Genomic DNA, 69,093 nt, shown 5'->3' on the forward strand with positions numbered 1-69,093 from the left:
AAGCTGCCAGCAGCTTCTTGCAGAAGCCGCCGCTCTGCCCCCCACCCTGCTACCAAAGCTTTGCCTTGCAAACCCAGTACAGTTGTATTTCATTGTTGGTCTGTCTGCACAGGCTATTAATGGTGGGGATCTGCCACCTCTTTGTTCCCCAGTACAAAGATAAAAAGGATGTCTGCAGCTCCACGTCCAGTTTTTGGGGGTAAGGAGAGGAGTAAGCAGCAAAGGACGCACAAACCCAACTCCCATTCTGCCACGTGCCAGGTTTCCACAAGACAGGAACATAACGCACCCTACCTCTGCTCAGAAGAGTGTGGGGAGCCTAAAATTCTCTGTGCTAATTCAGTCAGACTGCCCAATGATACAGCCGAACTGTCAGCAGCTTAAATAGTTTTCATGGCTGTCATTGTGGTTGGGGAATTGCTTCATGTCTGGGTTTCTTGCCAGAGCCTGAGGAAAGGAAGTAGCCAAGACCAGGTGAGAAGCGGTGTAAGGTAGGCGATTAATTTCTGGATTCCTTTGCCACTCACAGAGCAGCTCCTAATGGGCTGGGCTTGGGGAGTCTGGTTTACAGGCACTTGGAAGTGCTGATACCATCTGGTGAAATGTTAGGTGTCTTTTTAAGAGAAAAAAATGAAAGTGTTTCTGTTACAACCGTGAATAAAGAGCCTGGGCGCAGCAGTGACTGCCTAGTAGCAGAGGGACAGAGGCTTCAGGCAGGTTTGTATCCTCCATAGAGCTGGAGCAATGGCAGGATTACTTGCCTGCACGTTCACTGCTTTGAGGGAGAAACAGGGTGGGAGAAATTAATGTAATAGGAAACAGAAGCACAGACTTGAGACTGTGCTTATTTCGTTGCCGCGGTGAAATAAAGCAGGGACATTTGATGATTTTTTAAAATGTATTTATTTAAAGAAAAAAATGTGGCAAATCTTATCAGAAGAGTTTAGGTTCCTGGCAGCTTTACAAGTCAGGTACCCTGTGCCTACATACAGTATTAATAATGGCTTTGCAGTATTTTTGGTTAAAATTTATGTTCATTAAAAATTCTTCAAAGCACTCCGTAATTGGTGGGCAGCATATGAAAGGTTAATGAACATTGAACATGTTTTACAGTTTCCTTTGAGAAGGACCCTTTACATCCGTGAATGCCTGCCTGAGGTGGCCTCTGCTTTAGGACTTTAAAGCTTAAAGAAATATATATACAGAAGAAATTCTTCCCTGTTACGGTGACGAGGCCCTAGCAGAGGTTGCCCAGAGAAGCTGAGGCAGCCCCACCCGTGGAATTGTCCAAGGCCAGGTTGGATGGGGTTTGGAACAACCTGCTCTAGTGGAAGGTGTCCCTGCAGGGGATGGGATGAGAAAAGCTTTGGGGTCCCTTCCAGCCCAAGCCATTCTCTGATTCTACGATTGTACATGTTGAAAAAGGAGGCTGTGGCCTTACGTGCTTAGGTACAAACCTCCCACCGATTCTTCTGAACATACCAGTTTAGTCATTTATTCTTTCCTTTGTGCTTTCACAAGAAGCCCTTGTGCCCTTCAAAATCTCCATAGGAGTTTGTGGTCAGTTTCCAGAATAAACAGGGATGGAAACCCGAGCAGTTTGGTGCATCCCTACTTGCTGCTGGAATGATTGTGGATTTGACTGACGGGGTTTTGTTCCTGAACACAAGAAAAGTTTTATTCCAGTGCCACACTCAAGCGTAGCAGTGGGGCCGTGTGCGTGGCTGACCCAGCAGATGGGGCAGAGTCTTCATAAAGTAAATATATAGTAGCAGTCCTTAAGGATGTGGCCCTTCTGGGAGTGCTTGCATGTTTATGTATCAAAACCATTTACAGAGAGGGAGGGCTCTTTTAATGCAGTTGAACTGCTACGGAAAAATTTTGGTTTCAAAACCATTTAATTAAGGTTAATGAAGTCTGGGACTTGGGCACTGTATCTCGTGCAGTAACGCACGTCTCTGTTCTTGATAGATGTCTTCCATTTGCAACAGTAGTTACATACTGGGGACTCAAATCCCCATTGTCCCCATGCCTTCAGCGTAGGGCAGGCTCTTGTCTTAATTTTACATTATAATCCTTTCCAAATGGAGACATAATGACATAATTCATTGTTGCATTTTGAAACAGTGTGGTCAGCGTGAGGATTTGATCGAGCAGTTCCACTCTTCCAAAAGTACTAAGGTGCTTGCAGATATTTGATATTGAGCTATTTTGGCTCTCAATTGCAAAATGAATAGGTCAGGCAAGGCCTTTGAAAGGAACTTAATAGATACATCTCACAGTCACAGAGAAGCAGGAAACTCTTCTGCTAAAATGAGACTGGGTTTATGAAAGGTCGCAGTTAACCTTTTAAAGTAAGTTTTTGCAGGTCTGCAGAGCAAATACTGCATTTTTAATGGGTATGGGTAGAATCTCTGTTTTACTGATAATGCTCCAAGTTTTATTTTTTCTCCAAATTGGAACAGAGCTTCTTGTAAGCTAAGCAAGCCAGCCTTAAGGCTTTTGCTTTATTGCTTCATAGTGAACTACTGAAATAGCAAGGCATTGAGCAGTAAGTACAAGAAGCAGCATAAGCTGCCAAAATAGCAGCAAAATACTTTATTACTGTTGTTATTATTATTACTATTGGTGACTTTTAAGTGCTGTCATAATTTTTTCAGAGACTGTTGTGACACAAATAGCCACCCAAGTTGGCTTAACTTAAAAGTTCATTTTGTTTGCCTCTATAAGCACCAATCACTTACAAATTTGGGGAGGGGTCTAAAAAGGACTTCATATAGATACCGGTGTAGGTGGGTGTACAGATGCCTGTACATATTTAGCTATCTATTTATCTATCTTTACATACAGATACATGAAACACTTATAATAACTATACTTTCCTCCATTCCTAAGCTTCTCCCAGAAGTGCTTTTCTGCTGAATTTGGTGTTGCACATGTGACACGGGGGATGGGTTAGAAACCTCTGGTGGGGAGACAGGAGTTCAAATGCAGTCTTGGGCCTGGCATCTAAACCAAAACAAACTTCTTCCAGGCTCCTAAAGCTTGCTCTGAGCCAACAGACACTTCTCTAGGCTACGTGGCCTGGGGTTCTCAGTAAATAAGTGACAGTGTCATTGCATCATATGGAAAGTTTAGATTGGGAAAGCTGAAATTGTCCTCGCTAAACGTTGGCATGTCCTTGTATTTGATAACATAGAGGCCCAGAGGATGTTTGTCATTGAGTGTCATAGCAGGAAGGAATGCAGGAAAAACCCCTCTTTGGTGGGGTCAGGACAGGATCTGCACCCTGTTATGCTCCTGCCCTGACAGAAGCTCAGCAAGCTCCTGTTGCTCCGTCAGGCCCCTGCAGGAAAGCTTTGAACAATGGTCAACGCAGGAGAGATGTCACAGGTGATGGAGCGTGTTTGTGCCAAGGCACAGTGCAGAAGTGAGCCCTGGCTCCAGTGAATGCCACGTATTTTTATGAGTTTTCAGTGTGTTTCCAAAAGTATCCCTTGGAATGCAGAACTCAGGATTAAAACTAATAGCTGGCTGTGTCAATACTGAGTGGTTTTACTCTGTAATGGTAGAATTCAGCGGCCTCTTCACTTCAAAGGTGTCAACTGAAAGATGTTGTGATGAAAAAGAGGTGGAGATGAACAGTGCTTTGAGAGAGCAGAAATGAAGGTTGCGGGCAATACTGAAGAAGAAGCAGATGCAGGTGGTGAGGGAGTTGGATTTTTGCGAGAAGAGAGTGTTTCTCAGGAGCAGAGAGCCAGCGGGCTCTCCGGGGACAGCAGTGCTGGGGATGAGGTGAGTCTGTGCCCTGCACAGCTCCCTGGCCCCGTGATGGAGAGTTGTCCCAGTGGCTGTAGCTTGGGGGCCGAGTCTCCATCCTCTCAGCTTACCATGGGAGCCTATCCCAGCCCAGCAGAGCTCCTGGAAATCTCCCTGTATTCCTGCTTAGACTCTGGTCTTTGGTTTGGTCTGGGCAGTGCCTGGTGCTTTGCTCAGGGACCGTCCAGCCTTGCCCTGTACTTGCACTGCTGACCCCAGCATTTGCCACACTCTTCCCCGGGCTTTGATTGTGTTTCTGGACTCAAAGCTGTGCTTCTGACACTCGGTTTCCTTTGGCCTCGCTATGTGTTAGCTCAGTCTTTTGCTACCAGCCTGCTTCCCTGCTCAAGATTTCAATTGCTGGAGAGATGTGCAGACTCCCTGTAGAGCGTAGATTGGAGAAGCTCAGAAGCCATCTGAGGGCCTCCCCCAGAAATAAGCCAAGGGTTTGGTGCCTGTTTAGCTTCTCCGTGTTTGGCAAGTTCAGCTGTGCAGCCTGCCCTACAAGCAGGCATTTAAGCTAGATCATACTCAGAAGTCTCTGTTAGGCAGAGATAAATAATTGCTTCTACACTCAAGTTTCCCACCTCAGCCTGGGAACACAAGATGTGGGGCAGAATCAGTGAGGAGGGACCCAACACCAACTGCCTGAAACGCACGATATACGCTGAGAATGCAGCTGCAGTGGCTGAGGGGATCTTTGAGGTCCAGGAAATGAAATGTCTTAGGAACAGGCTATCAGACTGTCCCTCTGGAATTGCAGCTAAATTTAGGTTGCAGATTATCAGAGCATCCATTTGCTCTCTCCCTGGCCATGGCAATGCCTGCACAATTCCACAGCACATTCAAGAGGATGTTAGCAACTTGCTCAGTCTGAGGATCATCTGTTTCCTACCGATGGGTCTTTGCCCACCCTCTCCTTGCTGGAGGGCATGAGGAGTCCTCAGTCTCAACGAGCTCTTGCCTTATTTGGCCCTGTGGAAACCACAGGAGAGAGTGGAGCTCTTGCTGAAATTGGATCCAGTATATTACAGGAGTGATGACTTCCAAAAGTGTCCTAAGGTGGTACAAGTCAGCATGCTGGCACCCTCAGTCTCTGCCCTCATTATTTCTGACAAACACTGTTCTGTTTCCTCAATTATTCTTGTATTTGGAGAAAAAGAGTGTTCACAGCCTTGTTCTAAGGACACGGTGCAGGGATAAAGATAAGTTTCAAACCATTACGTAAGAATATATAACATAACCCCAAACGTAACAAACACAGTGGATCATATAGTGCCTCTACACGCCTTCTTCCCTCAAGGAACTTTAAATGTTTTAAGAGTCATAAGCATATTTAATTACTGGGGAATGTTTAAGCACAGTTTCTTGCAAAGGAGGAAAGAAGAGGACTGCTAGGATCCTTCCCGCTGGAGGTTTTGCGTGGTTAGTGCCTTCTGCTCTGATGGAAGGCCTTGGTATAGAGGATTCCTCTGGCGGAATCCTCTGGTATGCTGGCAATTAATTAACTTTTCCTACCTTGCACACATGGAGATAGCGAACAAAAATCCTCCTCTATTTGTGTCAGAAGGTTATTGAGAGACTGGGTTCGAGAGAGTGACTGCCTAAGAAAAATTCTCCTAGCAGCCACCTCAGAAAGCCTCAAGAAGGAAGCAGCCTTGGCTTCAGTGTTCCCACTTGTCCAGCACAGGCACCTGGCGTGGATTGGCTTCACCTTCTCACAGGCACGGTGAGGGGCACTGCCTGTCCTGGGGCTCTGGGGCACTGCAGCCCAGCACATCCAATTGGCTTTTACATTTCCAGCTCTTAGGAGTGAGTTCTTCAAAGTCACAGCTCTAGCAGCAGCAGGAGAAAAATCTCCTAGAGGCTTTCATGAGCAGCACTTAGGCTCTTCAGAAAACAGAGTCCAAGGCCACTTCACTAGGACTACTCTGGAGAAGGACAGAAAAGAGAAATTCAGCCTAGCCTCACCCCCACGACTTTGATTACCAGCTGAGGTAGGGTTAAATGAGTATTTAAAGAGGTTGGGTTCACTGACACCTGCTGGGACGCATTACCTCTTGTTAGGATGATCTAAGAGTTCTGCTGAGCTGAAGTAAAAGGCTTATATTTGTCCTCTTTGGGATGAAGGGGCTCTCAGTTGGCTTCAGTTCTTGTAAGTTGCCCTGATGATGCTGTAATGGAACAGGCTGACCTGTGGTTTAGAGCTTGCTGAATTAAATTAGTCACAGGTGACAAATGCAGTGTCCACAGAAGTCCCTCTCTGTCTGCTGAGCTGCAGCTCTACTTTGGGGGGTAATGAGTAAGTAAGGAATAAACGCATTTTGACTTTCAGGGTTCGAGCTGCACTTCCAGCTTTTTTTATTAAATAAAACATTATAAACTCAGCAGGCTTGCTCTGAAGACCCTGGAAATCACAAAATTATTAAGGTTGAAAGGGACCCACCAGTGGAGTCATCTTGTACAATGTCCCTGCTCAAGCAGGAGGAAAATGTCTGAAATCAGAGTTCAGTTCCCTATTGCAACAGTGGTAGGGTGGAATTTTGTCTCTTTTTCGAGTTTATGTTAAAAGGTGTAGGCAGCTGTGATGGAAAATTGTAAAACTGGACGTCTTGCTGACCAAGCCCAGTGTTCCTTGACTTTAAATGCTGCACAGATATGAGACTACCTAAGTTTGTGATCCTCCTGCTAGTAATCCGAGTGCAAGTGTGTCAGGGATATGGAAGTCCTAGAGACCAAGCACTGAGTCATTACAAAGGAGAAATACATGTCAAAGAGAATCGTGCAGGTTCTTGCCAAAATGTATTTATTAGGAGACGGACCCTGAATTTTTCAAATCCTGCTGTAGGGCAGTGTCACTTGGGCTTTGCCCTAAGGTGGAATTCTGAGTATGCCAGGTATTCCTCTTTATTCCTCCCACTGTTAGATTAAACTGTGGCACTTTGTGTCCTAATCCAAGAATCAAAAGCTGTTCTTTCCCTGGCTGGGACGGGTTCCTCAGTCCTATGAGGGTAATACAGAGCAACAGACAGCACTCAAAGCTCCTGTCATATGGCACTGCAGGGTGCACATTGTGCAAGCAAAAGGAAGAACTGGAGACTATAGGAGATCAACCTAATGAACAGCTCCTGAGCTCTGCGGAGAAGTGATACAGCTCCCTGGAGCACTGCTGGAAGTAGCAGAATAATTGGCTGCAAATAATGCTGTCCAAATGGAGGGCTTTTCTGTCACAGAAATGGAGAAAATGACTTTCATTATTCAGTTAGCTCCTGGCACGCTGGTTTCAGTGGTGCTTTTGACTCAATCTGAGCCTCCAAGGTGTGGTACCAGAAGAGGTGTTGCCAGCTTCTCCTAAGGCCACCATACAGATATGCGAGTATGTGAAAGTAACTGATAGCTCTAGCTCTAGTTCTGGTTAGAGATGTAGGGAATGCCCCTTTACTATGATAATATGCTGTAAGAGCATCTTCAAAAGGAAGGTGTCAGAAATTCTTTAGTGTTATTTTTGTGCTGTGGTCTGCAGAGGTGTAGCTGTCATTCCAGAACTATTTTTGTTTTGATGGTTTGAGGCATTGTGGGTTTGAGTCAGGAATAATTTTTTGTTAAGTTTATTTGTGATATTTAAAAACCCAGCTCCACGTGGCAGCTCATATTTCCAAGTGCTTTATTTAACAGGAAGCTGGTTTGTTCCTTCTTGTGAGTAGGATCGTTGGCTTTGCATGGGCAAAGCCACTCCGGAATTTCAGGCTAAGAAAAGAGTTAGGGAACTCTTTTTAAACATAGTCCTGGAGAGGTAGCAAGCAGCTTGGCTTGGTGATCCTGTGGGGAAATAGAAGAATATCTGTTCTGATTTTTGTCTTCTCTTTCTTCCACAGCTGATTCTGTATCCCTGACTTCCCTTCACGTCAGGGACACGTGGCTTGGAGTACAGGAGCTGGATTTGTCACTTAGCTGCGGCAGGTTGGTGCAGGTAACGAATTACAGGTGACTTGGAAACTGGGGAACAAAGGGAAGGATCTGTTATGTCTCTTAGCAAAAAAATTGGCTCCATCAGGGCATTAATTCAGGGGACTGACACTTCACCTTTAACGTTCTGCCCTGCTCCATCCTCATCGCCGTGAGCCATGAGAGCCTCCTGAGCTGTTCTCCTATAGACCTACCTTGTCTGGTCAAAAAAAAAAAATCAGTATTTTATTACTGGGTGCAAACTCAGGGGGAAGATTTTATTCAACATCTCTCAGTGGGACATTAAAGCTCCAAATTCCCTTTTCTGGAACACTTTGAGAAACAATATTACTTCTGTAATTTTTATTACAGGCATTTTTATCTTTTTGAAGAACCAAAAAGACTGCGTGTGTGCCCTTCATATCCATCCTCTGTCTAATACAGGACAGGAGAAGAAGGCTGCAGAGCTTCCTACACTGGGGTGTAAGTAGCCAGTATGAATAGAAGACTGGGCTAGGGAATTAGGACGGTTTGCTTGGGTTTAAAAAGCTTGAATGGCACTTCAAGACATTTATGTCAGACATGGTTTGTTTTTATTACCCTTTTTTTAATTTAAAAAAAACCCACACACACACAAAAAAACCACAAACCAAACCAAAACAAAACCCTAATCCATCCCTGCTGCTGCGATGTGGGACCAAAACCCGCGTTCCCTGCGCTCGGAACAGGTGAGGGGTGGAACTAAAGCCCAAAGGATTTTCTGCTCAGTGACTGTAGCTGAGTTTTATTGGGAGCTCTCTGGGAAATCTGGCACATCGTTCGGGGATGTGGCCGTGAGGGGAGCGGAGCCCAGCTGCAAACAGGCAGTGCCGGAGCGAGAACCTCTGCAATGCAAACCGGGCTTTCTTCCGTGGAATCCCGGCTGTGTGCTGCCCCAGGGCCTTTGTACAAATAGCGTCACCGGAGCTGCACGTTCCTTGTGATGTGGATGGGATTTAGGGGGGGCTCAATAAAAAGGAAATGCAAAATGAGGGAATTGCTTTTACGTGCAACTGTTCTTGTCCTAAAGGAGCCATCAGCTCTGTCCCCAGAGCTGAGTTACGAGTGTGTGTGTTGAAAGAGCCGCAAGCCTTTAGGGGCTGCAGTTTGTGTGCCCTGTGCTGAGGTGCCCTGAGGAAATGTGTGAGCCGGAGGGAGCCGGGGCCGGGCGGAGGGAGCCGAGCTGTGGGAATGGGCGAATGGAGGCGGGTGTGGGCGGGACTAGGCGAGCGTGGGCGAAAGGGGCCGAGGAGGCGAGCGGAGCCGAGCTTTGCCGAGTTCAGCCGAGGCGAGCCGAGCTTTGCCGAAGAGGCGAATGGAGGCGAATGCGGCCGGAAATAGCCGAGCGTGGCCGACAGTAGCCGAAGCTGGCCGAGGAGCCGAGCTCTGCCGAGCGCGGCAGCCCGGGCAGGGCGGGGCGCCGGGGCGGAGCCGGGGCGCCGGGAGGATCCCCTCCTGTCCCTCTCTCTACCGCTCCATGCTCCTGCCCGTGTTCCCTTACCTCTCCTTCCCCCGTTTCCATGTCCCCCCCAAACCCGGCTCCTTCCTGTCCTGTCCCTGCCCCGCTGCTCCGTTCCATTCCCCCTCTCTCCCTTCTCTGTGCCCCGTCCCTCTTGCTGCCCTGCCGGCCTTTCCCTTCCCCGCCCGCTTTCCTCCGCAGCCCGACCTCCCTCCCCGCCCTTTCTCCTGTCCCGCTCTCCCTCCTCTCTTCCCGTCGCCCCTTCGCTTCTTTCCCCCGCAGCCGCGGGGCTCGGGGCGCCGGAGAATAAAGCCCCGAGGGCCGGAGCCCGGCGCCCCCCGGGCCTTGCGGGAGTCCCCGCACGGGGCCGGGGCTCTCGGCGGATCCCCCGCGCCGCTCGGACCCCGCCCCGGCGCTGCCGGACCTGCGGCTCCGCCGGCATCGCGCTGCGAGCGGCCCCCGCTCCGTGCCGTGCCGGCCGTGCCGCGTCCCCGCCGCCTCTGCCGCTCCCTCTTTCTGCCCCTGGCCCGCGACAGCGAGGCGGGGCGGGAGCTTCGAGCCTTCTGGGGGCTGCCCCCCTTTCTTGTTGCGGCGGAGTCCCTTTCTGGGGGATGGAGGTGTGGGAAGGGCTGGAAGGGAGTGCTGGGCTGCTGTTCGGGGCAGTTGGACTCGTCCTGTGCCTTCTTCGGGGGTCAGGGTTAGGGGCTGAAGCCTCGGGGCTCTGATGGCATTTGGGGCACCCCAAGGTCCCCAGGAGAGGGACGCACACTGCGGTGGAGGAGCGGGTGGGTGGCGAATGAGGGGAGGGGGTCACGCTGGGTGCCGTCCCGCAGAGGGACCCAAAGCTGCCCCAAAATTCCCTGGGAGGGGTGTGTGTAGAATACTAAAACCGGGCAAGTGTTTCGTTTTCACAGCTATTGGTAAAGAATAGGAAGCTATGGCTAAACTCATTTGGAAAGAAGCCCTCTCTCGATCCACTCATTTGTATGCAGGAATGTAGGAAACTCCGACTGGGGATGAGCAGTAGTTCTGAAAATCATGCCCTAGCCTTTTTCTCTAGGAACGAACCAAGCGAGTGCCCTGAAACCAGCGGAGCAGCTGCAGAGGCTGAAGGGAACAAAAAGGGCTCCCGGCACCTTTTGCCTCCGTTCTCTGCCATTCCCCCAAACGTGTCGCAGTCCCGGAAGAGGCGTTTGTCATGCAGCCTACCAAAATAAAGACCCGTAAAATCCTAGCTCTGCCTTTTGTTTAACGTGTTTTTACTTCCTATTTATGTCATCACAGAAAGCAAGGAAAGAATAAATATGTCTGGTTCCCACTATTGCTTTGTGCATGCATTTTTAAAGGCTGCTGTACTTCTGTCCTCTTTTTCCACTCCAAGCTTGACTTTTCCCCTCCTTTTTCGAGGTCTGCTGCTTTGGGTGTCCCAAGCAGGGCTGGGTTCCTCGGCAGGGGTCTTAGGAGTCAGTGCTGATTCTGCTTTTTCCGAAGGTGTAGCAAAGTGTGCCAGCAAAAGGACTGTTTTCTCCAGGGGAAAGCTTTCTTTCAATCACCATCAGTGCATGTATGTGTTTTAATTGTGTAACCAGGTGGATTAAGAAAAGCCGACACCCGTAGTAGATTTCTGTTGAATCTGTATCTGTGAGAAGTGGGCTGTGTGCTGGAGAGGGAGAGACGCTGTTGGAGGGTGGCAACAGCGGCAGGTGTGAGCTGTTAGGATGATGAGGGCTCAGAGCAGCCCCAGGTGTGAGCTGTGAGGATGATGAGGGCTCAGAGCAGCCACAGGTGTGAGCTGTGAGGATGATGAGGAGGGGGCGGCTCCTCCGGCGGCTGATTTAGGGGGTTTTCCTCCCATCGGTTTTGCACGAAGCTGCTGGAGAAGAGGAGTTTATGGGGGGCTCCTGGGGCTGTCTCCTGGAAGGACGGGGTGAGCGCTTCGGACAGGGTCCGGGGGATCACCTGGATACATGGAGCATTGCTCAAAGGAGGAGCCGAGGGACAAACCTTTGTGCCGAGAAGCAGCAGCCGAGCAGGTGAGCCGATGCGCCTTTTTAGCCGGGACTTTTCTCCTTTCCCTTTGAAATTTCGTCATCCTGAGGTTGAATTGGAGGGGGCAGTCCTATGGTCCCGCCTTTTAAGGGGTTTGGATTGAGGTAAGAAGCCCCCTTTTGCCATCATTTGAGGCAAGCCGCTTCTTTCCTGCTCTTCTAGGGGACGCAGTTGAAGGGGAGCGCACGTTTCCGTGCCCTTGTTGGGGTGAGGTGAGCGCCGGAGCGTGGCGTCAGTGTCGAGGCTTCAGAGGAAGGGAGCTGCAGCCGTGGCAGCGCTGGCAGGGCGGGGATCGGGCTGTGCCGCTGCATTCGGGGCGCTTCTTCTGCCCCCGGCCCGGCAGCGAAGGGTCCGGCGCGGAGCCCTGCCGGCAGTGCCGGGGCTGGCCGGGGCGGAAGGGGAGCTGGGCGCGGCTGGGCTGCCGCGGGCCCGCCGGAGCCGCGCCGGTGCGAGCCGTGCGGAGCCGAGCGGAGCTTTGGCCGGGCCGGCGGGCGGGGGAGGCGGCGCGGGCGGGGCCGGTGCCGGTCGGTGCCGCCGCTCCGTCCGCTCCGGGCGCGGGGCTCGGGCGCCGCCGGGGCCCCCCGGGCCCGGTGCCGGCCCCGCCGGGCCGGGGGCAGCGGGCGGGGGTCTGCCGGCGCGGCGCCGCCTCTGCCTGCCGGAGGAGCCGCTTTCCTGCCGGAGCCGCGCTGCGCCCGGGGCCGGGAGCGCGGCTCCGCATCTTCCAGCCTCCCTCGCTGCGCTGCTTTTGAGGCGCTCCTGAGGAGTTTATTGGGTCGTTTTCTTTTGTTCGTAGTTGGTGTATGAGAACGGTCACGGTGTACTTGTTGGTTGTTACGGTTCTTGGTTCGGGTGCTGTGACAAGGGTTTTTTTGGATTGAGTTTGTTGTTGGATTTTTTTTTTTTTTTTGTGCGATATGTTGGATTTTTTTTTGGTTGTTTTTATATTATAAAAATGTTGTTATTTTCTTAAAGGATATGTTTTTTTAAGGTTTACAATGGTTTTTATGGGTCGTAGCATGAACTACAGGGTTGGTTTTTAATTAGGTTGTGGTGGCTTTTATTAGCGCGAGTATGTAGTGTTAGTTTTGGTGGGTTTGAGGAAGTGTCCTGTAGTGAATAGGTGAGGGGTTTTTTTTAAATGTTGAGAATTGCTTTTTTTAAAATTCTCTTATAGAGGTTTTATTCATTTGGTTTGTTTAATTGTCGTGGATGTTATATTGTTTCCGGTAATTTGGGACTTACTGTTTATGGTTACATTTATCTTTTGGTGACGTGTTTATTTCTAGGTGGTATTTGTATTTTGATGGATTGAGGCATTATGGGTTTATTGAGTTAGGAGTAATTTTTTTGGTTGTTAATTTCAGTTTATTTATTTGAGTTTTTGTTTTAGTTTGATGTATTTGTTGGTTGCTTTTTATTAGTGGTTTTTTTTAGGAACTTGTGTATTTATACGGTGGATTTTTTAGGTAGTTTTTTATTTGGGTGCTTTTTATTGTCTAGTGGTTTAGATTTTTTTAATATCGTTTATTACTTTGGTTTTTAAAGATAACTTAGCAGAGTCCTGGTTACTCTTTGAGTTAGTGTAGAGATCTGGTTTTCATTTTTAGTAGCTTTCAGGGTCTCTTGTATGGTTTGAAGTTTAGTATGTTGGTTGGACTTCTTTTTCTAGGGGGTTTTGTGATTTGTGGGTTTCTATAGGGCTATTTTTTATTTTTGTTTCATTTTTGTGATGTGCCTCACTAACAACTGGTAGTAAAAAGAGTAGTTTGGGGGGTTTTTTGCAGGTAGTTGGTTCTATGGTGGTGTATTTTTAGTTTCTGTTGTTTGTTTTTGGGTTTCTTTTGTTAGAGATTAAAGTTTTTATTTTGGGGTTAATTTGTAATTATTTTTAAGGTTTTAGGGCGATTGAGATTTTTTATATGGATGTCCTGTATGATGTAGTTAATTTATTTGCTTTATGTGGCATTGATGGCAGGGTAGAGGAGATTTTTGTCTGTGTTTTATTGTTTGTTTCTGAGGTGGTTTGGCATTTTCTTATAGGTTGGGGTTATTTTGTTGGCTCATGGAGCCATTCTGGCTGTTTTTGATGAAATTGGTGGGAATTTGATGTTTCTTTTGTTATTTTATTTTTAGGAATTGGATCTTTTCAGTAGGCTTTTTGATATTCCTTTTTTTTTTTTTTGGTGGTGTAATAGTCATTTAGAAGAATTTGGATGATTTTAAAAAATACTTTTGTTATACTTTTCATCTAATGTTGTTGGATTATTACAGATGTTTTGGAGTTTTATTTTTTTAAGTTTCATTTGGATGAATTTATGCTAGATGGTAGGATTGTGTTTTTATTTTTGGGGTAGTTGGTTGTAGGTGTATTGTATGTTTTTCAAGTGAAGGTAAATTGAGGTTTGTATTCAGTTGTTAGAGGAATGGAGAAAAATATTGGTAATGTTAACAGTGGTGTGTTATTTTGTGGTTTTTGATTTATAGTAAGTCTGGTACAGTAGTGTTTAATGGTGGCGTTATTTAAGGTATGATAGTTTATAACTAATTCTTATTTGTTTTAGATTTGTGTGTAGGTTAGAGGAGGTTGTTGAAGGGTGAGTGGGTTTTGTAGATTAATTTTAGTGTTGCAGTTTATAGAGCATTTTTTGGATGGGAGTTACGGTATTTTGAGTTGTTTGGTATTGCTGGTGATGTATTGTTGAAGTCGTAAGGGGTATTTGTTGTTTTTTTTTCAAGAAGGTTTATTGTAGATAGTTTTAGATAGTTGTGGTGGGTTGCTTAATTGTTTTATGTTTTTTGGCTTTTTAGTAGTTGTTTGAAATATGTTAGAGTTTTTTGGGTTTATTGAAATACTTGATTTTGAGGAAGTTCCTGTTTAGAATGTATGATTTTTTTTTTTTGCTTAAAATAAAAATTTTATATTTTATTTTTAGTGAGATTTATTTTTTTTTCTTTTCTTACTGCTATATTTTGTGATATTTGTGTTAGGTTAGTAATAGGAATAGCTTTACTCTTATATGTTGAAATGAGAGTAGTGTGTAATGCATACTGGTGTTCATAAAAGTTTAATATTTTTATGGTTCTGATGTGTTAGGTTAATGAATTTATAAAGTTTACAAGACTTTTTTTTTTTTTATTTCGATACAGGCAGGGTTATCTTAGTTTTAAGGATTTGTTTGGCATAGATTAAGAGGTCTTATTGAGGGGATAGGACAGGGTGTCTCTGTCAATCTATTTGGATATTGGGTAAATAAAATTAATATTTTGGTAGATTTTTTTGATTTTGTTTGTTTATTTATGAATTTGTGTGCCTCCAGTTGTAGTGTCTCTGCTGCAACTCTCAGTATCCATTCATGTTTGTGTGTGTTAGGCAGTCCACTCGTGTACCAGCGAGACCCCCCTGCAAGCGGCCGCAGAGCCGCTCCTTCACTCTCCTGGGAATTCGGGGAGCGGCACGCGGCTCTACGACGAAGCCTTGATCTTTGTCACTAGAAGGTGGCACCAGGGAGCCTCAGGAGCGGCCGAGGAGTTGCTGTAAGTGGGGGAACTACTAGTGAGGGGAACCAGGATCCACTCGAGTTTTGGGAACGCCACCTCACCTCGCCTGCTCTTCAGCCAGGCAGACCCTGCCAGGAGGGCGTGGGCGAAGCGTGCGGCCCAAGGAGCCCGGCGTTCTCAAGAGAATAATGGTGAGCAGCAGAATTGCTGAGTTGTGGCTGCTGTGCGGCTGAGATCGTGCAGTGATGTTTGGTGTTCTCGATTGTAGCTGAGCACGGGACCACAGCCTGGTGACCATAGGACATTCCCCGCAGGCAAGGCTGCCTCCATTGCCACGCGACATGGGATTCTCATCCCCAGATGCCAGAGAGATAAGTTGAGGGCTCAGGCCCACAGTGGGGGTGAAAGCGGCGTGCTGGGAGGGCCTTTAGGATCAGCTTTGGGGGCAGGGATGTGCAAGAAGTGTCCCCTTAGGTCAGCTAAAGACAAAGTGACTGTTTTGATCTCAGTGCTGAGGTGTTCAGGGCAGAGCAGTTCTGGTGTGTGTCCTGTCACTTGTCTCTGGTGCACTCTGTGTTCTTTGGGTCTCTCGGTCCTTTCTTCTCCTCAAAAGCTCTCTCTCCCTGTCCGGTGCCACGGATGTCTGCACGTATTTTTCCTGGTGCTGTTCTGCCCTGCTGCATAGCCTGTAACAACACAAGTCCTGGGGACTTGAAATTGGCAGTGTAGGGTGTAGTTGGGCTCTAGATTGTATGGGGAGATTGACATAACATGTTTGGTGATGCTAAGCTGTGCTGCAGCCATTTGACACTAGTCCTAACTTCCTTTCAGATGCAGGCAGCTCAAATCTATGGCAGATGGCCCCAGTCCTGGGTGAGGGTTTTCCTATGATCAGGTCAGTCATTGTTTGCATTTGCCGGGGAAGCCTAAGTGGTGACAGTGTTACAGCAGTGTTCTTTGCCTTTATTTTTAGGAGGTCCTGGCAGATAGCAGCAGTCAAGGCCAAGTGTGCCAGGTGAGCAGTGGACAGAAGCAGTTGTTTTTGCTCAGCTTTTAGTTTTTGGTGCAATTGTATGTATCTGTTCTAGTTTGTGTGCTTTAGGGAATCCATTCGGAGTACGCATACCTCTGTCTCCATCTGGCTGATGGACCAGTTTTCATGCACGTGTGATCTTGTGGGAAGCATTACAGCACCCTGTGACAGAGCCTTCCAATTTTGCATTTCAAGGTCCCCTCCTGGTAACCCACAGGAATGGCCAAGGATTTGCGGTGAGGCAGGGAGGAGGATCGAGGGTACCCTCAAGTTGCAGCAATGCCATGTCACCTTGTCTGCCCTTAACCTAGGTGTACCTTGAGATGACTGTGTCAGAATCCAAGCGTGCCTGAGGTGTGTGGCCCGATACTCCTTGGGAGACGGTGAGTAGCAGAATTGTCAGGTTCTGGCCCATGTGCTGTTAAGGTAGTGCACTGATGTTTGGTTTTCTTTCTCTTGGCAGAGCAAGAGATAACAGCCTGGTGACAACTGGAACTTCCCAGACAGGCAGGAGGCCTCGTTCTGCACCTGATGGGGATTTGCATCCCCAGATATGTGCAAGATAAAGTGGAGGGCTAACACCCACAGAGGGAATGGAAGAGAGGTGCTGGGTTGGGACTCCCCAGGAGGGGTTTTTGAGTCAGTTTTGGAGATGGGGATGTCCAAGGAGTGTCCCCTTAGGCCACCTAAAGGGAGAGTGTCTGTTTTGATCTCAGTGCTGAGGTGCTCAGGGCAGAGAAGTGCTGGTGTGTGTCCTGCCACTTGTTTCTGGTGCACTCTGTGTTCTTTGGGTCTCTCAGTTCTTTCTTGTCAAAAGCTCTCTCTCCCTGTCCTGTGTCACGGGTGTCTGCACGTATTTGTCCCGCAGCTGTTCTGCCCTGCTGCATAGCCTGTAATAGCACACGTCCTGGGGACTTAACCTTTGTAATGCAGGTTGTAGCTGCGCTCTAGATTGTATGGGGAGATTGACATAACATGTTTGGTGATGCTAAGTTGTGCTGCAGCCATTTGACACCAGTCCTAACTTCCTTTCAGATGCAGACAGCTCAAATCTATGGCAGAGGGCCCCAGTCCTGGGTGGGGGTTTTCCAATCAGCAGGTCAGTCATTGTTCACATTTGCAGGGGCAGCCTAAATGGGGTGACCGTGATACAGCGGTGCTCTTTGCCTTTATTTTTAGGATGTCCAGGCAGATAGCTGCAGTCAAGGCCAAGTGTGCCAGGTGAGCAGGGGACAGAAACAGTTATTCTTGCTCAGGTCTCAGTTTTTGGTGCAATTGTAAGCATCCATTCTTGATTTTGTGCTTTAGGGAATCGACTCGGAGTGCGCATACCTCCGTTACCAACTGGCTGATGGACCAGGTTTCATTCCCTTGTGAATTTGCTGGAAGCATTATAGGACCCTGTGATGGAGCCTTCCAATCCTGCATTTCAAGGTCCCATCCTGGTAGCCCTGAGGAATGGCCGAGGTGTTGTGGTGAGTTGGGGAGGAATGAGATTCCACTCGTGTTTCAGCAATGCCATGTTGCCTTGTCTCCACTTAACCTAGGTGTACCCTGCGATGACGGCATTGGAATCCAAGCACGTCCGAAGCGTGCAGGTCAAGAACCCGGGCATTCCAAGGAGAATGGTCAGTAGCAGCATTATCAGGTTTTGGCCCATGTGCAGATAAGACTGTGTACTGATGTTTAGTTTTCTTTCTCTTGGCAGACTAAGAAATGACAGCGGGGAACTTCCCAGACAGGGAGACGGTCTTCTGCACCCAACAGGGATTTGCTTCCCCAGATGAGTGCAAGATAAGTGGAGGGTTATGACCCACAGAGGGGGTGATAAGCGGGGTGCAAGGTTGGGACTCCCCAGAAGGGGTGTTTGAGTCAGTTTGGAATTGGAGACGTCCAAAAAATGTCTCCTTAGGCCATCTAAAGGCAAAAAGTATCTGTTTTGATCACAGTGCTGAGGTGCTCAGGGCAGAGCAGTTCCGGTGTGTGTCCTGTCACTTGTCTCTGGTGCACTCTGTGTTCTTTGGGTCTCTTGGCCCTTTCTTCTCCTCAAAAGCTCTCTCTCCCTGTCCTGTGTGATGGATGTCTGCACGTATTTTTCCTGGTGCTGTTCTGCCCTGCTGCATAGCCTGTAACAACACAAGTCCTGGGGACTTGAAATTGGCAGTGCAGGGTGTAGTTGGGCTCTAGATTGTATGGGGAGATTGGCTTAATATGTTTAGTTGTGTTAAGCTGTCCTGCAGCCGTTTGACACTAGTCCTAACTTTCTTTCAGATGCTGACAGTTCAAATCTGTGGCCAAGGGCCCCAGTCCTGGGTGAGGGTTTTCCCATGAGCAGGTCAGTCATTTTTTGCATTTGCAGGGGATGCTTGAAGGGTGTCTTTGTCACAGCAGTGTTCTTTGCCTTTATTTTCAGGAGGTCCAGGCAGATAGCAGCAGTCAAGGCCAAGTGTGCCAGGTGAGCAGTGGGCCAAAGCAGTTGTTTGTGCTCAGGTTTCAGGTTTTGGAGCAATGGTATGTATCTGTTCTTGTTTGTGTGTTTAGGGAATCCACCCAGAGTATGCCAAGCCCCTGTCACCAACAGCTGATAGCCGGGATTTCCTGTGCTTGTGAGCCCTCTGGAAGTATTTCAGGACTCTGAGATGAAGCCTTGAAATTTTGTATTTCACGATGGCATCCAAGGAGCCATTGGCAATGGCTGAGGAGTTGCGGTGAGTCGCCGAGGTAGGGAGGTTGAGCCAAGGTCCACTCGTGTTTCAGCCATGTCGAATCACTTTGTCTCTTCTTAACCCAGGCAGACTCTGCGATGACGGTGGCAGCCTCCGAGCCTGGCAAAAGTGAGCGGCCCGAGCATTCTTAGGAGAACGGTGAGTAGCATGTTTGCTGGGTTTTGTCCATTGTGCAGCTAAGATCATGCAGTGATGTTTGGTGTTCTCGATTGTAGCTGAGCACGGGACCACAGCCCGGTGACCATAGGACATTCCCCGCAGGCGAGGCAGCCTCCATTGGCACGTGACGTGGATTCTCATCCCCAGATGGCTGAGAGATAAGTTGAGGGCTCAGGCCCACAGTGGGGGTGAAAGCGGCGTGCTGGGAGGGCCTTTAGGATCAGCTTTGGGGGCAGGGATGTGCAAGAAGTGTCCCCTTAGGTCAGCTAAAGACAAAGTGACTGTTTTGATCTCAGTGCTGAGGTGTTCAGGGCAGAGCAGTTCCGGTGTGTGTCCTGTCACTTGTCTCTGGTGCACTCTGTGTTCTTTGGGTCTCTCGGTCCTTTCTTCTCCTCAAAAGCTCTCTCTCCCTGTCCGGTGCCACGGATGTCTGCACGTATTTTTCCTGGTGCTGTTCTGCCCTGCTGCATAGCCTGTAACAACACAAGTCCTGGGGACTTGAAATTGGCAGTGCAGGGTGTAGTTGGGCTCTAGATTGTATGGGGAGATTGACATAACATGTTTGGTGATGCTAAGCTGTGCTGCAGCCATTTGACACTAGTCCTAACTTCCTTTCAGATGCAGGCAGCTCAAATCTATGGCAGATGGCCCCAGTCCTGGGTGAGGGTTTTCCTATGATCAGGTCAGTCATTGTTTGCATTTGCCGGGGAAGCCTAAGTGGTGACAGTGTTACAGCAGTGTTCTTTGCCTTTATTTTTAGGAGGTCCTGGCAGATAGCAGCAGTCAAGGCCAAGTGTGCCAGGTGAGCAGTGGACAGAAGCAGTTGTTTTTGCTCAGCTTTTAGTTTTTGGTGCAATTGTATGTATCTGTTCTAGTTTGTGTGCTTTAGGGAATCCATTCGGAGTACGCATACCTCTGTCTCCATCTGGCTGATGGACCAGTTTTCATGCACGTGTGATCTTGTGGGAAGCATTACAGGACCCTGTGACAGAGCCTTCCAATTTTGCATTTCAAGGTCCCCTCCTGGTAACCCACAGGAATGGCCAAGGATTTGCGGTGAGGCAGGGAGGAGGATCGAGGGTACCCTCAAGTTGCAGCAATGCCATGTCACCTTGTCTGCCCTTAACCTAGGTGTACCTTGAGATGACTGTGTCAGAATCCAAGCGTGCCTGAGGTGTGTGGCCCGATACTTCTTGGGAGACGGTGAGTAGCAGAATTGTCAGGTTCTGGCCCATGTGCTGTTAAGGTAGTGCACTGATGTTTGGTTTTCTTTCTCTTGGCAGAGCAAGAGATAACAGCCTGGTGACAACTGGAACTTCCCAGACAGGCAGGAGGCCTCGTTCTGCACCTGATGGGGATTTGCATCCCCAGATATGTGCAAGATAAAGTGGAGGGCTAACACCCACAGAGGGAATGGAAGAGAGGTGCTGGGTTGGGACTCCCCAGGAGGGGTTTTTGAGTCAGTTTTGGAGATGGGGATGTCCAAGGAGTGTTCCCTTAGGCCACCTAAAGGGAGAGTGTCTGTTTTGATCTCAGTGCTGAGGTGCTCAGGGCAGAGAAGTGCTGGTGTGTGTCCTGCCACTTGTTTCTGGTGCACTCTGTGTTCTTTGGGTCTCTCAGTTCTTTCTTGTCAAAAGCTCTCTCTCCCTGTCCTGTGTCACGGGTGTCTGCACGTATTTGTCCCGCAGCTGCTCTGCCCTGCTGCATAGCCTGTAACAACACAAGTCCTGGGGACTTGAAATTGGCAGTGCAGGGTGTAGTTGGGCTCTAGATTGTATAGGGAGATTGGCTTAATATGTTTAGTTGTGTTAAGCTGTCCTGCAGCCGTTTGACACTAGTCCTAACTTTCTTTCAGATGCTGACAGTTCAAATCTGTGGCTAAGGGCCCCAGTCCTGGGTGAGGGTTTTCCCATGAGCAGGTCAGTCATTTTTTGCATTTGCAGGGGATGCTTGAAGGGTGTCTTTGTCACAGCAGTGTTCTTTGCCTTTATTTTCAGGAGGTCCAGGCAGATAGCAGCAGTCAAGGCCAAGTGTGCCAGGTGAGCAGTGGGCCAAAGCAGTTGTTTGTGCTCAGGTTTCAGGTTTTGGAGCAATGGTATGTATCTGTTCTTGTTTGTGTGTTTAGGGAATCCACCCAGAGTATGCCAAGCCCCTGTCACCAACAGCTGATAGCCGGGATTTCCTGTGCTTGTGAGCCCTCTGGAAGTATTTCAGGACTCTGAGATGAAGCCTTGAAATTTTGTATTTCACGATGGCATCCAGGGAGCCATTGGCAATGGCTGAGGAGTTGCGGTGAGTCGCCGAGGTAGGGAGGTTGAGCCAAGGTCCACTCGTGTTTCAGCCATGTCGAATCACTTTGTCTCTTCTTAACCCAGGCAGACTCTGCGATGACGGTGGCAGCCTCCGAGCCTGGCAAAAGTGAGCGGCCCGAGCATTCTTAGGAGAACGGTGAGTAGCATGTTTGCTGGGTTTTGTCCATTGTGCAGCTAAGATCATGCAGTGATGTTTGGTGTTCTCGATTGTAGCTGAGCACGGGACCACAGCCCGGTGACCATAGGACATTCCCCGCAGGCGAGGCAGCCTCCATTGGCACGTGACGTGGATTCTCATCCCCAGATGGCTGAGAGATAAGTTGAGGGCTCAGGCCCACAGTGGGGGTGAAAGCGGCGTGCTGGGAGGGCCTTTAGGATCAGCTTTGGGGGCAGGGATGTGCAAGAAGTGTCCCCTTAGGTCAGCTAAAGACAAAGTGACTGTTTTGATCTCAGTGCTGAGGTGTTCAGGGCAGAGCAGTTCCGGTGTGTGTCCTGTCACTTGTCTCTGGTGCACTCTGTGTTCTTTGGGTCTCTCGGTCCTTTCTTCTCCTCAAAAGCTCTCTCTCCCTGTCCGGTGCCACGGATGTCTGCACGTATTTTTCCTGGTGCTGTTCTGCCCTGCTGCATAGCCTGTAACAACACAAGTCCTGGGGACTTGAAATTGGCAGTGTAGGGTGTAGTTGGGCTCTAGATTGTATGGGGAGATTGACATAACATGTTTGGTGATGCTAAGCTGTGCTGCAGCCATTTGACACTAGTCCTAACTTCCTTTCAGATGCAGGCAGCTCAAATCTATGGCAGATGGCCCCAGTCCTGGGTGAGGGTTTTCCTATGATCAGGTCAGTCATTGTTTGCATTTGCCGGGGAAGCCTAAGTGGTGACAGTGTTACAGCAGTGTTCTTTGCCTTTATATTTAGGAGGTCCTGGCAGATAGCAGCAGTCAAGGCCAAGTGTGCCAGGTGAGCAGTGGACAGAAGCAGTTGTTTTTGCTCAGCTTTTAGTTTTTGGTGCAATTGTATGTATCTGTTCTAGTTTGTGTGCTTTAGGGAATCCATTCGGAGTACGCATACCTCTGTCTCCATCTGGCTGATGGACCAGTTTTCATGCACGTGTGATCTTGTGGGAAGCATTACAGCACCCTGTGACAGAGCCTTCCAATTTTGCATTTCAAGGTCCCCTCCTGGTAACCCACAGGAATGGCCAAGGATTTGCGGTGAGGCAGGGAGGAGGATCGAGGGTACCCTCAAGTTGCAGCAATGCCATGTCACCTTGTCTGCCCTTAACCTAGGTGTACCTTGAGATGACTGTGTCAGAATCCAAGCGTGCCTGAGGTGTGTGGCCCGATACTTCTTGGGAGACGGTGAGTAGCAGAATTGTCAGGTTCTGCCCCATGTGCTGTTAAGGTAGTGCACTGATGTTTGGTTTTCTTTCTCTTGGCAGAGCAAGAGATAACAGCCTGGTGACAACTGGAACTTCCCAGACAGGCAGGAGGCCTCGTTCTGCACCTGATGGGGATTTGCATCCCCAGATATGTGCAAGATAAAGTGGAGGGCTAACACCCACAGAGGGAATGGAAGAGAGGTGCTGGGTTGGGACTCCCCAGGAGGGGTTTTTGAGTCAGTTTTGGAGATGGGGATGTCCAAGGAGTGTCCCCTTAGGCCACCTAAAGGGAGAGTGTCTGTTTTGATCTCAGTGCTGAGGTGCTCAGGGCAGAGAAGTGCTGGTGTGTGTCCTGCCACTTGTTTCTGGTGCACTCTGTGTTCTTTGGGTCTCTCAGTTCTTTCTTGTCAAAAGCTCTCTCTCCCTGTCCTGTGTCACGGGTGTCTGCACGTATTTGTCCCGCAGCTGTTCTGCCCTGCTGCATAGCCTGTAATAGCACAAGTCCTGGGGACTTGAAATTGGCAGTGTAGGGTGTAGTTGGGCTCTAGATTGTATGGGGAGATTGACATAACATGTTTGGTGATGCTAAGCTGTGCTGCAGCCGTTTGACACTAGTCCTAACTTCCTTTCAGATGCAGACAGCTCAAATCTATGGCAGAGGGCCCCAGTCCTGGGTGGGGGTTTTCCAATCAGCAGGTCAGTCATTGTTCACATTTGCAGGGGCAGCCTAAATGGGGTGACCGTGATACAGCGGTGCTCTTTGCCTTTATTTTTAGGATGTCCAGGCAGATAGCTGCAGTCAAGGCCAAGTGTGCCAGGTGAGCAGGGGACAGAAACAGTTATTCTTGCTCAGGTCTCAGTTTTTGGTGCAATTGTAAGCATCCATTCTTGATTTTGTGCTTTAGGGAATCGACTCGGAGTGCGCATACCTCCGTTACCAACTGGCTGATGGACCAGGTTTCATTCCCTTGTGAATTTGCTGGAAGCATTATAGGACCCTGTGATGGAGCCTTCCAATCCTGCATTTCAAGGTCCCATCCTGGTAGCCCTGAGGAATGGCCGAGGTGTTGTGGTGAGTTGGGGAGGAATGAGATTCCACTCGTGTTTCAGCAATGCCATGTTGCCTTGTCTCCACTTAACCTAGGTGTACCCTGCGATGACGGCATTGGAATCCAAGCACGTCCGAAGCGTGCAGGTCAAGAACCCGGGCATTCCAAGGAGAATGGTCAGTAGCAGCATTATCAGGTTTTGGCCCATGTGCAGATAAGACTGTGTACTGATGTTTAGTTTTCTTTCTCTTGGCAGACTAAGAAATGACAGCGGGGAACTTCCCAGACAGGGAGACGGTCTTCTGCACCCAACAGGGATTTGCTTCCCCAGATGAGTGCAAGATAAGTGGAGGGTTATGACCCACAGAGGGGGTGATAAGCGGGGTGCAAGGTTGGGACTCCCCAGAAGGGGTGTTTGAGTCAGTTTGGAATTGGAGACGTCCAAAAAATGTCTCCTTAGGCCATCTAAAGGCAAAAAGTATCTGTTTTGATCACAGTGCTGAGGTGCTCAGGGCAGAGCAGTTCCGGTGTGTGTCCTGTCACTTGTCTCTGGTGCACTCTGTGTTCTTTGGGTCTCTTGGCCCTTTCTTCTCCTCAAAAGCTCTCTCTCCCTGTCCTGTGTGATGGATGTCTGCACGTATTTTTCCTGGTGCTGTTCTGCCCTGCTGCATAGCCTGTAACAACACAAGTCCTGGGGACTTGAAATTGGCAGTGCAGGGTGTAGTTGGGCTCTAGATTGTATGGGGAGATTGGCTTAATATGTTTAGTTGTGTTAAGCTGTCCTGCAGCCGTTTGACACTAGTCCTAACTTTCTTTCAGATGCTGACAGTTCAAATCTGTGGCCAAGGGCCCCAGTCCTGGGTGAGGGTTTTCCCATGAGCAGGTCAGTCATTTTTTGCATTTGCAGGGGATGCTTGAAGGGTGTCTTTGTCACAGCAGTGTTCTTTGCCTTTATTTTCAGGAGGTCCAGGCAGATAGCAGCAGTCAAGGCCAAGTGTGCCAGGTGAGCAGTGGGCCAAAGCAGTTGTTTGTGCTCAGGTTTCAGGTTTTGGAGCAATGGTATGTATCTGTTCTTGTTTGTGTGTTTAGGGAATCCACCCAGAGTATGCCAAGCCCCTGTCACCAACAGCTGATAGCCGGGATTTCCTGTGCTTGTGAGCCCTCTGGAAGTATTTCAGGACTCTGAGATGAAGCCTTGAAATTTTGTATTTCACGATGGCATCCAAGGAGCCATTGGCAATGGCTGAGGAGTTGCGGTGAGTCGCCGAGGTAGGGAGGTTGAGCCAAGGTCCACTCGTGTTTCAGCCATGTCGAATCACTTTGTCTCTTCTTAACCCAGGCAGACTCTGCGATGACGGTGGCAGCCTCCGAGCCTGGCAAAAGTGAGCGGCCCGAGCATTCTTAGGAGAACGGTGAGTAGCATGTTTGCTGGGTTTTGTCCATTGTGCAGCTAAGATCATGCAGTGATGTTTGGTGTTCTCGATTGTAGCTGAGCACGGGACCACAGCCCGGTGACCATAGGACATTCCCCGCAGGCGAGGCAGCCTCCATTGGCACGTGACGTGGATTCTCATCCCCAGATGGCTGAGAGATAAGTTGAGGGCTCAGGCCCACAGTGGGGGTGAAAGCGGCGTGCTGGGAGGGCCTTTAGGATCAGCTTTGGGGGCAGGGATGTGCAAGAAGTGTCCCCTTAGGTCAGCTAAAGACAAAGTGACTGTTTTGATCTCAGTGCTGAGGTGTTCAGGGCAGAGCAGTTCCGGTGTGTGTCCTGTCACTTGTCTCTGGTGCACTCTGTGTTCTTTGGGTCTCTCGGTCCTTTCTTCTCCTCAAAAGCTCTCTCTCCCTGTCCGGTGCCACGGATGTCTGCACGTATTTTTCCTGGTGCTGTTCTGCCCTGCTGCATAGCCTGTAACAACACAAGTCCTGGGGACTTGAAATTGGCAGTGTAGGGTGTAGTTGGGCTCTAGATTGTATGGGGAGATTGACATAACATGTTTGGTGATGCTAAGCTGTGCTGCAGCCATTTGACACTAGTCCTAACTTCCTTTCAGATGCAGGCAGCTCAAATCTATGGCAGATGGCCCCAGTCCTGGGTGAGGGTTTTCCTATGATCAGGTCAGTCATTGTTTGCATTTGCCGGGGAAGCCTAAGTGGTGACAGTGTTACAGCAGTGTTCTTTGCCTTTATTTTTAGGAGGTCCTGGCAGATAGCAGCAGTCAAGGCCAAGTGTGCCAGGTGAGCAGTGGACAGAAGCAGTTGTTTTTGCTCAGCTTTTAGTTTTTGGTGCAATTGTATGTATCTGTTCTAGTTTGTGTGCTTTAGGGAATCCATTCGGAGTACGCATACCTCTGTCTCCATCTGGCTGATGGACCAGTTTTCATGCACGTGTGATCTTGTGGGAAGCATTACAGGACCCTGTGACAGAGCCTTCCAATTTTGCATTTCAAGGTCCCCTCCTGGTAACCCACAGGAATGGCCAAGGATTTGCGGTGAGGCAGGGAGGAGGATCGAGGGTACCCTCAAGTTGCAGCAATGCCATGTCACCTTGTCTGCCCTTAACCTAGGTGTACCTTGAGATGACTGTGTCAGAATCCAAGCGTGCCTGAGGTGTGTGGCCCGATACTTCTTGGGAGACGGTGAGTAGCAGAATTGTCAGGTTCTGGCCCATGTGCTGTTAAGGTAGTGCACTGATGTTTGGTTTTCTTTCTCTTGGCAGAGCAAGAGATAACAGCCTGGTGACAACTGGAACTTCCCAGACAGGCAGGAGGCCTCGTTCTGCACCTGATGGGGATTTGCATCCCCAGATATGTGCAAGATAAAGTGGAGGGCTAACACCCACAGAGGGAATGGAAGAGAGGTGCTGGGTTGGGACTCCCCAGGAGGGGTTTTTGAGTCAGTTTTGGAGATGGGGATGTCCAAGGAGTGTTCCCTTAGGCCACCTAAAGGGAGAGTGTCTGTTTTGATCTCAGTGCTGAGGTGCTCAGGGCAGAGAAGTGCTGGTGTGTGTCCTGCCACTTGTTTCTGGTGCACTCTGTGTTCTTTGGGTCTCTCAGTTCTTTCTTGTCAAAAGCTCTCTCTCCCTGTCCTGTGTCACGGGTGTCTGCACGTATTTGTCCCGCAGCTGCTCTGCCCTGCTGCATAGCCTGTAACAACACAAGTCCTGGGGACTTGAAATTGGCAGTGCAGGGTGTAGTTGGGCTCTAGATTGTATAGGGAGATTGGCTTAATATGTTTAGTTGTGTTAAGCTGTCCTGCAGCCGTTTGACACTAGTCCTAACTTTCTTTCAGATGCTGACAGTTCAAATCTGTGGCTAAGGGCCCCAGTCCTGGGTGAGGGTTTTCCCATGAGCAGGTCAGTCATTTTTTGCATTTGCAGGGGATGCTTGAAGGGTGTCTTTGTCACAGCAGTGTTCTTTGCCTTTATTTTCAGGAGGTCCAGGCAGATAGCAGCAGTCAAGGCCAAGTGTGCCAGGTGAGCAGTGGGCCAAAGCAGTTGTTTGTGCTCAGGTTTCAGGTTTTGGAGCAATGGTATGTATCTGTTCTTGTTTGTGTGTTTAGGGAATCCACCCAGAGTATGCCAAGCCCCTGTCACCAACAGCTGATAGCCGGGATTTCCTGTGCTTGTGAGCCCTCTGGAAGTATTTCAGGACTCTGAGATGAAGCCTTGAAATTTTGTATTTCACGATGGCATCCAGGGAGCCATTGGCAATGGCTGAGGAGTTGCGGTGAGTCGCCGAGGTAGGGAGGTTGAGCCAAGGTCCACTCGTGTTTCAGCCATGTCGAATCACTTTGTCTCTTCTTAACCCAGGCAGACTCTGCGATGACGGTGGCAGCCTCCGAGCCTGGCAAAAGTGAGCGGCCCGAGCATTCTTAGGAGAACGGTGAGTAGCATGTTTGCTGGGTTTTGTCCATTGTGCAGCTAAGATCATGCAGTGATGTTTGGTGTTCTCGATTGTAGCTGAGCACGGGACCACAGCCCGGTGACCATAGGACATTCCCCGCAGGCGAGGCAGCCTCCATTGGCACGTGACGTGGATTCTCATCCCCAGATGGCTGAGAGATAAGTTGAGGGCTCAGGCCCACAGTGGGGGTGAAAGCGGCGTGCTGGGAGGGCCTTTAGGATCAGCTTTGGGGGCAGGGATGTGCAAGAAGTGTCCCCTTAGGTCAGCTAAAGACAAAGTGACTGTTTTGATCTCAGTGCTGAGGTGTTCAGGGCAGAGCAGTTCCGGTGTGTGTCCTGTCACTTGTCTCTGGTGCACTCTGTGTTCTTTGGGTCTCTCGGTCCTTTCTTCTCCTCAAAAGCTCTCTCTCCCTGTCCGGTGCCACGGATGTCTGCACGTATTTTTCCTGGTGCTGTTCTGCCCTGCTGCATAGCCTGTAACAACACAAGTCCTGGGGACTTGAAATTGGCAGTGTAGGGTGTAGTTGGGCTCTAGATTGTATGGGGAGATTGACATAACATGTTTGGTGATGCTAAGCTGTGCTGCAGCCATTTGACACTAGTCCTAACTTCCTTTCAGATGCAGGCAGCTCAAATCTATGGCAGATGGCCCCAGTCCTGGGTGAGGGTTTTCCTATGATCAGGTCAGTCATTGTTTGCATTTGCCGGGGAAGCCTAAGTGGTGACAGTGTTACAGCAGTGTTCTTTGCCTTTATATTTAGGAGGTCCTGGCAGATAGCAGCAGTCAAGGCCAAGTGTGCCAGGTGAGCAGTGGACAGAAGCAGTTGTTTTTGCTCAGCTTTTAGTTTTTGGTGCAATTGTATGTATCTGTTCTAGTTTGTGTGCTTTAGGGAATCCATTCGGAGTACGCATACCTCTGTCTCCATCTGGCTGATGGACCAGTTTTCATGCACGTGTGATCTTGTGGGAAGCATTACAGCACCCTGTGACAGAGCCTTCCAATTTTGCATTTCAAGGTCCCCTCCTGGTAACCCACAGGAATGGCCAAGGATTTGCGGTGAGGCAGGGAGGAGGATCGAGGGTACCCTCAAGTTGCAGCAATGCCATGTCACCTTGTCTGCCCTTAACCTAGGTGTACCTTGAGATGACTGTGTCAGAATCCAAGCGTGCCTGAGGTGTGTGGCCCGATACTTCTTGGGAGACGGTGAGTAGCAGAATTGTCAGGTTCTGCCCCATGTGCTGTTAAGGTAGTGCACTGATGTTTGGTTTTCTTTCTCTTGGCAGAGCAAGAGATAACAGCCTGGTGACAACTGGAACTTCCCAGACAGGCAGGAGGCCTCGTTCTGCACCTGATGGGGATTTGCATCCCCAGATATGTGCAAGATAAAGTGGAGGGCTAACACCCACAGAGGGAATGGAAGAGAGGTGCTGGGTTGGGACTCCCCAGGAGGGGTTTTTGAGTCAGTTTTGGAGATGGGGATGTCCAAGGAGTGTCCCCTTAGGCCACCTAAAGGGAGAGTGTCTGTTTTGATCTCAGTGCTGAGGTGCTCAGGGCAGAGAAGTGCTGGTGTGTGTCCTGCCACTTGTTTCTGGTGCACTCTGTGTTCTTTGGGTCTCTCAGTTCTTTCTTGTCAAAAGCTCTCTCTCCCTGTCCTGTGTCACGGGTGTCTGCACGTATTTGTCCCGCAGCTGTTCTGCCCTGCTGCATAGCCTGTAATAGCACAAGTCCTGGGGACTTGAAATTGGCAGTGTAGGGTGTAGTTGGGCTCTAGATTGTATGGGGAGATTGACATAACATGTTTGGTGATGCTAAGCTGTGCTGCAGCCGTTTGACACTAGTCCTAACTTCCTTTCAGATGCAGACAGCTCAAATCTATGGCAGAGGGCCCCAGTCCTGGGTGGGGGTTTTCCAATCAGCAGGTCAGTCATTGTTCACATTTGCAGGGGCAGCCTAAATGGGGTGACCGTGATACAGCGGTGCTCTTTGCCTTTATTTTTAGGATGTCCAGGCAGATAGCTGCAGTCAAGGCCAAGTGTGCCAGGTGAGCAGGGGACAGAAACAGTTATTCTTGCTCAGGTCTCAGTTTTTGGTGCAATTGTAAGCATCCATTCTTGATTTTGTGCTTTAGGGAATCGACTCGGAGTGCGCATACCTCCGTTACCAACTGGCTGATGGACCAGGTTTCATTCCCTTGTGAATTTGCTGGAAGCATTATAGGACCCTGTGATGGAGCCTTCCAATCCTGCATTTCAAGGTCCCATCCTGGTAGCCCTGAGGAATGGCCGAGGTGTTGTGGTGAGTTGGGGAGGAATGAGATTCCACTCGTGTTTCAGCAATGCCATGTTGCCTTGTCTCCACTTAACCTAGGTGTACCCTGCGATGACGGCATTGGAATCCAAGCACGTCCGAAGCGTGCAGGTCAAGAACCCGGGCATTCCAAGGAGAATGGTCAGTAGCAGCATTATCAGGTTTTGGCCCATGTGCAGATAAGACTGTGTACTGATGTTTAGTTTTCTTTCTCTTGGCAGACTAAGAAATGACAGCGGGGAACTTCCCAGACAGGGAGACGGTCTTCTGCACCCAACAGGGATTTGCTTCCCCAGATGAGTGCAAGATAAGTGGAGGGTTATGACCCACAGAGGGGGTGATAAGCGGGGTGCAAGGTTGGGACTCCCCAGAAGGGGTGTTTGAGTCAGTTTGGAATTGGAGACGTCCAAAAAATGTCTCCTTAGGCCATCTAAAGGCAAAAAGTGTCTGTTTTGATCACAGTGCTGAGGTGCTCAGGGCAGAGCAGTTCCAGTGTGTGTCCTGTCACTTGTTTCTGGTGCACTCTGTGTTCTTTGGGTCTCTTGGTCCTTTCTTCTCCTCAAAAGCTCTCTCTCCCTGTCCTGTGTGATGGATGTCTGCACGTATTTTTCCTGGTGCTGTTCTGCCCTGCTGCATAGCCTGTAACAACACAAGTCCTGGGGACTTGAAATTGGCAGTGCAGGGTGTAGTTGGGCTCTAGATTGTATAGGGAGATTGGCTTAATATGTTTAGTTGTGTTAAGCTGTCCTGCAGCCGTTTGACACTAGTCCTAACTTTCTTTCAGATGCTGACAGTTCAAATCTGTGGCTAAGGGCCCCAGTCCTGGGTGAGGGTTTTCCCATGAGCAGGTCAGTCATTTTTTGCATTTGCAGGGGATGCTTGAAGGGTGTCTTTGTCACAGCAGTGTTCTTTGCCTTTATTTTCAGGAGGTCCAGGCAGATAGCAGCAGTCAAGGCCAAGTGTGCCAGGTGAGCAGTGGGCCAAAGCAGTTGTTTGTGCTCAGGTTTCAGGTTTTGGAGCAATGGTATGTATCTGTTCTTGTTTGTGTGTTTAGGGAATCCACCCAGAGTATGCCAAGCCCCTGTCACCAACAGCTGATAGCCGGGATTTCCTGTGCTTGTGAGCCCTCTGGAAGTATTTCAGGACTCTGAGATGAAGCCTTGAAATTTTGTATTTCACGATGGCATCCAGGGAGCCATTGGCAATGGCTGAGGAGTTGCGGTGAGTCGCCGAGGTAGGGAGGTTGAGCCAAGGTCGTGTTTCAGCCATGTCGAATCACTTTGTCTCTTCTTAACCCAGGCAGACTCTGCGATGACGGTGGCAGCCTCCGAGCCTGGCAAAAGTGAGCGGCCCGAGCATTCTTAGGAGAACGGTGAGTAGCATGTTTGCTGGGTTTTGTCCATTGTGCAGCTAAGATCATGCAGTGATGTTTGGTGTTCTCGATTGTAGCTGAGCACGGGACCACAGCCTGGTGACCATAGGACATTCCCCGCAGGCGAGGCAGCCTCCATTGGCACGTGACGTGGATTCTCATCCCCAGATGGCTGAGAGATAAGTTGAGGGCTCAGGCCCACAGTGGGGGTGAAAGCGGCGTGCTGGGAGGGCCTTTAGGATCAGCTTTGGGGGCAGGGATGTGCAAGAAGTGTCCCCTTAGGTCAGCTAAAGACAAAGTGACTGTTTTGATCTCAGTGCTGAGGTGTTCAGGGCAGAGCAGTTCTGGTGTGTGTCCTGTCACTTGTCTCTGGTGCACTCTGTGTTCTTTGGGTCTCTCGGTCCTTTCTTCTCCTCAAAAGCTCTCTCTCCCTGTCCGGTGCCACGGATGTCTGCACGTATTTTTCCTGGTGCTGTTCTGCCCTGCTGCATAGCCTGTAACAACACAAGTCCTGGGGACTTGAAATTGGCAGTGCAGGGTGTAGTTGGGCTCTAGATTGTATGGGGAGATTGACATAACATGTTTGGTGATGCTAAGCTGTGCTGCAGCCATTTGACACTAGTCCTAACTTCCTTTCAGATGCAGGCAGCTCAAATCTATGGCAGATGGCCCCAGTCCTGGGTGAGGGTTTTCCTATGATCAGGTCAGTCATTGTTTGCATTTGCCGGGGAAGCCTAAGTGGTGACAGTGTTACAGCAGTGTTCTTTGCCTTTATTTTTAGGAGGTCCTGGCAGATAGCAGCAGTCAAGGCCAAGTGTGCCAGGTGAGCAGTGGACAGAAGCAGTTGTTTTTGCTCAGCTTTTAGTTTTTGGTGCAATTGTATGTATCTGTTCTAGTTTGTGTGCTTTAGGGAATCCATTCGGAGTACGCATACCTCTGTCTCCATCTGGCTGATGGACCAGTTTTCATGCACGTGTGATCTTGTGGGAAGCATTACAGGACCCTGTGACAGAGCCTTCCAATTTTGCATTTCAAGGTCCCCTCCTGGTAACCCACAGGAATGGCCAAGGATTTGCGGTGAGGCAGGGAGGAGGATCGAGGGTACCCTCAAGTTGCAGCAATGCCATGTCACCTTGTCTGCCCTTAACCTAGGTGTACCTTGAGATGACTGTGTCAGAATCCAAGCGTGCCTGAGGTGTGTGGCCCGATACTTCTTGGGAGACGGTGAGTAGCAGAATTGTCAGGTTCTGGCCCATGTGCTGTTAAGGTAGTGCACTGATGTTTGGTTTTCTTTCTCTTGGCAGAGCAAGAGATAACAGCCTGGTGACAACTGGAACTTCCCAGACAGGCAGGAGGCCTCGTTCTGCACCTGATGGGGATTTGCATCCCCAGATATGTGCAAGATAAAGTGGAGGGCTAACACCCACAGAGGGAATGGAAGAGAGGTGCTGGGTTGGGACTCCCCAGGAGGGGTTTTTGAGTCAGTTTTGGAGATGGGGATGTCCAAGGAGTGTTCCCTTAGGCCACCTAAAGGGAGAGTGTCTGTTTTGATCTCAGTGCTGAGGTGCTCAGGGCAGAGAAGTGCTGGTGTGTGTCCTGCCACTTGTTTCTGGTGCACTCTGTGTTCTTTGGGTCTCTCAGTTCTTTCTTGTCAAAAGCTCTCTCTCCCTGTCCTGTGTCACGGGTGTCTGCACGTATTTGTCCCGCAGCTGCTCTGCCCTGCTGCATAGCCTGTAACAACACAAGTCCTGGGGACTTGAAATTGGCAGTGCAGGGTGTAGTTGGGCTCTAGATTGTATAGGGAGATTGGCTTAATATGTTTAGTTGTGTTAAGCTGTCCTGCAGCCGTTTGACACTAGTCCTAACTTTCTTTCAGATGCTGACAGTTCAAATCTGTGGCTAAGGGCCCCAGTCCTGGGTGAGGGTTTTCCCATGAGCAGGTCAGTCATTTTTTGCATTTGCAGGGGATGCTTGAAGGGTGTCTTTGTCACAGCAGTGTTCTTTGCCTTTATTTTCAGGAGGTCCAGGCAGATAGCAGCAGTCAAGGCCAAGTGTGCCAGGTGAGCAGTGGGCCAAAGCAGTTGTTTGTGCTCAGGTTTCAGGTTTTGGAGCAATGGTATGTATCTGTTCTTGTTTGTGTGTTTAGGGAATCCACCCAGAGTATGCCAAGCCCCTGTCACCAACAGCTGATAGCCGGGATTTCCTGTGCTTGTGAGCCCTCTGGAAGTATTTCAGGACTCTGAGATGAAGCCTTGAAATTTTGTATTTCACGATGGCATCCAGGGAGCCATTGGCAATGGCTGAGGAGTTGCGGTGAGTCGCCGAGGTAGGGAGGTTGAGCCAAGGTCCACTCGTGTTTCAGCCATGTCGAATCACTTTGTCTCTTCTTAACCCAGGCAGACTCTGCGATGACGGTGGCAGCCTCCGAGCCTGGCAAAAGTGAGCGGCCCGAGCATTCTTAGGAGAACGGTGAGTAGCATGTTTGCTGGGTTTTGTCCATTGTGCAGCTAAGATCATGCAGTGATGTTTGGTGTTCTCGATTGTAGCTGAGCACGGGACCACAGCCCGGTGACCATAGGACATTCCCCGCAGGCGAGGCAGCCTCCATTGGCACGTGACGTGGATTCTCATCCCCAGATGGCTGAGAGATAAGTTGAGGGCTCAGGCCCACAGTGGGGGTGAAAGCGGCGTGCTGGGAGGGCCTTTAGGATCAGCTTTGGGGGCAGGGATGTGCAAGAAGTGTCCCCTTAGGTCAGCTAAAGACAAAGTGACTGTTTTGATCTCAGTGCTGAGGTGTTCAGGGCAGAGCAGTTCCGGTGTGTGTCCTGTCACTTGTCTCTGGTGCACTCTGTGTTCTTTGGGTCTCTCGGTCCTTTCTTCTCCTCAAAAGCTCTCTCTCCCTGTCCGGTGCCACGGATGTCTGCACGTATTTTTCCTGGTGCTGTTCTGCCCTGCTGCATAGCCTGTAACAACACAAGTCCTGGGGACTTGAAATTGGCAGTGTAGGGTGTAGTTGGGCTCTAGATTGTATGGGGAGATTGACATAACATGTTTGGTGATGCTAAGCTGTGCTGCAGCCATTTGACACTAGTCCTAACTTCCTTTCAGATGCAGGCAGCTCAAATCTATGGCAGATGGCCCCAGTCCTGGGTGAGGGTTTTCCTATGATCAGGTCAGTCATTGTTTGCATTTGCCGGGGAAGCCTAAGTGGTGACAGTGTTACAGCAGTGTTCTTTGCCTTTATATTTAGGAGGTCCTGGCAGATAGCAGCAGTCAAGGCCAAGTGTGCCAGGTGAGCAGTGGACAGAAGCAGTTGTTTTTGCTCAGCTTTTAGTTTTTGGTGCAATTGTATGTATCTGTTCTAGTTTGTGTGCTTTAGGGAATCCATTCGGAGTACGCATACCTCTGTCTCCATCTGGCTGATGGACCAGTTTTCATGCACGTGTGATCTTGTGGGAAGCATTACAGCACCCTGTGACAGAGCCTTCCAATTTTGCATTTCAAGGTCCCCTCCTGGTAACCCACAGGAATGGCCAAGGATTTGCGGTGAGGCAGGGAGGAGGATCGAGGGTACCCTCAAGTTGCAGCAATGCCATGTCACCTTGTCTGCCCTTAACCTAGGTGTACCTTGAGATGACTGTGTCAGAATCCAAGCGTGCCTGAGGTGTGTGGCCCGATACTTCTTGGGAGACGGTGAGTAGCAGAATTGTCAGGTTCTGCCCCATGTGCTGTTAAGGTAGTGCACTGATGTTTGGTTTTCTTTCTCTTGGCAGAGCAAGAGATAACAGCCTGGTGACAACTGGAACTTCCCAGACAGGCAGGAGGCCTCGTTCTGCACCTGATGGGGATTTGCATCCCCAGATATGTGCAAGATAAAGTGGAGGGCTAACACCCACAGAGGGAATGGAAGAGAGGTGCTGGGTTGGGACTCCCCAGGAGGGGTTTTTGAGTCAGTTTTGGAGATGGGGATGTCCAAGGAGTGTCCCCTTAGGCCACCTAAAGGGAGAGTGTCTGTTTTGATCTCAGTGCTGAGGTGCTCAGGGCAGAGAAGTGCTGGTGTGTGTCCTGCCACTTGTTTCTGGTGCACTCTGTGTTCTTTGGGTCTCTCAGTTCTTTCTTGTCAAAAGCTCTCTCTCCCTGTCCTGTGTCACGGGTGTCTGCACGTATTTGTCCCGCAGCTGTTCTGCCCTGCTGCATAGCCTGTAATAGCACAAGTCCTGGGGACTTGAAATTGGCAGTGTAGGGTGTAGTTGGGCTCTAGATTGTATGGGGAGATTGACATAACATGTTTGGTGATGCTAAGCTGTGCTGCAGCCGTTTGACACTAGTCCTAACTTCCTTTCAGATGCAGACAGCTCAAATCTATGGCAGAGGGCCCCAGTCCTGGGTGGGGGTTTTCCAATCAGCAGGTCAGTCATTGTTCACATTTGCAGGGGCAGCCTAAATGGGGTGACCGTGATACAGCGGTGCTCTTTGCCTTTATTTTTAGGATGTCCAGGCAGATAGCTGCAGTCAAGGCCAAGTGTGCCAGGTGAGCAGGGGACAGAAACAGTTATTCTTGCTCAGGTCTCAGTTTTTGGTGCAATTGTAAGCATCCATTCTTGATTTTGTGCTTTAGGGAATCGACTCGGAGTGCGCATACCTCCGTTACCAACTGGCTGATGGACCAGGTTTCATTCCCTTGTGAATTTGCTGGAAGCATTATAGGACCCTGTGATGGAGCCTTCCAATCCTGCATTTCAAGGTCCCATCCTGGTAGCCCTGAGGAATGGCCGAGGTGTTGTGGTGAGTTGGGGAGGAATGAGATTCCACTCGTGTTTCAGCAATGCCATGTTGCCTTGTCTCCACTTAACCTAGGTGTACCCTGCGATGACGGCATTGGAATCCAAGCACGTCCGAAGCGTGCAGGTCAAGAACCCGGGCATTCCAAGGAGAATGGTCAGTAGCAGCATTATCAGGTTTTGGCCCATGTGCAGATAAGACTGTGTACTGATGTTTAGTTTTCTTTCTCTTGGCAGACTAAGAAATGACAGCGGGGAACTTCCCAGACAGGGAGACGGTCTTCTGCACCCAACAGGGATTTGCTTCCCCAGATGAGTGCAAGATAAGTGGAGGGTTATGACCCACAGAGGGGGTGATAAGCGGGGTGCAAGGTTGGGACTCCCCAGAAGGGGTGTTTGAGTCAGTTTGGAATTGGAGACGTCCAAAAAATGTCTCCTTAGGCCATCTAAAGGCAAAAAGTGTCTGTTTTGATCACAGTGCTGAGGTGCTCAGGGCAGAGCAGTTCCAGTGTGTGTCCTGTCACTTGTTTCTGGTGCACTCTGTGTTCTTTGGGTCTCTTGGTCCTTTCTTCTCCTCAAAAGCTCTCTCTCCCTGTCCTGTGTGATGGATGTCTGCACGTATTTTTCCTGGTGCTGTTCTGCCCTGCTGCATAGCCTGTAACAACACAAGTCCTGGGGACTTGAAATTGGCAGTGCAGGGTGTAGTTGGGCTCTAGATTGTATAGGGAGATTGGCTTAATATGTTTAGTTGTGTTAAGCTGTCCTGCAGCCGTTTGACACTAGTCCTAACTTTCTTTCAGATGCTGACAGTTCAAATCTGTGGCTAAGGGCCCCAGTCCTGGGTGAGGGTTTTCCCATGAGCAGGTCAGTCATTTTTTGCATTTGCAGGGGATGCTTGAAGGGTGTCTTTGTCACAGCAGTGTTCTTTGCCTTTATTTTCAGGAGGTCCAGGCAGATAGCAGCAGTCAAGGCCAAGTGTGCCAGGTGAGCAGTGGGCCAAAGCAGTTGTTTGTGCTCAGGTTTCAGGTTTTGGAGCAATGGTATGTATCTGTTCTTGTTTGTGTGTTTAGGGAATCCACCCAGAGTATGCCAAGCCCCTGTCACCAACAGCTGATAGCCGGGATTTCCTGTGCTTGTGAGCCCTCTGGAAGTATTTCAGGACTCTGAGATGAAGCCTTGAAATTTTGTATTTCACGATGGCATCCAGGGAGCCATTGGCAATGGCTGAGGAGTTGCGGTGAGTCGCCGAGGTAGGGAGGTTGAGCCAAGGTCGTGTTTCAGCCATGTCGAATCACTTTGTCTCTTCTTAACCCAGGCAGACTCTGCGATGACGGTGGCAGCCTCCGAGCCTGGCAAAAGTGAGCGGCCCGAGCATTCTTAGGAGAACGGTGAGTAGCATGTTTGCTGGGTTTTGTCCATTGTGCAGCTAAGATCATGCAGTGATGTTTGGTGTTCTCGATTGTAGCTGAGCACGGGACCACAGCCTGGTGACCATAGGACATTCCCCGCAGGCGAGGCAGCCTCCATTGGCACGTGACGTGGATTCTCATCCCCAGATGGCTGAGAGATAAGTTGAGGGCTCAGGCCCACAGTGGGGGTGAAAGCGGCGTGCTGGGAGGGCCTTTAGGATCAGCTTTGGGGGCAGGGATGTGCAAGAAGTGTCCCCTTAGGTCAGCTAAAGACAAAGTGACTGTTTTGATCTCAGTGCTGAGGTGTTCAGGGCAGAGCAGTTCTGGTGTGTGTCCTGTCACTTGTCTCTGGTGCACTCTGTGTTCTTTGGGTCTCTCGGTCCTTTCTTCTCCTCAAAAGCTCTCTCTCCCTGTCCGGTGCCACGGATGTCTGCACGTATTTTTCCTGGTGCTGTTCTGCCCTGCTGCATAGCCTGTAACAACACAAGTCCTGGGGACTTGAAATTGGCAGTGCAGGGTGTAGTTGGGCTCTAGATTGTATGGGGAGATTGACATAACATGTTTGGTGATGCTAAGCTGTGCTGCAGCCATTTGACACTAGTCCTAACTTCCTTTCAGATGCAGGCAGCTCAAATCTATGGCAGATGGCCCCAGTCCTGGGTGAGGGTTTTCCTATGATCAGGTCAGTCATTGTTTGCATTTGCCGGGGAAGCCTAAGTGGTGACAGTGTTACAGCAGTGTTCTTTGCCTTTATTTTTAGGAGGTCCTGGCAGATAGCAGCAGTCAAGGCCAAGTGTGCCAGGTGAGCAGTGGACAGAAGCAGTTGTTTTTGCTCAGCTTTTAGTTTTTGGTGCAATTGTATGTATCTGTTCTAGTTTGTGTGCTTTAGGGAATCCATTCGGAGTACGCATACCTCTGTCTCCATCTGGCTGATGGACCAGTTTTCATGCACGTGTGATCTTGTGGGAAGCATTACAGGACCCTGTGACAGAGCCTTCCAATTTTGCATTTCAAGGTCCCCTCCTGGTAACCCACAGGAATGGCCAAGGATTTGCGGTGAGGCAGGGAGGAGGATCGAGGGTACCCTCAAGTTGCAGCAATGCCATGTCACCTTGTCTGCCCTTAACCTAGGTGTACCTTGAGATGACTGTGTCAGAATCCAAGCGTGCCTGAGGTGTGTGGCCCGATACTTCTTGGGAGACGGTGAGTAGCAGAATTGTCAGGTTCTGGCCCATGTGCTGTTAAGGTAGTGCACTGATGTTTGGTTTTCTTTCTCTTGGCAGAGCAAGAGATAACAGCCTGGTGACAACTGGAACTTCCCAGACAGGCAGGAGGCCTCGTTCTGCACCTGATGGGGATTTGCATCCCCAGATATGTGCAAGATAAAGTGGAGGGCTAACACCCACAGAGGGAATGGAAGAGAGGTGCTGGGTTGGGACTCCCCAGGAGGGGTTTTTGAGTCAGTTTTGGAGATGGGGATGTCCAAGGAGTGTTCCCTTAGGCCACCTAAAGGGAGAGTGTCTGTTTTGATCTCAGTGCTGAGGTGCTCAGGGCAGAGAAGTGCTGGTGTGTGTCCTGCCACTTGTTTCTGGTGCACTCTGTGTTCTTTGGGTCTCTCAGTTCTTTCTTGTCAAAAGCTCTCTCTCCCTGTCCTGTGTCACGGGTGTCTGCACGTATTTGTCCCGCAGCTGCTCTGCCCTGCTGCATAGCCTGTAACAACACAAGTCCTGGGGACTTGAAATTGGCAGTGTAGGGTGTAGTTGGGCTCTAGATTGTATGGGGAGATTGACATAACATGTTTGGTGATGCTAAGCTGTGCTGCAGCCGTTTGACACTAGTCCTAACTTCCTTTCAGATGCAGACAGCTCAAATCTATGGCAGAGGGCCCCAGTCCTGGGTGGGGGTTTTCCAATCAGCAGGTCAGTCATTGTTCACATTTGCAGGGGCAGCCTAAATGGGGTGACCGTGATACAGCGGTGCTCTTTGCCTTTATTTTTAGGATGTCCAGGCAGATAGCTGCAGTCAAGGCCAAGTGTGCCAGGTGAGCAGGGGACAGAAACAGTTATTCTTGCTCAGGTCTCAGTTTTTGGTGCAATTGTAAGCATCCATTCTTGATTTTGTGCTTTAGGGAATCGACTCGGAGTGCGCATACCTCCGTTACCAACTGGCTGATGGACCAGGTTTCATTCCCTTGTGATCTTGCTGGAAGCATTATAGGACCCTGTGATGGAGCCTTCCAATCCTGCATTTCAAGGTCCCATCCTGGTAGCCCTGAGGAATGGCCGAGGTGTTGTGGTGAGTTGGGGAGGAATGAGATTCCACTCGTGTTTCAGCAATGCCATGTTGCCTTGTCTCCACTTAACCTAGGTGTACCCTGCGATGACGGCATTGGAATCCAAGCACGTCCGAAGTGTGCAGGTCAAGAACCCGGGCATTCTAAGGAGAATGGTCAGTAGCAGCATTATCAGGTTTTGGCCCATGTGCAGATAAGACTGTGTACTGATGTTTAGTTTTCTTTCTCTTGGCAGACTAAGAAATGACAGCGGGGAACTTCCCAGACAGGGAGACGGTCTTCTGCACCCAACAGGGATTTGCTTCCCCAGATGAGTGCAAGATAAGTGGAGGGTTATGACCCACAGAGGGGGTGATAAGCGGGGTGCAAGGTTGGGACTCCCCAGAAGGGGTGTTTGAGTCAGTTTGGAATTGGAGACGTCCAAAAAATGTCTCCTTAGGCCATCTAAAGGCAAAAAGTGTCTGTTTTGATCACAGTGCTGAGGTGCTCAGGGCAGTGTGGAGTTTTGTTATTTGTATTTTTTATTATTCTTGTATTATGTATCGGGTTATTCCTTTGTACCCCCATGTACAACTTGGTTTGTCCCCAGTTTTCTCGCCTTGTCCTCCCTTCCCGCCTCTCCAGTGGCTGTCCATCACCCTGGAAGAGGCACAGCCTTTCCCTTTACCCCCCACTGGGTGCCTTGTCTATCACTTGGTGCCCCTTCCCATCCATCCAGAAGCTTCTACTCTGGGCACCGGGTGATTGGGCGAGGACCTGGGGCTCCCCCCATATCCTTCCCCCATTAGAGCACATCATATCACCCCATCCCAGAGCCACTCCCTATCCCCGTCCCCATTAGTCATCTGTTACCCCTCCCTCACAGTTTATAAGCTGGTGTCAGAACCTTGTGCTTGTTCCTGTTGGCAGGCACCGTTTTGGAATGTTTGGCCCTGTTGGGCTACAATAAACTTGGACTTAGCCCCCAACAGGATCCGCTCTTCATTTATCACCACGAGGCGTGCCAGCGCTACCCGGAACCCACAAAGGCACTCTCCAAACCCCAGCTGGGAGCAGCGGAGGGTGCCTCAATCGCCCGCCCTCGCCCCAGGACGAGAGCTAGCCGGGGCTGAGTACAGGGATCTGGGGCGGGAGCGCGGTAGCTGGCGCCCAACGTGGGGCCCTTTCCGTGGCGTTGGACCCCTTGTCTGAGGATTTTTAGGGTCGCGCACACCCGAAGACTCGTCCTCCTGGCCGTCAACTACCCCGGCGGGAGCAGACCCACGTTTTAGTGGGTGGCGCTCCCGGGGCCAGGACCGGCAGCTCCGGAAGGCACCTCCGGAGTCGGTCCTCTCGTGGTGAGGTTTTACGATTGGGCTTTTCGTTTCTTCCCTACCCTCCCGGATCCCCGGTTGGTAATTATAGGGGTCCCTGGCGCTTTCCCTGTCCTTTTTGGTTGGGGGTTTGTCCCTTTTTGGTGGGTTTCTTTCTCCCTGGGATTCGGGTAAAAGATCCCTGTTTTTGGTGCTCCCTGGCGAGCTTCCGGTGCTTCCCTTCCCGGGCGGAAAGCTATAAGAACTTGGGAAAGAGTGGGTGGGGCGGTCTTCTGTTTTTCGTTTTCGTTTCCCCAATCGTAAACTTTGCGGCACCTTTTAACATCAGACAGCATGGGTGCAAGGCTGTCAGTGCCGCAGAAGAGCATCTATTCCCAGGTTGTGGGTATCCTTTTAGCGGGGGGTATAAAGGTTAAAAAAATCACAAGTTAAACGGTTTGTCCGGTGGCTGTCGCAAACCTTCCCGGACATTTCGGCAGCTAAATTATACCAAGTGCCCTTTTGGGACCAGGTAGGGAAAGAGATCCTGCGGCAGTCGGATCTCTCTCTCCAAATTCACCCATTTGGCTCTCCAAATTCAGGATATTATTAAAAATCATTACGAAAGTCTGCCACAGCCAGCCGCAAACAAACCGATCCCCAGTTCGGCTGTTAGCTCGAGAAACCCTACTCCGCTTACCTCTCCCTCTCTCCCGAAGTCGGGTGTTCTCAGACAGGCATCCCGGCGTTGCCCGCAGGCAGATTCTGGCCCCTCTGAAAATATCCTTGACTCCCCGCAGGATGGTGCAGGCACTGTCTCTGCTTCTACCTGTTCCCCTTCTTCCCCGCGCTGTACAGCCCCGTCCCGTGGAAACTCTGTTCGTTTTAAATTGTTCCAGACCCCCGAAGATCCCTCATTCCCCCATCCTCCATCCCCAAACCCCACAAAATGGCTTCCCTTCTTCCCCCTTCCCCAGGACACAAGATGGTGGAGGCCACATGGCTTTTCCCGCCACTTGTGCTTCTTCTTCCCATGATCCCTATCCTCCCTCCTCCCAAAACCCCTTCCGGCAGACCAACCCTTTCCCGTCCCACGACTTCTCTGCCCACCTCCCTCCTCCACCCCCTGCCGACTCCTCCTTCCTTGAATTATTCAACATCCCACCCCTCAGCTCCACCCCCGGGGAGGGGAGTCCCCAACATACCACTCCCCCTGCTCCAGACCACGCCTGGTCCCCTGGTTCCCATGACCCCACTTCCAGTTCCCACGCTTTCGGTTCCGGGGGGGGGGAGCGTGGGAACCCCGATCCACCCCAATCCCTACCTATCTTCTCGGCCACACCTGTCGCCTATACCCCGCGGCGGGGAGGTAGGCCCCTTGCACAGTGGTCCCCCATCCCCCAGCAGACCATCAAGGAGCTCTGCAAGGCCCAGAAAGAATTCGGTAGGGAAAGCGAATATTTTAGAGGCTTATTGAAGGCAACCCTCTCCTCCAAAGAATATGTCCCCGCGGACATTCAGACTGTCTTCTCCTGCCTTATCACCCACGGAGAATTTTTAATCTGGGAATCCGAATGGAAGCGGGAGATCAAGGAGGTGTTGCCTGACCTTTGGGCCAATGCAGATAGCTCTAAGGATGAAGATGGGGCAATAATATCCGTAGACCACTTGTGCGGGGAGGGGGATTGGAAAATGGGGACCAAGCAGGCAGAAAAAATACCTCGAGAGGCGCTGCAGGTCGGCACCAGGGCGGCAGAGAAGGCGTTTTTTAAGTTAAGACCCAGCGGTACGGCTATTAACTTCTTGTCCCTAAAGCAGGAACCCCTAGAACCTTTTGTCGCGTTTGTGGATCGCTTGCACCACACGATGGAGGCTCAGGTCCCGGATGAGAAACTGAGAGAGGGGATGCTTGCTATGGTAGCAAGGCAGAATGCAAACGACGCTTGCAGGCAAGCAATCCTCAGTCTGCCCCTGGACCCTGAGCCTACCCTTCAAAGCATGCTGCAAGTCTGTGCGAGGAAGGTGACAGTTCCTGCTAAGGACATTCCAAGGACTCCTAAACCACCAACAAGGAGAGTGGCTTTTGCTGCAGCCGCGACACCACCAGCCACCCCTTCTCCAGACCGCCGCCCTACAGGAGCACCCCCGAGGGGACAACAGCACCATCAGGCCTGCAATCTGTGTAGGCAGAAGGGACATTGGGCTTCCCAATGCCTGCTGAGGGACAAGTTTTTTAAGTTTAAGCAGCAGCGACAAGGGAGGAGTGCCCCCAACTCAGGGGGAAAACAAAAAAACTGAGTCATCAGCGCAGTCCCTCCCTGCGCGAGGACATAAATATGGCGGGCTCTATAACATCAGAGGAGGGGAGGGACGACTACCATCAATGCCCACCTGAGGATATTTCACTGGACTTGACACACCGGACTATGGTTGACGAACCAACCTATATGAGGGAGGATGTGGATTTCATTCCCACTGCCTGGCTGGGTCGAGGCCTGAACCAGCCCAAGCCGGTACTTAACACCCCATCTGATTTCTCCCCATATAGGTTGGCCCTGACTGAGGCTCTGCACCTAAGGGACAGCGACTGGCACTCCATTGCCGTCGACACAGAGGACCCGGGAACCTGGAGGAACCTCCACAGTAAGTATATCGTTCTTGGGGACACAAAATTCACGCCTCTCGAAGTCACTATTGCACCATCCCTAACATCTAGGAACACCGAGCAATTAGTGGTGTGGCTGCACTGCCCCCATCCTCCGGTCTTCCTTCCCAAGGGCCAAATCATCGCCCAGGCCATTCCAGCATCTGGGCCTCCGGCACACCCTGAGGATCTATGGAAGAAATCAGCAAAGAAGAGTTACCAGGTGTGCCAGGCCCAGGTCATAGGGAAGGAAAGGCCAAAACTGTCCTGCTACATGCGGAAGGATGGGGAGTACAAACACCCAAGCGGTCTCCTGGATACAGGGGCAGACGTGACAGTCATTCCTTCACGGGATTGGCCGTCACGCTGGGAATTGCAAAATGTGGCGGGAAAAATTCAAGGCGTAGGGGGTTCTCAATTGGCTAAACAATCAAAAAACATCGTAAAATTTGAGGGGCCGAACGGGCAATCGGCCTATTTACGCCCGTTCGTATTAGATTACACGGAACCCTTGTGGGGGAGAGACCTGATGGCCCAGTGGGGGGTCACAATTGACATCCCGACCCCTCAGGTTTTTCGGACAACGGTCACTGAGGAGCGTCCTACCCGGAAACTTAATCGGCTCACAGACACACCAGTGTGGGTAGAGCAGTGGCCGCTCAATAAACAGAAATTAAAAGCGCTTCGGGAGCTCGTGAAGGAGCAACTCACCAAAGGGAATATCCAGGAAACAACATCCCCCTGGAATTCCCCCGTCTTTGTCCTGAAAAAACCTGGCAAAGACGAGTGGCGCCTCCTCCACGACCTTCGTGCCATCAACAATGTAATAGAAGATATGGGTCCTCTCCAGCCAGGGACGCCGTCCCCCACGATGTTACCGGAAAATTGGGAATTGGCTGTGATTGATATCAAGAATTGTTTTTTCCAAATTCCCCTACACCCTGATGACACGCCACGGTTCGCCTTCTCAGTTCCTTCCATCAACCGAGAAGCCCCAGTGGAGAGATACCACTAGAAATGTCTCCCCCAAAGCATAAAAAACAGCCCTATTATTTGCCAGTGGTACGTCTCTTCATTGCTGTCCCCTGTGCGTGCAGCCACCGAGGGCGCGATCATCCAGCATTATATGGATGATATTCTTATTTGTGCCCCCAACAACGATTTACTTACACATGCGCTTGAACTGACAACCAGTGCGTTAGTTGCTGTAGGGTTCGAGCTGCAAGAAGATAAGATTCAAAAGATGCCACCTTGGAAGTACCTGGGTTCGGAAATAAACAAGCGGACCATTGTTCCGCAGAAATTGGCCATAAAAAATTCAATTCGGACTCTAGCCGACGTGCAGCAGCTGTGTGGGTCTTTAAACTGGGTGAGACCCTGGTTAGGTATTAACAACGAAGACCTAGCCCCTCTTTTCAATTTATTGAAAGGGGGGGAAGAGCCTAGTTCTCCCAGGGAACTCACTCCAGAGGCCAAAGCTGCTTTGCAGAAGGTTCAGGAGGCAATGTCTGCTAGGCAGGCCCACAGGTACGATCCGGGCCTGCCCTTCAGATTCATCATATTGGTCAGACTGCCACACCTCCACGGCGTCATCTTCCAATGGGCAGACACCCTAAGAAAGGGCAAGGATCAGGATAAAAGGGACCCACTCTCCATCATAGAGTGGGTATTCCTGAGTCATTCACGATCCAAAAGGATGACACGGCCACAAGAGCTGGTGGCGGAACTAATCCGCAAGGCAAGAACACGGATTCGGGAGCTGGCGGGGTGTGACTTTGATTGCATCCACATTCCTTTGAAATTGGAATCGGGCCAATTCACAAAGGCAATGTTGGAACACCTGCTGCAAGAGAATGAATCATTGCAGTTTGCACTGGACAGCTACACCGGAAAAATTTCTGTTTTGAGACCGGCCCACAAAATTTTCTATTCGGAAATCCAATTCACTTTATCAACAAAACAGATTCAGAGCAAAAAACCCTTAAAGGCTCTAACAGTTTTTACAGACGTGTCCGGAGGGTCCCACAAGTCAGTAGTGACTTGGAAAGATCCTCAAACTCAGCGGTGGGAAGCGGATGTTGTTGAGGTGGAAGGATCCCCTCAAGTAGCTGAGTTGGCCGCAGTTGTTAGAGCTTTTGAGCGGTTCTCTGAACCTTTTAATTTGGTAACCGATTTGGCCTATGTAGCGGGTGTAGTGTCCAGAGCACAGGATGCAATCCTGCAAGGTGTCGCCAACGATGCCCTTAACAGGCTGCTCTCAAAGCTGATAAGGCTAGTCTCCCACCGAGAGCAACCATTTTATGTGATGCATATCAGGTCACACACCGACCTGCCGGGGTTCTTGGCCGAGGGCAATCGGCGTGCCGATTCCCTCGCTGCCGCTCCCGGACAAGTTCCAGCAAGCAAAAATAAGCCACCAGCTTTACCATCAAAATGCGCCTGGTCTGGTCCGGCAGTTCCATCTAACCCGGGACCAGGCCAAGGCCATTGTGGCCACATGCCCGTCCTGTAAGTCACTCCCACTACCATCGGTGAGCGCAGGGGCTAATCCTAGGGGTCTGAAGTCCTGTGAGGTGTGGCAGATGGACGTTACTCATATCCCCTCCTTTGGGAGGATGAAGTACGTCCATGTCTCCGTGGACACCTTCTCTGGAGCAGTTTTCGCCTCTGCCGACACAGGGGAGAAGTCCAAGGACGTGGAGAAACACCTAATACAAGCCTTCTCCATGCTGGGCGTCCCAAAATTGATAAAAACAGACAATGCCCCCAGGTACACGTCCAAGGAATTCGCAGGCTTCCTGCAGCAATGGGGAATAGAACATAAAAACTGGCATCGCCTATTCCCCATCAGGTCAAGCCGTGGTGGAGAAGACTCATCAAAGCATCAAAAGGATGCTTAAACAACAACAGTCGTCAGCTAAAAATGAGTCCCCCCAGGTTCAGTTGGCGCGGGCCCTTTTTACCATCAATTTCTTAAACTGTTCCTTCGAGTGCCTCAACCCCCCCATCGCAAGGCACTTTAATTCCTACGAGCAGAGCAAGGTCAGGGAGAAGCCGCCGGTTCTCATTAAAGACCCTGAGACCTGGCGGCAGGAGGGACCCTATGACTTGGTCACCTGGGGACGGGGGTATGCTTGCGTATCCACGCCCTCAGGCCTGAGATGGGTCCCTTCCAAATTCGTCAGACCATATGTCCCTAAGACCCAGAAGAGAGAACCGGACAGTCCTCAGGTTCGGCACGCCGCCCTCAGATGGCGGAGAAGGTCCCCCTCACCTGATCCCCCTTCTTCCCTCTCTGGCTCCTTGGATTCTCTGTTCCCCTTTGAGTTAGACCTCCCCCACCTCAATTATTAACTTATATTTCAGTTATTTTCCAGACATGCACTCCACCCTGAAACCACCCAGGATGCTGTCATCTATGAGCCTCATCCTTCTGGGCATCACCATTGCCCTAAGACCCCAGCATGCGTGGATCGTTCCTCAGCCTCCAGCAAAAGTTCCAGGGCTGAGAACGTCCACACTCCCATCGCTGCAGGATGGCTGGGGTCGCTGTTTGAAGGATGAAGACTCTCTGGGTGGGTTCAATCAATTTTAAAAACAGGACTCCTGCTGCTGCTGGGACTCATTGTGTTTATCATAGGCTTCAGCATGGTGAAGAGTTTAATTTTAAAAACAATTAACTCCACCATCAGTGTCAACCACGCTGCACTGACAGTGCCTTACGAACTGGAACCATTAAATCAAGAAGGGTTCCAAGAAGAAGAACTTCCTGAAGAAGACAACATCTAGTTCCAGGATGAGCCCAGAGACTGTGAAGCCCCCGTTTAAAGACTCATTTTACCCATTTCCACTTTCTTTCTTTTTAAACAAAAAAGGAGGAGATGTGGAGTTGTGTTATTTGTATGTTTTATTATTCTTGTATTATGTATCGGGTTATTCCTTTGTACCCCCATGTACAACTTGGTTTGTCCACAGTTTTCCCGCCTTGTCCTCCCTTCCCGCCTCTCCAGTGGCTGTCCATCACCCTGGAAGAGGCACAGCCTTTCCCTTTACCCCCACCGGGTGCCTTGTCTATCACTTGGTGCCCCTTCCCATCCATCCAGAAGCTTCTACTCTGGGCACCGGGTGATTGGGCGAGAACCTGGGGCTCCCCCCATATCCTTCCCCCATTAGACCACATCATATCACCCCATCCCGGAGCCACTCCCTATCCCCATCCCCATCCCCATCCCCATTAGTCGTCGGTTACCCCTCCCTCACAGTTTATAAGCTGGTGTCAGAACCTTGTGCTTGTTCCTGTTGGCAGGCACCGTTCTGGAATATTTGGCCCTGTTGGGCTACAATAAACTTGGACTTAGCCCCCAACAGGATCCGCTCTTCATTTACCACCACGAGGCGTGCCAGTGCTACCCGGAACCCACAAAGGCACTCTCCAAACCCCAGCTGGGAGCAGCGGAGGGTGCCTCAATCGCCCGCCCTCGCCCCAGGACGAGAGCTAGCTGGGGCTGAGAACAGGGATCTGGGGCGGGAGCGCGGCAGGGCAGAGCAGTTCTGGTGTGTGTCCTGTCACTTGTCTCTGGTGCACTCTGTGTTCTTTGGGTCTCTCGGTCCTTTCTTCTCCTCAAAAGCTCTCTCTCCCTGTCCTGTGTCACAGATGTCTGCACGTATTTGTCCCACAGCTGCTCTGCTCTGCTGCATAGCCTGTAACAACACAAGTCCTGGGAACTTGCAATTGGCAGTGCAGGGTGTAGTTGGGCTCTAGATTGTATGGGGAGATTGGCTTAATATGTTTAGTTGTGTTAAGTTGTCCTGCAGCCGTTTGACACCAGTCCTAACTTTCTTTCAGATGCTGACAGTTCAAATCTGTGGCAGAGAGCCCCAGTCCTGGGTGAGGGTTTTCCCATGAGCAGGTCAGTCATTTTTTGCATTTGCAGGGGATGCTTGAAGGGTGTCTTTGTCACAGCAGTATTCTTTGCCTTTATTTTCAGGAGGTCCAGGCAGATAGCAGCAGTCAAGGCCAAGTGTGCCAGGTGAGCAGTGGGCCAAAGCAGTTGTTTGTGCTCAGGTTTCAGGTTTTGGAGCAATTGTAAGCATCCATTCTTGTTTGTGTGTTTAGGGAATCCACCGAGAGTATGCCAAGCCCCTGTCACCAACAAGGATTTCCTGTGCTTGTGAGCCCTCTGGAAGTATTTCAGGACTCTGAGATGAAGCCTTGAAATTTTGTATTTCACGATGGCATCCAGGGAGCCATTGGCAATGGCTGAGGAGTTGCGGTGAGTCGCCGAGGTAGGGAGGTTGAGCCAAGGTCCACTCGTGTTTCAGCAATGCCTAGTCACTTTGTCTCTTCTTAACCCAGGCTGACCCTGCGATGATGGTGGCAGCCTCCGAGCCTGGCAAAAGTGAGCGGCCTGAGCATTCTTAGGGGAACAGTGAGTAGCAGGTTTGCTGGGTTTTGTCCATTTTGCAGCTAAGATCATGCAGTGATGTTTGGTGTTCTCAATTGTAGCTGAGCACGGGACCACAGCCCGGTGACCATAGGACATTCCCCGCAGGCGAGGCAGCCTCCATTGGCACGCGACGTGGATTCTCATCCCCAGATGGCTGAGAGATAAGTTGAGGGCTCAGGCCCACATTGGGGGTGAAAGTGGGGTGCTGGGAGGGCCTTTTGAATGAGCTTTGGGGGCAGGGATGTGCAAGAAGCCTCTCCTAAGGCCATCTAAAGGCAAAAAGTGTCTGTTTTGATCACAGTGCTGAGGTGCTCAGGGCAGAGCAGTTCTGGTGTGTGTCCTGTCACTTGTCTCTGGTGCACTCTGTGTTCTTTGAGTCTCTCGGTCCTTTCTTCTCCTCAAAAGCTCTCTCTCCCTGTCCTGTGTCACAGATGTCTGCACGTATTTGTCCCACAGCTGCTCTGCTCTGCTGCATAGCCTGTAACAACACAAGTCCTGGGGACTTGAAATTGGCAGTGCAGGGTGTAGTTGGGCTCTAGATTGTATGGGGAGATTGCCAGAACATGTTTGGTGATGCTAAGTTGTTCTCCCCCCGCCAGTCCCTGTGGGACTCCCCCTTCCTCCCCAGATCTCAATTGGGAGATCTGACCCCTGGGACCCTACAAAACTCTCTTGGTACCCCTAAAAAGATCCCCCAGGGACCTACCTTGATCCCTCTGGGACCCTCTGAATGATCCCCAGTAACCCTAAGGGATCCCTGGTACCCCCCAGTGGTCCCTAGGACACCCTGGGATGCCCTTGGGACCCCTCCCCATATGACCATTGAGAGACCCCCTTGAACACTCCATGCCCCCCTCCCAAAATCCATCTGGATTTCCAACCCCCAGAGTGACACCGCTGGGACCCCTGCATCCCTCCCCACCATCCCCAAGAACCCTCAGAGCCTTCCTGTGGTGTCAGTAAGGGCTACAAGCAGTGACAGAACTGCTTCTACTGCATCCTGTACCTGCTATGGGAGCACTGGGAGGGACACTGGGAAAATCAGGAGGGAAGCGGGAATGTTGAGTGGCACAATGGGAGGGAACTGGGACAGCTGGAACGACTTGGGGACACCTGGGAGAGATCTGCTGTGGAAAAGGAGACAAAGGGAGCCGAAGTCATCCCAGTGCCATGGGATATTCCAGACGGAGATCCCAGGGCCACCCAGGACCACGGCAAGAGCAGTCAGGCCATGAGCCAGGGGCAGCTTTGGTGTGGAAGGCATCTGGCATCCCATTTCGAATTTCAGGAGGCCCAGTGGTGTCCACAAGGCCGTGAGTACAAACAGCGGTCCTTTTCCCTGGGAAAGAAAACTCACCAGTCCAGGTTCCTGATGTCAGTTTGTAGGGCTCCCTTTGCACTGTACGGGCAGCACAAGTTTGAGGTGGGGACAGCTTTGTTCTGGGATACATCCTTCGATGTTTGGATACTTTGCAGTCAGGTCCCAGCCCAGGGCCAGGGGCCCCTGAGCATATTCTCCAGTCTTTTCCCTGGAAAGAAAACTCACCGGTCCAGGTTCCTGATGTCAATTTGTAGGGCTCCCTTGGGACTCTCAGGGCAGTGCAAGTTTGAGATGGGGGCAGATGAAGTCTCGGAGATATCCTTTGATGTTCTTATTTTTGCAGTCAGGCACCCACCCGGGGTCAGGGGACCTGTGCGCTAATTCCAGCCTTTTCCCTGGGAAAGGAAACACAGCAGTCCAGGTTCCTGATGTCAGTTTCAAGGGAACCATTGGGATTGTCAGGGCAGCACAAGTTTGAGGTGGGGACAGCTTTGTTCTGGGATGCATCCTTGGATGTTTGTAGTTTTTGCATTCAGGCGCCAGCTCAGGGCCAGGGGCCCCTGGGCACATACTTTGGCCATTTTCCCTGGGAAAGAAAACTCACCAGTCCAGGTTCCTGATGTCAGTTTGTAGGTCTCCCTTGGCACTGTACTGGCAGCACAAGTTTGAGGTGGGGGCAGATGAAGTCTCAGAGATATCCTTTGATGTTCTTATGTGCTGCAGCCAGGTGCCTGCCCAAGGCCAGGGGGACCTTTGCTCTAATTCCAGCCCTTTTCCCTGAAAAGGAAACTCACCAGTCCAGGTTCCTGATGTCAGTTTGTAAGACTCCCTTGGGACTGTCAGGGCAGTACAAGTTTGAGGTGGGGACAGCTTTGTTCTGGGATGCATTCTTTGATGTTTGGAGTTTTTGCAATCACCTGCCCACCCAGGGCCAGGGGGTCCTGAGTGCTAATTCCAGCCTTTTTCCCTGGGAAAGAAAACTCACCAGTCCAAGTTCCTGATGTCAGTTTCTAGGTCTCCCTTGGCACTGTACGGGCAGCACAAGTTTGAGGTGGGGATAACTTCGGTTTGGGGTACATCCTTAGATATAAGGATTTTTTGCAATCAGGGTCCAGAACAGGGCTGGGGGCCCCTGGGCACATACTTTGGCCATTTTCCCTGAAAAGAAAACTCACCAGTCCAGGTTCCTGATGTCAGTTTCTAGGTCTCCACTTGGAACTGTACGGACAGCACAAGTTTGAGGTGGGGACAGCTTCGTTCTGGGAGATACTCTTTGATGTTCCTATTTGTTGCAGTCAGCCTGCCACCGGGGGTCAGGGGGTCCTGTGCGCTAATTCCAGCCTTTATGCCTGGGAAACAAAACTCACCAGTCCAAGTTCCTGATGTCAGATCATAGGGATCCCTTGAGTCTATCAGGGCAGCACAAGTTTGAGGTGGGGACAGCTTTGTTCTGGGATACATCCTTGGATGTTTGGAGTTTTTGGAGTGAGGCGCCAGCTCAGGGCCAGGGGCCCCTGGCACATTTTCCAGCCTTTTCCCTGCAAAGAAAACTCACCAGTCCAGGTTCCTGATGTGATTTTGTAGGGTTCCCTTGGGACTCTCAGGGTAGCGCAAGTTTGAGGTGGGGGCAGATGAAGTCTCGGAGATATCCTTTGATGTTCTTATTTTTGCAGTCAGGCGCCCACCCGGGGTCAGGGGACCTGAGCGCAAATTCCAGCCTTTTCCCTGGGAAAGGAAACATAGCAATCCAGGTTCCTGATGTCAATTTGTAGGTCTCCCTTGGCACTGTACGGGCAGCACAAGTTTGAGGTGGGGACAGCTTCGTTCTGGGAGATATTCTTTGATGTTCCTATTTGTTGCAGTCAGACTCCCACCCGGGGTCAGGGGGTCCTGTGTGCTAATTCCAGCCTTTTTGTCTGGGAAAGAAAACTCACCAGTCCAGGTTCTTGATGTCAGTTTGTAAGACTCCCTTGGGACTGTCAGGGCAGTACAAGTTTGAGGTGGGGACAGCTTCGGTCTGGGAGATACTCTTCGGTGTTCCTATTTGTTGCAGTCAGCCTGCCACCCGGGGTAAGGGGACCTCTGCACCAATTCCAGCCTTTTTCCCTGGGAAAGAAAACTCACCAGTCCAGGATCCTGATGTCAATTTGTAGGTCTCCCTTGGCACTGTACGGGCAGCACAAGTTTCAGGTGGGGATAACTTCGGTTTGGGGTCCATCCTTAGAGATAAGGGTTTTTTGCAGTCAGGGTCCAGAACAGGGCTGGGGGCCCCTGGGCACATACTTTGGCCATTTTCCCTGGGAAGAAAACTCAGCAGTCCAGATTCGTGATGTCAGTTTGTAGGTCTCCCTTGGCACTGTACAGGCAGCAAAAATTTGAGGTGGGGACAGCTTTGTTCTGGGATGCATCCTTGGATGTTTGGAGTTTTTGGAGTGAGGTGCCAACTCAGGGCCAGGGGCCCCTGGGCATATTTTCCAGCCTTTTCCATGCAAAGAAAACTTACCACTCCAGGTTGTTGATGTCAGTTTGTAGGGCTCCCTTGGGACTCTCAGGGCAGCGCAAGTTTGAGGTGGGGGCAGATGAAGTCTCGGAGATATCCTTTGATGTTCTTATGTGCTGCAGCCAGGCGCCTGCCCAAGGCCAGGGGGACCTTTGCTCTAATTCCAGGCCTTTTCCCTGAAAAGGAAACTCACCAGTCCAGGTTCCTGATGTCAGTTTGTAGGGCTCCCTTGGGACTCTCAGGGCAGCGCAAGTTTGAGGTGGGGACAGCTTCGTTCTGGGAGATATTCTTTGATGTTCCTATTTGTTGCAGTCAGCCTGCCACCCGGGGTCAGGGGGACCTTTGTGTTAATTCAAGCCTTTTTGCCTGGGAAAGAAAGCTCACCAGTCCCGGTTCCTGATGTCAGTTTGTAGGACTCCCTTGGGACTGACAGGGCAGCACAAATTTGAGGTTGGGGCAGATGGTGTCTCGGAGATATCCTTTGATCTTCTTATTTTTTGCAGTCAGGCGCCCACCCGGCGTCAGGGGACCTCTGCACCAATTCCAGCCTTTTTCCCTGGGAAAGAAAACTCACCAGTCAAAGATCCTGATGTCAGTTTGTAGGTCTCCCTTGGCACTGTACGGGCAGCACAAGTTTGAGGTGGGGACAGCTTTGTTCTGGGATGCATCCTTGGATGTTTGGAGTTTTTGGAGTGAGGCGCCAGCTCAGGGCCAGGGGCCCCTGGCACATTTTCCAGACTTTTCCCTGGAAAGAAAACTCGCCAGTCCAGGTTCCTGATGTCAGTTTGTAGGGCTCCCTTGGGACTCTCAGGGCAGTGCAAGTTTGAGGTGGGGGCAGATGAAGTCTCGGAGATATCCTTTGATGTTCTTATGTGCTGCAGCCAGGCGCCTGCCCAAGGCCAGGGGGACCTTTGCTCTAATTCCAGGCCTTTTCCCTGAAAAGGAAACTCACCAGTCCAGGTTCCTGATGTCAGTTTGTAGGTCTCCCTTGGCACTGTACGGGCAGCACAAGTTTGAGGTGGGGACAGCTTCGTTCTGGGAGATATTCTTTGATGTTCCTATTTGTTGCAGTCAGACTCCCACCCGGGGTCAGGGGGTCCTGCGCGCTAATTCCAGCCTTTATGCCTGGGAAAGAAAACTCACCAGTCCAGGTTCTTGATGTCAGTTTGTAAGACTCCCTTGGGACTGTCAGGGCAGTACAAGTTTGAGGTGGGGACAGCTTCGGTCTGGGAGATACTCTTCGGTGTTCCTATTTGTTGCAGTCAGCCTGCCACCCGGGGTCAGGGGGACCTTTGTGTTAATTCAAGCCTTTTTGCCTGGGAAAGAAAGCTCACCAGGTCAGGTTCCTGATGTCAGTTTGTAGGGCTTCATTGGGACACTCAGCGCAATGGAAGTTTGAGGTGGGGACAGCTTTGTCCTGGGATGCATCCTTTGATGTTTCGATGTTTTGAAGTCAGGTGCTAGCTCAGGGCCAGGACCCCCTGGGCACATACTCTGGCTCTTTTCCCTGCGAAAGAAAACGCACCAGTCCCGGTTCCTGATGTCAGTTTGTAGGACTCCCTTGGGACTGTCAGGGCAGCACAAATTTGAGGTTGGGGCAGATGGTGTCTGGGTGATATCCTTTGATGGTCTTATTTGTTGCAGTCAGGCACCTACCCAAGGCCAGGGGGACCTTTGCTCTAATTCCAGGTTTTTTCCCTGAGGAAAGAAAATTCACCAGTCCAGGTTCCTGATGTCAGTTTTTAGGGCTCCCTTGGGACTCTCAGGGCAGCGCAAGTTTGAGGTGGGGGCAGATGAAGTCTCGGAGATATCCTTTGATGTTCCTATTTTTCCAGTCAGGCGCCCACCCGGCGTCAGGGGACCTCTGCACCAATTCCAGCCTTTTTCCCTGGGAAAGAAAACTCACCAGTCCAGGATCCTGATGTCAATTTGTAGGTCTCCCTTGGCACTGTACGGGCAGCACAAGTTTGAGGTGGGGATAACTTCGGTTTGGGGTACATCCTTAGATATAAGGATTTTTTGCAGTCAGGGTCCAGAACAGGGCTGGGGGCCCCTGGGCACATACTTTGGCCATTTTCCCTGGGAAGAAAACTCAGCAGTCCAGATTCGTGATGTCAGTTTGTAGGTCTCCCTTGGCACTGTACGGGCAGTAGAAGTTTGAGGTGGGGACAGCTTTGTTCTGGGATGCATCCTTGGATGTTTGGAGTTTTTGGAGTGAGGCGCCAGCTCAGGGCCAGGGGCCCCTGGGCATATTTTCCAGTGTTTTCCCTGGAACGAAAACTCACCAGTCCAGGTTCATGATGTCAGTTTGTAGGGCTCCCTTGGGACTCTCAGGGCAGCACAAGTTTGAGGTGGGGACAGCTTTGTTCTGGGATACATCCTTGGATGTTTGGAGTTTTTGGAGTGAGGCGCCAGCTCAGGGCCAGGGGCCCCTGGCACATTTTCCAGCCTTTTCCCTGCAAAGAAAACTCACCAGTCCAGGTTCCTGATGTGATTTTGTAGGGCTCCCTTGGGACTCTCAGGGCAGCGCAAGTTTGAGGTGGGGGCAGATGAAGTCTCGGAGATATCCTTTGATGTTCTTATTTTTGCAGTCAGGCGCCCACCCGGGGTCAGGGGACCTGAGCGCAAATTCCAGCCTTTTCCCTGGGAAAGGAAACATAGCAATCCAGGTTCCTGATGTCAATTTGTAGGTCTCCCTTGGCACTGTACGGGCAGCACAAGTTTGAGGTGGGGACAGCTTCGTTCTGGGAGATATTCTTTGATGTTCCTATTTGTTGCAGTCAGACTCCCACCCGGGGTCAGGGGGTCCTGTGTGCTAATTCCAGCCTTTTTGCCTGGGAAAGAAAACTCACCAGTCCAGGTTCTTGATGTCAGTTTGTAAGACTCCCTTGGGACTGTCAGGGCAGTACAAGTTTGAGGTGGGGACAGCTTCGGTCTGGGAGATACTCTTCGGTGTTCCTATTTGTTGCAGTCAGCCTGCCACCCGGGGTAAGGGGACCTCTGCACCAATTCCAGCCTTTTTCCCTGGGAAAGAAAACTCACCAGTCCAGGATCCTGATGTCAATTTGTAGGTCTCCCTTGGCACTGTACGGGCAGCACAAGTTTCAGGTGGGGATAACTTCGGTTTGGGGTCCATCCTTAGAGATAAGGATTTTTTGCAGTCAGGGTCCAGAACAGGGCTGGGGGCCCCTGGGCACATACTTTGGCCATTTTCCCTGGGAAGAAAACTCAGCAGTCCAGATTCGTGATGTCAGTTTGTAGGTCTCCCTTGGCACTGTACAGGCAGCAAAAATTTGAGGTGGGGACAGCTTTGTTCTGGGATGCATCCTTGGATGTTTGGAGTTTTTGGAGTGAGGTGCCAACTCAGGGCCAGGGGCCCCTGGGCATATTTTCCAGCCTTTTCCCTGCAAAGAAAACTTACCAGTCCAGGTTGTTGATGTCAGTTTGTAGGGCTCCCTTGGGACTCTCAGGGCAGCGCAAGTTTGAGGTGGGGGCAGATGAAGTCTCGGAGATATCCTTTGATGTTCTTATGTGCTGCAGCCAGGCGCCTGCCCAAGGCCAGGGGGACCTTTGCTCTAATTCCAGGCCTTTTCCCTGAAAAGGAAACTCACCAGTCCAGGTTCCTGATGTCAGTTTGTAGGTCTCCCTTGGCACTGTACGGGCAGCACAAGTTTGAGGTGGGGACAGCTTCGTTCTGGGAGATATTCTTTGATGTTCCTATTTGTTGCAGTCAGACTCCCACCCGGGGTCAGGGGGTCCTGCGCGCTAATTCCAGCCTTTATGCCTGGGAAAGAAAACTCACGAGTCCAAGTTCCTGATGTCAGATCGTAGGGATCCCTTGAGTCTATCAGGGCAACACAATTTTGAGGTGGGGACAGCTTTGTTCTGGGATGCATCCTTCGATGTTTTGATTTTTTGCATTCAGGTGCCCACCCAGGGCCGGGGGCCCCTGGGCACATTTCCCAGACTTTTCCCTGAAAAGGAAAATAACCAGGTCAGGTTCCTGATGTCAGTTTGTAGGGCTCCCTTGGCACTGTACTGGCAGCACAAGTTTGATGCGGGGACAGCTTTGTTCTGGGATGGATCCTTCGATGTTTGGAGTTTTTGGAGTGAGGGGCCAGCTCAGGGCCTGGGGCCCCTGGGCACATTTCCCAGACTTTTCCCTGGAAAGAAAACTCACGAGTCCAGGTTCCTGATGTCAGTTTGTAGGGCTCCCTTGGGACTCTCAGGGCAGTGCAAGTTTGAGGTGGGGGCAGATGAAGTCTCGGAGATATCCTTTGATGTTCTTATGTGTTGCAGTCAGGTTCCTCCCCAAGGCCAGGGGGACCTTTGTTCTAATTCCAGCCTTTTTCCCTGAAAAGGAAACTCACCAGGCCCGGTTCCTGATGTCAGTTTCTAGGGAACCATTGGAACTGTCAGGGCAGCGCAAGTTTGAGGCCGGGACAGCTTTGTTCTGGGATGCATCCTTTGATGTTTGGAGTTTTTGGAGTGAGGCGCCAGCTCAGGGCCTGGGGCACCTGGGCATATTTTCCAGCCTTTTCCCTGGAAAGAAAACTCACCAGTCCAGGTTCCTGATGTCAGTTTGTAGGGCTCCCTTGGGACTCTCAGGGCAGCGCAAGTTTGAGGTGGGGACAGCTTTGTTCTGGGATGCAATCTTGGATGTTTGGAGTTTTTGGAGTGAGGCGCCAGCTCAGGGCCAGGGGCCCCTGGGCACATTTCCCAGCCTTTTCCCTGAAAAGGAAACTCACCAGTCCAGGATCCTGATGTCAGTTTGTAGGGCTCACTTGGCACTCTCAGGGCAGCACAAGTTACATGTTGGGGCAGATGAAGTCTCGAAGATATCCTTTGATGTTCTTATGTGTTGCAGGCAGGCGCCTGCCCAAGGCCAGGGGGATCTTTGTTCTAATTCCAGCCTTTTCCCCTGAAAAGGAAACTCACCAGTCCAGGTTCCTGATGTCAATTTGTAGGGCTCCCTTGGGACTCTCAGGGCAGCGCAAGTTTAAGGTGGGGACAGCTTTGTTCTGGGATGCATCCTTCGATGTTTTGATTTTTTGCATTCAGGTTCCCACCCAGGGCCGGGGGCCCCTGGGCACATTTCCCAGACTTTTCCCTGGAAAGAAAACTCACCAGTCCAGGTTCCTGATATCAGTTTGTAGGGCTCCCTTGGCACTGTACTGGCAGCACAAGTTTGAGGTGGGGGCAGATGAAGTCTCGGAGATATCCTTTGATGTTCTTATGAGTTGCAGTCAGGTGCCTGCCCAAGGCCAGGGGTACCTTTGCTCTAATTCCAGCCCTTTTCCCTGGAAAGGAAATTCACCAGTCCAGGTTCCTGATGTCAGTTTGTAGTGCTCTGTTGGGACTCTCAGGGCAGCGCAAGTTTGAGGTGGGGGCAGATGAAGTCTCGGAGATATCCTTTGATGTTCCTATTTTTCTAGTCAGGCGCCCACCCGGCGTCAGGGGACCTCTGCACCAATTCCAGCCTTTTTCCCTGGGAAAGAAAACTCACCAGTCCAGGATCCTGATGTCAATTTGTAGGTCTCCCTTGGCACTGTACGGTCAGCACAAGTTTGAGGTGGGGATAACTTCGGTTTGGGGTACATCCTTAGATATATGGATTTTTTGCAGTCAGGGTCCAGAACAGGGCTGGGGGCCCCTGGGCACATACTTTGGCCATTTTCCCTGGGAAGAAAACTCAGCAGTCCAGATTCGTGATGTCAGTTTGTAGGTCTCCCTTGGCCCTGTACGGGCAGCAGAAGTTTGAGGTGGGGACAGCTTTGTTCTGGGATGCATCCTTGGATGTTTGGAGTTTTTGGAGTGAGGCGCCAGCTCAGGGCCAGGGGCCCCTGGGCATATTTTCCAGTGTTTTCCCTGGAACGAAAACTCACCAGTCCAGGTTCCTGATGTCAGTTTGTAGGGCTCCCTTGGGACTCTCAGGGCAGTGCAAGTTTGAGGTGGGGGCAGATGGTGTCTGGGTGATATCCTTTGATGTTCTTATGTGTTGCAGTCAGGCGCCTGCCCAAGGCCAGGGGGACCTTTGCTCTAATTCCAGGCCTTTTCCCTGAAAAGGAAACTCACCAGTCCAGGTTCCTGATGTCAGTTTCTAGGTCTCCCTTGGAACTGTACGGGCAGCACAAGTTTGAGGTGGGGACAGCTTCGTTCTGGGAGATATTCTTTGATGTTCCTATTTGTTGCAGTCAGACTCCCACCCGGGGTCAGGGGGTCCTGCGCGCTAATTCCAGCCTTTATGCCTGGGAAAGAAAACTCACGAGTCCAAGTTCCTGATGTCAGATCGTAGGGATCCCTTGAGTCTATCAGGGCAACACAATTTTGAGGTGGGGACAGCTTTGTTCTGGGATGCATCCTTGGATGTTTGGAGTTTTTGGAGTGAGGCGCCAGCTCAGGGCCAGGGGCCCCTGGGCATATTTTCCAGTGTTTTCCCTGGAATGAAAACTCACCAGTCCAGGTTCATGATGTCAGTTTGTAGGGCTCCCTTGGCACTCTCAGGGCAGCACAAGTTTGAGGTGGGGGCAGATGAAGTCTCGGAGATATCCTTTGATGTTCTTATTTTTGCAGTCAGGCGCCCACCCGGGGTCAGGGGACCTGAGCGCAAATTCCAGCCTTTTCCCTGGGAAAGGAAACATAGCAACCCAGGTTCCTGATGTCAATTTGTAGGTCTCCCTTGGCACTGTACGGGCAGCACAAGTTTGAGGTGGGGACAGCTTCGTTCTGGGAGATATTCTTTGATGTTCCTATTTGTTGCAGTCAGACTCCCACCCGGGGTCAGGGGGTCCTGTGTGCTAATTCCAGCCTTTTTGCCTGGGAAAGAAAACTCACCAGTCCAGGTTCTTGATGTCAGTTTGTAAGACTCCCTTGGGACTGTCAGGGCAGTACAAGTTTGAGGTGGGGACAGCTTCGGTCTGGGAGATACTCTTCGGTGTTCCTATTTGTTGCAGTCAGCCTGCCACCCGGGGTAAGGGGACCTCTGCACCAATTCCAGCCTTTTTCCCTGGGAAAGAAAACTCACCAGTCCAGGATCCTGATGTCAATTTGTAGGTCTCCCTTGGCACTGTACGGGCAGCACAAGTTTCAGGTGGGGATAACTTCGGTTTGGGGTCCATCCTTAGAGATAAGGATTTTTTGCAGTCAGGGTCCAGAACAGAGCTGGGGGCCCCATGGCACATACTTTGGCCATTTTCCCTGGGAAGAAAACTCAGCAGTCCAGATTCGTGATGTCAGTTTGTAGGTCTCCCTTGGCACTGTACAGGCAGCAAAAATTTGAGGTGGGGACAGCTTTGTTCTGGGATGCATCCTTGGATGTTTAGAGTTTTTGGAGTGAGGTGCCAACTCAGGGCCAGGGGCCCCTGGGCATATTTTCCAGCCTTTTCCCTGGAAAGAAAACTTACCAGTCCAGGTTGTTGATGTCAGTTTGTAGGGCTCCCTTGGGACTCTCAGGGCAGCGCAAGTTTGAGGTGGGGGCAGATGAAGTCTCGGAGATATCCTTTGATGTTCTTATGTGCTGCAGCCAGGCGCCTGCCCAAGGCCAGGGGGACCTTTGCTCTAATTCCAGGCCTTTTCCCTGAAAAGGAAACTCACCAGTCCAGGTTCCTGATGTCAGTTTGTAGGTCTCCCTTGGCACTGTACGGGCAGCACAAGTTTGAGGTGGGGACAGCTTCGTTCTGGGAGATATTCTTTGATGTTCCTATTTGTTGCAGTCAGCCTGCCACCCGGGGTCAGGGGGTCCTGCGCGCTAATTCCAGCCTTTATGCCTGGGAAAGAAAACTCACGAGTCCAAGTTCCTGATATCAGATCGTAGGGATCCCTTGAGTCTATCAGGGCAACACAATTTTGAGGTGGGGACAGCTTTGTTCTGGGATGCATCCTTGGATGTTTGGAGTTTTTGGAGTGAGGCGCCAGCTCAGGGCCAGGGGCCCCTGGGCATATTTTCCAGTGTTTTCCCTGGAATGAAAACTCACCAGTCCAGGTTCATGATGTCAGTTTGTAGGGCTCCCTTGGCACTCTCAGGGCAGCGCAAGTTTGAGGTGGGGACAGCTTTGTTCTGGGATGCATCCTTCGATGTTTGGAGTTTTTGGAGTGAGGCGCCAGCTCAGGGCCAGGAGCCCCTGGGCACATTTCCCAGCCTTTTACCTGAAAAGGAAACTCACCAGTCCAGGATCCTGATGTCAGTTTGTAGGGCTCGCTTGGCACTCTCAGGGCAGCACAAGTTACATGTTGGGGCAGATGAAGTCTCGAAGATATCCTTTGATGTTCTTCTGTGTTGCAGGCAGGCGCCTGCCCAAGGCCAGGGGGACCTTTGTTCTAATTCCAGCCCTTTTCCCTGAAAAGGAAACTCACCAGTCCAGGTTCCTGATGTCAATTTGTAGGGCTCCCTTGGGACTCTCAGGGCAGCGCAAGTTTAAGGTGGGGACAGCTTTGTTCTGGGATGCATCCTTCGATGTTTTGATTTTTTGCATTCAGGTTCCCACCCATGGCCGGGGGCCCCTGGGCACATTTCCCAGCCTTTTCCCTGGAAAGAAAACTCACCAGTCCAGGTTCCTGATGTCAGTTTGTAGGGCTCCCTTGGGACTCTCAGGGCAGCGCAAGTTTGAGGTGGGGGCAGATGAAGTCTCGAAGATATCCTTTGATATTCTTATGTGTTGCAGTCAGGTGCCGGCCCAAGGCCAGGGGGGCCTTTGTTCTAATTCCAGCCTTTTTCCCTGAAAAGGAAACTCACCAGGCCAGGTTCCGGATGTCATTTTCTAGGGAACCATTGGAACTGTCAGGGCAGCGCAAGTTTGAGGTGGGGACAGCTTTGTTCTGGGATGCATCCTTCGATGTTTGGAGTTTTTGGAGTGAGGTGCCAGCTCAGGGCCTGGGGCACCTGGGCATATTTTCCACCCTTTTCCCTGGAAAGAAAACTCACCAGTCCAGGTCCCTAATGTCAGTTTGTAGGGCTCCCTTGGGACTGTCAGGGCAGCGCAAGTTTGAGGTGGGGACAGCTTTGTTCTGGGATGCATCCTTCGATGTTTGTAGTTTTTGCATTCAGGTGCTAGCTCAGGGCCAGGGGCCCCTGGGCACATACTTTGGCCATTTTCCCTGAAAAGAAAACTCACCAGTCCAGGTTCCTGATGTCAGTTTCTAGGTCTCCACTTGGAACTGTACGGACAGCACAAGTTTGAGGTGGGGACAGCTTCGTTCTGGGAGATACTCTTTGATGTTCCTATTTGTTGCAGTCAGCCTGCCACCGGGGGTCAGGGGGTCCTGTGCGCTAATTCCAGCCTTTATGCCTGGGAAACAAAACTCACCAGTCCAAGTTCCTGATGTCAGATCATAGGGATCCCTTGAGTCTATCAGGGCAGCACAAGTTTGAGGTGGGGACAGCTTTGTTCTGGGATACATCCTTGGATGTTTGGAGTTTTTGGAGTGAGGCGCCAGCTCAGGGCCAGGGGCCCCTGGCACATTTTCCAGCCTTTTCCCTGCAAAGAAAACTCACCAGTCCAGGTTCCTGATGTGATTTTGTAGGGCTCCCTTGGGACTCTCAGGGTAGCGCAAGTTTGAGGTGGGGGCAGATGAAGTCTCGGAGATATCCTTTGATGTTCTTATTTTTGCAGTCAGGCGCCCACCCGGGGTCAGGGGACCTGAGCGCAAATTCCAGCCTTTTCCCTGGGAAAGGAAACATAGCAATCCAGGTTCCTGATGTCAATTTGTAGGTCTCCCTTGGCACTGTACGGGCAGCACAAGTTTGAGGTGGGGACAGCTTCGTTCTGGGAGATATTCTTTGATGTTCCTATTTGTTGCAGTCAGACTCCCACCCGGGGTCAGGGGGTCCTGTGTGCTAATTCCAGCCTTTTTGCCTGGGAAAGAAAACTCACCAGTCCAGGTTCTTGATGTCAGTTTGTAAGACTCCCTTGGGACTGTCAGGGCAGTACAAGTTTGAGGTGGGGACAGCTTCGGTCTGGGAGATACTCTTCGGTGTTCCTATTTGTTGCAGTCAGCCTGCCACCCGGGGTAAGGGGACCTCTGCACCAATTCCAGCCTTTTTCCCTGGGAAAGAAAACTCACCAGTCCAGGATCCTGATGTCAATTTGTAGGTCTCCCTTGGCACTGTACGGGCAGCACAAGTTTCAGGTGGGGATAACTTCGGTTTGGGGTCCATCCTTAGAGATAAGGGTTTTTTGCAGTCAGGGTCCAGAACAGGGCTGGGGGCCCCTGGGCACATACTTTGGCCATTTTCCCTGGGAAGAAAACTCAGCAGTCCAGATTCGTGATGTCAGTTTGTAGGTCTCCCTTGGCACTGTACAGGCAGCAAAAATTTGAGGTGGGGACAGCTTTGTTCTGGGATGCATCCTTGGATGTTTGGAGTTTTTGGAGTGAGGTGCCAACTCAGGGCCAGGGGCCCCTGGGCATATTTTCCAGCCTTTTCCATGCAAAGAAAACTTACCACTCCAGGTTGTTGATGTCAGTTTGTAGGGCTCCCTTGGGACTCTCAGGGCAGCGCAAGTTTGAGGTGGGGGCAGATGAAGTCTCGGAGATATCCTTTGATGTTCTTATGTGCTGCAGCCAGGCGCCTGCCCAAGGCCAGGGGGACCTTTGCTCTAATTCCAGGCCTTTTCCCTGAAAAGGAAACTCACCAGTCCAGGTTCCTGATGTCAGTTTGTAGGGCTCCCTTGGGACTCTCAGGGCAGCGCAAGTTTGAGGTGGGGACAGCTTCGTTCTGGGAGATATTCTTTGATGTTCCTATTTGTTGCAGTCAGCCTGCCACCCGGGGTCAGGGGGACCTTTGTGTTAATTCAAGCCTTTTTGCCTGGGAAAGAAAGCTCACCAGTCCCGGTTCCTGATGTCAGTTTGTAGGACTCCCTTGGGACTGACAGGGCAGCACAAATTTGAGGTTGGGGCAGATGGTGTCTCGGAGATATCCTTTGATCTTCTTATTTTTTGCAGTCAGGCGCCCACCCGGCGTCAGGGGACCTCTGCACCAATTCCAGCCTTTTTCCCTGGGAAAGAAAACTCACCAGTCAAAGATCCTGATGTCAGTTTGTAGGTCTCCCTTGGCACTGTACGGGCAGCACAAGTTTGAGGTGGGGACAGCTTTGTTCTGGGATGCATCCTTGGATGTTTGGAGTTTTTGGAGTGAGGCGCCAGCTCAGGGCCAGGGGCCCCTGGCACATTTTCCAGACTTTTCCCTGGAAAGAAAACTCGCCAGTCCAGGTTCCTGATGTCAGTTTGTAGGGCTCCCTTGGGACTCTCAGGGCAGCGCAAGTTTGAGGTGGGGGCAGATGAAGTCTCGGAGATATCCTTTGATGTTCTTATGTGTTGCAGTCAGGCGCCTGCCCAAGGCCAGGGGGACCTTTGCTCTAATTCCAGCCCTTTTCCCTGAAAAGGAAACTCACCAGTCCAGGTTCCTGATGTCAGTTTCTAGGTCTCCCTTGGCACTGTACCGGCAGCACAAGTTTGAGGTGGGGACAGCTTCGTTCTGGGAGATATTCTTTGATGTTCCTATTTGTTGCAGTCAGCCTGCCACCCGGGGTCAGGGGGTCCTCTGCACTAATTCCAGCCTTTATGCCTGGGAAAGAAAACTCACCAGTCCAGGTTCTTGATGTCAGTTTGTAAGACTCCCTTGGGACTGTCAGGGCAGTACAAGTTTGAGGTGGGGACAGCTTCGGTCTGGGAGATACTCTTCGGTGTTCCTATTTGTTGCAGTCAGCCTGCCACCCGGGGTCAGGGGGACCTTTGTGTTAATTCAAGCCTTTTTGCCTGGGAAAGAAAGCTCACCAGGTCAGGTTCCTGATGTCAGTTTGTAGGGCTTCATTGGGACACTCAGCGCAATGGAAGTTTGAGGTGGGGACAGCTTTGTCCTGGGATGCATCCTTTGATGTTTCGATGTTTTGAAGTCAGGTGCTAGCTCAGGGCCAGGACCCCCTGGGCACATACTCTGGCTCTTTTCCCTGCGAAAGAAAACGCACCAGTCCCGGTTCCTGATGTCAGTTTGTAGGACTCCCTTGGGACTGTCAGGGCAGCACAAATTTGAGGTTGGGGCAGATGGTGTCTGGGTGATATCCTTTGATGGTCTTATTTGTTGCAGTCAGGCACCTACCCAAGGCCAGGGGGACCTTTGCTCTAATTCCAGGTTTTTTCCCTGAGGAAAGAAAATTCACCAGTCCAGGTTCCTGATGTCAGTTTTTAGGGCTCCCTTGGGACTCTCAGGGCAGCGCAAGTTTGAGGTGGGGGCAGATGAAGTCTCGGAGATATCCTTTGATGTTCCTATTTTTCCAGTCAGGCGCCCACCCGGCGTCAGGGGACCTCTGCACCAATTCCAGCCTTTTTCCCTGGGAAAGAAAACTCACCAGTCCAGGATCCTGATGTCAATTTGTAGGTCTCCCTTGGCACTGTACGGGCAGCACAAGTTTGAGGTGGGGATAACTTCGGTTTGGGGTACATCCTTAGATATAAGGATTTTTTGCAGTCAGGGTCCAGAACAGGGCTGGGGGCCCCTGGGCACATACTTTGGCCATTTTCCCTGGGAAGAAAACTCAGCAGTCCAGATTCGTGATGTCAGTTTGTAGGTCTCCCTTGGCACTGTACGGGCAGTAGAAGTTTGAGGTGGGGACAGCTTTGTTCTGGGATGCATCCTTGGATGTTTGGAGTTTTTGGAGTGAGGCGCCAGCTCAGGGCCAGGGGCCCCTGGGCATATTTTCCAGTGTTTTCCCTGGAACGAAAACTCACCAGTCCAGGTTCATGATGTCAGTTTGTAGGGCTCCCTTGGGACTCTCAGGGCAGCACAAGTTTGAGGTGGGGACAGCTTTGTTCTGGGATACATCCTTGGATGTTTGGAGTTTTTGGAGTGAGGCGCCAGCTCAGGGCCAGGGGCCCCTGGCACATTTTCCAGCCTTTTCCCTGCAAAGAAAACTCACCAGTCCAGGTTCCTGATGTGATTTTGTAGGGCTCCCTTGGGACTCTCAGGGCAGCGCAAGTTTGAGGTGGGGGCAGATGAAGTCTCGGAGATATCCTTTGATGTTCTTATTTTTGCAGTCAGGCGCCCACCCGGGGTCAGGGGACCTGAGCGCAAATTCCAGCCTTTTCCCTGGGAAAGGAAACATAGCAATCCAGGTTCCTGATGTCAATTTGTAGGTCTCCCTTGGCACTGTACGGGCAGCACAAGTTTGAGGTGGGGACAGCTTCGTTCTGGGAGATATTCTTTGATGTTCCTATTTGTTGCAGTCAGACTCCCACCCGGGGTCAGGGGGTCCTGTGTGCTAATTCCAGCCTTTTTGCCTGGGAAAGAAAACTCACCAGTCCAGGTTCTTGATGTCAGTTTGTAAGACTCCCTTGGGACTGTCAGGGCAGTACAAGTTTGAGGTGGGGACAGCTTCGGTCTGGGAGATACTCTTCGGTGTTCCTATTTGTTGCAGTCAGCCTGCCACCCGGGGTAAGGGGACCTCTGCACCAATTCCAGCCTTTTTCCCTGGGAAAGAAAACTCACCAGTCCAGGATCCTGATGTCAATTTGTAGGTCTCCCTTGGCACTGTACGGGCAGCACAAGTTTCAGGTGGGGATAACTTCGGTTTGGGGTCCATCCTTAGAGATAAGGATTTTTTGCAGTCAGGGTCCAGAACAGGGCTGGGGGCCCCTGGGCACATACTTTGGCCATTTTCCCTGGGAAGAAAACTCAGCAGTCCAGATTCGTGATGTCAGTTTGTAGGTCTCCCTTGGCACTGTACAGGCAGCAAAAATTTGAGGTGGGGACAGCTTTGTTCTGGGATGCATCCTTGGATGTTTGGAGTTTTTGGAGTGAGGTGCCAACTCAGGGCCAGGGGCCCCTGGGCATATTTTCCAGCCTTTTCCCTGCAAAGAAAACTTACCAGTCCAGGTTGTTGATGTCAGTTTGTAGGGCTCCCTTGGGACTCTCAGGGCAGCGCAAGTTTGAGGTGGGGGCAGATGAAGTCTCGGAGATATCCTTTGATGTTCTTATGTGCTGCAGCCAGGCGCCTGCCCAAGGCCAGGGGGACCTTTGCTCTAATTCCAGGCCTTTTCCCTGAAAAGGAAACTCACCAGTCCAGGTTCCTGATGTCAGTTTGTAGGTCTCCCTTGGCACTGTACGGGCAGCACAAGTTTGAGGTGGGGACAGCTTCGTTCTGGGAGATATTCTTTGATGTTCCTATTTGTTGCAGTCAGACTCCCACCCGGGGTCAGGGGGTCCTGCGCGCTAATTCCAGCCTTTATGCCTGGGAAAGAAAACTCACGAGTCCAAGTTCCTGATGTCAGATCGTAGGGATCCCTTGAGTCTATCAGGGCAACACAATTTTGAGGTGGGGACAGCTTTGTTCTGGGATGCATCCTTCGATGTTTTGATTTTTTGCATTCAGGTGCCCACCCAGGGCCGGGGGCCCCTGGGCACATTTCCCAGACTTTTCCCTGAAAAGGAAAATAACCAGGTCAGGTTCCTGATGTCAGTTTGTAGGGCTCCCTTGGCACTGTACTGGCAGCACAAGTTTGATGCGGGGACAGCTTTGTTCTGGGATGGATCCTTCGATGTTTGGAGTTTTTGGAGTGAGGGGCCAGCTCAGGGCCTGGGGCCCCTGGGCACATTTCCCAGACTTTTCCCTGGAAAGAAAACTCACGAGTCCAGGTTCCTGATGTCAGTTTGTAGGGCTCCCTTGGGACTCTCAGGGCAGTGCAAGTTTGAGGTGGGGGCAGATGAAGTCTCGGAGATATCCTTTGATGTTCTTATGTGTTGCAGTCAGGTTCCTCCCCAAGGCCAGGGGGACCTTTGTTCTAATTCCAGCCTTTTTCCCTGAAAAGGAAACTCACCAGGCCCGGTTCCTGATGTCAGTTTCTAGGGAACCATTGGAACTGTCAGGGCAGCGCAAGTTTGAGGCCGGGACAGCTTTGTTCTGGGATGCATCCTTTGATGTTTGGAGTTTTTGGAGTGAGGCGCCAGCTCAGGGCCTGGGGCACCTGGGCATATTTTCCAGCCTTTTCCCTGGAAAGAAAACTCACCAGTCCAGGTTCCTGATGTCAGTTTGTAGGGCTCCCTTGGGACTCTCAGGGCAGCGCAAGTTTGAGGTGGGGACAGCTTTGTTCTGGGATGCAATCTTGGATGTTTGGAGTTTTTGGAGTGAGGCGCCAGCTCAGGGCCAGGGGCCCCTGGGCACATTTCCCAGCCTTTTCCCTGAAAAGGAAACTCACCAGTCCAGGATCCTGATGTCAGTTTGTAGGGCTCACTTGGCACTCTCAGGGCAGCACAAGTTACATGTTGGGGCAGATGAAGTCTCGAAGATATCCTTTGATGTTCTTATGTGTTGCAGGCAGGCGCCTGCCCAAGGCCAGGGGGATCTTTGTTCTAATTCCAGCCTTTTCCCCTGAAAAGGAAACTCACCAGTCCAGGTTCCTGATGTCAATTTGTAGGGCTCCCTTGGGACTCTCAGGGCAGCGCAAGTTTAAGGTGGGGACAGCTTTGTTCTGGGATGCATCCTTCGATGTTTTGATTTTTTGCATTCAGGTTCCCACCCAGGGCCGGGGGCCCCTGGGCACATTTCCCAGACTTTTCCCTGGAAAGAAAACTCACCAGTCCAGGTTCCTGATATCAGTTTGTAGGGCTCCCTTGGCACTGTACTGGCAGCACAAGTTTGAGGTGGGGGCAGATGAAGTCTCGGAGATATCCTTTGATGTTCTTATGAGTTGCAGTCAGGTGCCTGCCCAAGGCCAGGGGTACCTTTGCTCTAATTCCAGCCCTTTTCCCTGGAAAGGAAATTCACCAGTCCAGGTTCCTGATGTCAGTTTGTAGTGCTCTGTTGGGACTCTCAGGGCAGCGCAAGTTTGAGGTGGGGGCAGATGAAGTCTCGGAGATATCCTTTGATGTTCCTATTTTTCTAGTCAGGCGCCCACCCGGCGTCAGGGGACCTCTGCACCAATTCCAGCCTTTTTCCCTGGGAAAGAAAACTCACCAGTCCAGGATCCTGATGTCAATTTGTAGGTCTCCCTTGGCACTGTACGGTCAGCACAAGTTTGAGGTGGGGATAACTTCGGTTTGGGGTACATCCTTAGATATATGGATTTTTTGCAGTCAGGGTCCAGAACAGGGCTGGGGGCCCCTGGGCACATACTTTGGCCATTTTCCCTGGGAAGAAAACTCAGCAGTCCAGATTCGTGATGTCAGTTTGTAGGTCTCCCTTGGCCCTGTACGGGCAGCAGAAGTTTGAGGTGGGGACAGCTTTGTTCTGGGATGCATCCTTGGATGTTTGGAGTTTTTGGAGTGAGGCGCCAGCTCAGGGCCAGGGGCCCCTGGGCATATTTTCCAGTGTTTTCCCTGGAACGAAAACTCACCAGTCCAGGTTCCTGATGTCAGTTTGTAGGGCTCCCT

The 69,093-nt window shown here is 50.9% G+C and overlaps 4 long non-coding RNA genes across 8 annotated transcripts; all 4 read left to right on the forward strand.

Annotated features, from left to right (window-relative positions):
• The first annotated feature begins 7,203 nt into the window (after positions 1 to 7,203).
• On the forward strand, positions 7,204 to 8,800 carry LOC146767101 (uncharacterized). The gene is made up of 2 exons (XR_014956349.1): positions 7,204 to 7,789; positions 8,137 to 8,800. It is a non-coding gene; the product is annotated as an uncharacterized LOC146767101 (long non-coding RNA).
• Positions 8,801 to 14,910: 6,110 nt separating this feature from the next.
• On the forward strand, positions 14,911 to 18,545 carry LOC144246574 (uncharacterized). Its single transcript, XR_013340231.2, has 3 exons — positions 14,911 to 18,177; positions 18,256 to 18,297; positions 18,384 to 18,545. It is a non-coding gene; the product is annotated as an uncharacterized LOC144246574 (long non-coding RNA).
• A 12-nt stretch (positions 18,546 to 18,557) lies between these two features.
• On the forward strand, positions 18,558 to 24,719 carry LOC146767102 (uncharacterized). Of its 2 annotated transcripts, XR_014956232.1 has the most exons (5): positions 18,558 to 20,646; positions 20,725 to 20,766; positions 20,853 to 24,351; positions 24,430 to 24,471; positions 24,558 to 24,719. It is a non-coding gene; the product is annotated as an uncharacterized LOC146767102 (long non-coding RNA). The 2 variants fall into 2 exon arrangements; XR_014956231.1 differs by having other exon boundaries at positions 18,558 to 20,766.
• Positions 24,720 to 24,731: 12 nt separating this feature from the next.
• Positions 24,732 to 40,490, forward strand: LOC146767103 (uncharacterized). 4 transcript variants are annotated; one of them, XR_014956230.1, is made up of 7 exons: positions 24,732 to 26,940; positions 27,027 to 30,645; positions 30,732 to 32,989; positions 33,068 to 33,109; positions 33,196 to 36,694; positions 36,773 to 36,814; positions 36,901 to 40,490. It is a non-coding gene; the product is annotated as an uncharacterized LOC146767103 (long non-coding RNA). The 4 variants fall into 4 exon arrangements; XR_014956228.1 differs by having other exon boundaries at positions 27,027 to 30,525; positions 30,604 to 30,645; positions 30,732 to 33,109; XR_014956229.1 differs by having other exon boundaries at positions 24,732 to 26,820; positions 26,899 to 26,940; positions 30,732 to 33,109.
• The last annotated feature ends 28,603 nt before the right edge of the window (positions 40,491 to 69,093 follow it).

The sequence above is a fragment of the Lonchura striata genome, chromosome 6 (assembly GCF_050655825.1).
Source record: "Lonchura striata isolate lonStrDom1 chromosome 6, ASM5065582v1, whole genome shotgun sequence".
Taxonomy (NCBI): Eukaryota; Metazoa; Chordata; class Aves; order Passeriformes; family Estrildidae; genus Lonchura; species Lonchura striata.